This window comes from Rhamphochromis longiceps, linkage group LG15, assembly GCF_057381845.1.
Source record: "Rhamphochromis longiceps isolate RC_006_pf linkage group LG15, R_longiceps_female_GT1.1, whole genome shotgun sequence".
Taxonomy (NCBI): Eukaryota; Metazoa; Chordata; class Actinopteri; order Cichliformes; family Cichlidae; genus Rhamphochromis; species Rhamphochromis longiceps.
Genome location: NC_140571.1, coordinates 39,217,834 through 39,278,781, shown reverse-complemented (window position 1 = coordinate 39,278,781; position 60,948 = coordinate 39,217,834). Strand labels below are relative to the sequence as shown.

The 60,948-nt window shown below is 40.6% G+C and overlaps 1 long non-coding RNA gene across 1 annotated transcript; it reads right to left on the bottom strand.

Moving 5' to 3' along the window:
* Positions 1–224: 224 nt before the first annotated feature.
* Positions 225–28,619, bottom strand: LOC146653167 (uncharacterized). The gene is made up of 3 exons (XR_014907682.1): positions 28,399–28,619; positions 17,442–17,542; positions 225–7,325 (listed from the first exon to the last, which is right to left on the bottom strand). It is a non-coding gene; the product is annotated as an uncharacterized LOC146653167 (long non-coding RNA).
* Between the last annotated feature and the right edge of the window lie 32,329 nt (positions 28,620–60,948).

Sequence of the window (60,948 nt, the reverse complement as noted above, 5' to 3'; positions counted from 1 at the left end):
GGCACTTGTGCTACATAATTTAGATAACATTTCTTCTCAGTGAACAAAAGTTCAGAGATTAGTAAAAACTAAGAGCATAAGACATCATTTAACAAATATTGCAAGTTCAGTTATAAAATACATAACAATCCTTAATTATTAAGACGAAACGTGACATCTTGACTACATTAAAATATGTATATAATATATATAAATATATTAGTGTTATGGAGCTTTGTTCAGTTGCATTAATGTCTTGCATAGTTTTTAACTTGGTTTTAACAAAGATCTATGTGAAAGACTCATCACATCACCAAGGGTTGAATTCTCAATCATTTATTTTATAACACAGAAAAAATACACATATACAACAACAGGAATGCATAATAATGTGTTTATATATTCACTGTATTAGAAAAACAAATGTTTTTTTAAAACTGACAAATTACCATTTAAAAGGCTGATAGAATATATGTCCAATAACCATAATTACCAGTATTTTATATTAACCTTTAATAGTTACTATTCTTATGCAGTATTTACAATTTCTAAATCATTGATACAATCCCCAATGCACACACAAGGCATGTGCACCGTTTCTTCAAAGGTCAGTTTTTTCACAAGCTACCTCTTGCAACATTTTTCTTCCTCCCCAGCTCCCACTCCCCCAAGTCTACAGCCCCCAAAGTGATCGTGATGCGATCTGAACTGCCTGTCAATTCACACCGTCCATGTTTACTGCTCTTAAGGGTAGGCAAGGGACAGAGGCAAGCAGAGAACTAAAAAACACCATCATCAGCATAACGTGACACTATTCCTTGTGACGGTCGGATGAAATCTGGGACACAGTTGCATTCATCGTTCAGTGAGCTCTCCCACACAGTTAAACCCACCGACAGCAATGAATGTTGATTGTGACCTTTGCTGTGGTTTGCAAGCTACAAGTATTTTGTGTTTCTGGAGAATGGACGATGCGTTCCTCGTGAGCCCCACCCCTTCTAAGACCATGTCTGTGCAAAGATTTCTGGATGTGTTCTTTTCTTCTTTTCTGTGACAAAGACTAGCCACAGGGTACAGTCAACGGTCGATGGTTTTTTTTTCTTTCAATTTAGCTCAAACTCACCGACAGCGTTGAATGTTCACTGGGGCAAGCAGAGACCTGATGGTGACTGGGGATGACAGTCTGCTTGGTGGGAGCATATCTTCTCTGTGAGGGAAAAGCTTCTTTCTTCTTCTCTCACCAAACCTCCCTTTCTTAGTAACACTGACAAGGTCATGACTGTAACAAACCTGAATTATACCATCTTTTCCAGTTAGGCTAATCAGATGACTAATACTATCCAAGTCAAACTTCCAGTTAATATAAACTGACAATAAATAGTGATAAATTATAAGAAAACATTATTTTTAAAGGTTCGGTTAATCACAATGCTGCCATCTTTCACATCTTTTTGGAGCTTTTTTTCCTTTTTTACATCCACTACCTCTAGAAAGGTATAAAAGAAGACTTTAAAATATACGCTGAACTTCTTTAAGCAAGAATAATTTTTCACTAAACCCATTTATTTGGATTTCTTAGTAGAAGAACATTTTCCATCAAGCCTGGAGAGCTGCATTTACCAATGACTTCCATGCCACATGGTCATTATTACACCAAAGAACTCGTCAGTGTGTAAGAAAACATTTCCTTGGTAAATAACAGTTAGAAAAGGGAAGTCATCTTGAAACTCCTGACTCATAGTGGGTTTTAGTAAACGTATCACCTGGGTGGAGGCTGCAGCCAATTGGCATATAGTTTACTGAAAGCACAGTGGCGTGGTGTCTAGAGAGGCCCCAGCATGCCTGAATAGCTTCATGCAAGCTGCAGGATGAGGAAGACACCGGGTATGAAACTGCCGACTCACCCTGATCGATAGCGGCTGCTATTTCGCTATGATGTGGCGCTGTGGCCAAAGACTGGGGTGTTTTTTCTTTCCTCCTCTTCTTACACTAAAAACAGTAAAGAAACTATCCACCATTTTGCATCAATGGCTTTATTACACAGTGCTGAATCAACTTGAGAGAGAGAGAGAGAAAAAAGCAAAACAAAAAACAAGTTGCAGGGTTTGTGAGAAGCACAGAAATCAAATGCCACGGAGCTGCTGGAGCAATTAGATACGATGTGACGGCAACTGTGGCAGTGAGTCAAGATGTGGTCGGATGATAAAAACGTTGTTGGGACGCTTTTCCAGGGCAGGATAAGGAGTGACTAAGCTGATGTGGCGGATATCTCATCGCATGCCACATACTCCTTTTACACAGAAAACAGAGAGTTAAAAATAGCAAGATGGCTCTGTCTTTACTGTTAGGCAGGAAAACAATGAGCAGTATTAATTTGTGAAGAATTTTAGATCGCATGTGTTAATTTGGCATTCTGAAGCTTTTAGGTCCCGAGCAATAATAATAATGATAATAATAATAATAGTAATAATAAAACTAATTTGTTAGCTGATGACAGCCAATCTTGGACCAAAAAGCACAGTCCTTGCTGCGAGGGACACGTTAACTTGGTCTCTTTTCACTCTCCACAACAGTGATTTGAGTGACAGCGCTGGAATTGACAGAAGTGGATGAGAAGGAATGTAGCTTTATAAGGTCTTCTCTGGCCGCAGGATGAAGATGACAGTAGGAAGAAAGATCTGGGACATGCAACTATAGAGAGAGAAGGGCCCTGAGCTGACAATGTGGCCCTAATCTGAATGACAAGGTCTGCACATCAGCCCTCAAACCAGCACGGGTTGGGGGGGTTGTGCTGGAGCATTATGAGAAAGCTAAGTGGGGAGAGGAATAAGAAGAGACAGAAAAGGGAGGAGGGAGAGGGCTGGCATGGGTGTCCTTCCTTCAAACATGCTGGCCTTAATGGCACAGACAGCTCTGACATTTAACCACTGAAACATTTTTAGATAAGTGGATGCGGTGGAGGCAGATTTGAGACTTGTGAAAATTTCAGGAGGTTTTTTTTTCTCTTTTTAGGTTAACTATAAGCTATAAAGAGCTTTTGAAAAGGGGCCGCGCAAACGTTAAGAATAAGGAGAGGAAATTAAAGGGGAAAATAATATTTGTGCACAAGCTGGAGAAGTGACTCAAGGGGTTCTCTAGTTAATGACTAATGCTGACGTTCTCTTGAGCAACGGCGCATCCCACAGTTGGTTCGGTGACGCTATTTGGTGGTCCAGAGTAAGAGACCACAGTATGAATGTGATACAGGATGCCGCAGATTACCACCACATATGTTGAACAGACTTAAAACAAAGTACTGTTACAAAACTACTTTAAAGGAGTGCCAGCAATACAGAAACTTGTAGAACAAGTTGGTGTAATGGATACTGTCAGTGTTTCACAGTTAGTACTGTGAAAACAGAAAAAAAAAAAAACACATACCTGTAATTCCAGAAAGGCATCTGCAAGAGGTGATTAAATTACTCGAAAAACAACAAAAGAACTGACTGCACCCAATAGCACAGTATCGAGTTTTGTAATGTCTGTCTATACAGTTTCATCAGATGGTGTTAAAGATAAGTGTTGGGCTGAAATGTCACCAACCATAAGGTTTAGGATTCATTTTCTCTACGTAAGATTTGTACCCTTCTCATTCGATCTTTGTCTCACTAGTGTAGAAGGTTACTACTGATGCCTATTTTGGCAGAGGAACACACAGATTTTTTTCTTGGTGAGATGTGAAACTAAGAAAACTAAGAAAAAACATTTCAATTCAGATTGTGTGGTTCTTATCGGTTGTGAGTTAACAAAAGGAATATATTTTAGATTATCCACTTTTGTTCGGTACACTACTAACACAAAAATGTTCATGGTAACATTTCTAAAGGCCTTAATGGGTGAAATTACGTGTGCCAGAATTCTGGAGCTCCCACACATGCAGTAAATGATTAAAATATCATAAGAAAAAAAATGGATTCAGGTTTAGGGTTAAATAGCTTGAAGAAACTGGATATGCATAAAAACAAAATTGGAAACCCCAGTTAATGCCCGTCTCTCTCCTTCACTTCCATGTCTCTCTCTCTCTCTCTCGGGAGGGGGAGGAAATTCCTGGCGAGGGTGCTGCGAGTTGTTGCTCTCTGCCTGCAGGTACAGACCGGCCTCCTCTGTCTGCCTGTCTGCAGATATCATACCGCGACGTGATCTGTTTAGCTGCCTGACTTAATGCTCACCTGCTCACGCGCCTCCGGCTCTGTGTGATTGAGTGTGTGTGTGTGTGTGTTGACCTCCGCTGTCCCCTCACAGCTGGAATGGCATCTCCCTCTTTATCTGCCACCCTGCGATTACAGACGTGTGCACACGCAGAATGATAGATGGATTTTTACTACACTGATGAGATATTTGTGTCCACTAACCAGGCATGCAGCTGACACCTTCCCCAACATGTGTTTCAGCTCCACTGATGAAAAAACAGATAAGAGACTCTTTACCAGCTCGTACCACAGCATCAGCATTATTATGTTTAAGCTCTACTTTAAGCTCCAACTTTAAATACTAAATAAATCTATTGAGTCTTTTGAGGCTAATTGCTGGTTAATTAAGCATCTTTTTAGTGTTTTTGCCCCCAACCTTTCTAAGCAGTCTCACCCTGTGATTATTATTATAAGATGGGTTTTTTTCCCCATGTTTTGACTGCTGCAACACAGCAATTTCCCAATTTTTGGGACAAACTAAGTATTTAAGGCCTGAGAATCAGCAGTGCAAAAGAACGCGAGACACAAATACTCATAAAACAAAGGACTGACGAGCTAGAATGGAAAGAATTAGGTTGCTTAAATCCAAAAAGCAAGTAAGGATAGATGATGTAACACAGGACATTATCAAAAGCAGCGTTACCTTACCTTTTAAATCCAGTCTCAATACATTCTAGCTTATATAGCATAGTTTTACATTATAAATAAGAAAAGCATCAAATTCAATTATTAAAGCTGCTTAAACTTGATGAATTTTCTTAGTGGGATTTTGATTTGTTGTGTGTTTTGCAGTGTTTTATTTATATAACTGTTTTTTGGGGGTTTGTTTGTTATGTCCTCTTGAGGTTGTCACAGCACTGACAGATACAAGCTGACTTGTACAACCCCGTTCACAAAACACACACAGACACACTTGAGTAGGGGTCTGAGTCCAGCTGGAGGTGGTCTCCTGCCAAACCTGCAGGCAGCCTGACTGTTTTCATATTCATCACACACACAGTGATTAGAACTGACAGCACACACACACACACACACACACAGCTGTGTGAAAAAAAAATCAATATTTTAACTGCAACCTGTTATCCTAAAAAATTTACAAATAGAAACTATTTTGTTGCCACTGCTGCATTATTCTGTCTTTGACTTCTTTTACTGTTATTTTATATTTACTGTCACAACAGCTATCTGTGCTATCTAGTTAAAAAAGAAAAAAGCAACAAAGAAAAGAGAAATAGAGGAGGATGCTAAAAAAGAGATGGATGTAGACTGGCTGCAGTAAGTAATGTCATGAGAGGAGTGGACAGGGGTGGGGGGGGGGGGGGGGCGAGAAAGGAATAATAGCTAGTAGGCAGGGAGAGAGACAGAGACAGAGAGAAAGAGTGCACCTCTTCACCCTCTCTCGCTACTCCCCATCACACACAAAGCCCAGAGAGACTCCATGGGGCGCCAAATAATAACCTTCTTTGTCATTATCATCGCCCAGCCAAACAGCTCTCAATCCTCCTCCACCTCCTTCCGTCTTGAACACAATCATTGGCCTATCGTTTACAGTGTGCCGCTAAATGGGAACATCAATAGACACGTCCATTAGCAGTGCGAGTCCTTTCCACTCTGATTCTGAAGTGCTTTAATAGCTGGCACACACACACACACACTCTCACGCTTCACCTCAGCCGACTGTTAACCAAGCTAACCCCGGTGCAGGCGAAGCTGAACTGATGGGGTGTATCATTAGAGCTGGTTAGGAACACGGTCGGTGCGAGGGCGGTGCTTTCAGTTAACCTGAAGCTACAAACCGCGAGCACAATGCCACAACTGATTCAAGGAGCACTGCACTTTGCATAATCCAATGATTTTCTGCTGAATACAAGTTCAAGCCTCTGTAGCTGACACTACTTGATCTTATCTGGCAAATCACAGTTATTTGCAAGCTGGCAGCAGATCGTGTGTAACTCTATGTCCAACACTGTTCTTGGTTACTTCTATTAACCTCGCAAATTGAATTCAACACACAAATCCTATTACATTTGAGTGTGTTTGTAGTATAAATACAAACACACATACCTCAGTGTGACATTCTGAAGACATACTGAACAGAACATCAAACCAAATGAATTAATCTTTATATGCTAATGAGCTGTGTGCGTGCAAGCTCATAAAATGCACAAACACGCCGTTTCCCTGACGGTATCAGAACAGGACAGACTATCACCCTAGCCGTAGACTAATCAATACAACAGGGTCAATCTTATTTAGCGCCACATTCGTGCCTCGTTAATCTCACGCTGAACTTTAGTCACCCTTATTGCTGATGCAAATTGCAACTTAACGTTCGGTTTGACACTTAACCGAACATCAAACTAAGCCGAACACGTCCGAAACTGTAGCAGAATGAAGGGGGAAAAAACAGAAAAGGGCAAATACAGAGTTAGAGGGAGGGAACACTTTCCCACAATCCTCCTCCACACACTGTAATTTCAGCATGCCTGGGTTTTTGGTAGTGTGTGCAAAGCAGGATGCTGGGAACCCTGGGAGGGACACAGGGTGGGTTAGGGGGCTTGTGGGATATGTGGTGCAGCTGTTAAATTTGACTTGTGTGGATGGGTTTTGACTGATGAAAATAGAAATTGAAAAACGAAGCAGGCATAAGCACACGTGCACACGTGGACAAATCGCAAATGATATGAGATATGACATGAGCAAAGACTTGGAAAATTAGAAATAAAAAAAGTGAGAATTTAAATTTGACATTTAAGCTTTTTTGTTTTGTTTTTTTACATCTCGCATTAAATCAAACCAAAAAACAGCTTTTAACAGTGCTGGTACTGGAAACTACAAAGCTCTTTAAATGACTGAATTTTGTAGCTTTCTCGAATATAACTTGTCAATGTTTCTCTCCTTGGAGAAGAAAACTAGAAAACATTGTTTGCTTCCTGAAGGAGGCCATAATGATCCTCCTTCAGTGTTCAGATTTTTAGCGTAACTGGCATGCATGTGTGTGTGTGTGTGTGTGTGTGTGTGTGTGTGTGTGTGGTAGGGTGGTGGTAGACCGCAGACAGCCTCTAGGTGCCATTATGTGTGTGTCTCTGTGCTTGCGTGCCTCCTTCAAGTCTGGACCTGGACAGAAAACAAACAGAGAAGAAAGCATAGGATAAATTCAGGTGTTGTTTGGTAAAGCTTGTCATTAAAATGTCACACACACACACTCACAGGAGTTCACACACACACACACACGGATGCGTAATCTCTGTGAATGAATCACAAAGAAACAGATGCACGTACATTCAAAAAGGAAGACACTCACGTACACACACACTCTTGCAATCGACACAGTGTTTCGGGGTTTTATTTCCCGCATTATTATCCACTGCGGCGCTTTCACACTGACTAGTTTATATATGCCTCCATTTCCAAAAATATTTTTGTGGTGGTGAAATATGTCGTAAATGATTCAACATCGCAGACAGATGTGTCAACACTATTAGGTGTAATACGTCAGCACGTCACCAAACCCCGTCTAAAAAATAAAAAAAGAACCAACACAATTTTTTATGTACAAAAAAAAGAGCCCACTCATGAGCCGATTCATATAAACACTCTGGGTGGTCTTAAGGAACAATGACACAGAGCCAGCATGTGTGTAGATTAATACATGATTCATCTTGAAGAAAGAAAATAAATGAGTTGAAAGTAAGTGTTTAAAAAGAAAGAAAGAAAGAAAGAAAGACAGTACGTTGTTGCCTGAAGTACAAGAATCCTGATATCACGGATATGAGGAACGAGCCTTTTTGAAGTCACTTTGGAGTCTGTCAAAGAAAAAAAAAAGAAACCTGCTTGTGATCATGTGCCGGGGTAGCCTCTACATGTGTTTTACTAAAGATGATATATCAGTGATTATGTGATGCCCACAACATGAAAGAATTTCAGCATTATGACGGCAGGGAATGTAACGCCTTATAAATCTTGGTGTCTGACATTTCTACACACCAGGGCTGAGAGGGATGTGCACGGAGGCAGAATGAATTATCAAAAAGAATTTTTGAGTAGAAAATCTTAGGTTGACCAGATGGAAAGGTGGGGGGAAAAAGGACTTTGACTCTGTAAAATTCAGCCAAACCTATAAATAATTTAATATTTTTATATTAAGCTTAATATGTTTGTATACTTTTTTTTTCCTTTTTTCTTCTTCTGGTTTGCTCGCTTTAAACAATATCAGGGAATTTTGAATAAAAGAAAAAAAAATTAAAAATGTGTTTTGTTGTGTTAACATTGTTTCAAGTGTACAGTGTGTGTGTGTGTGTAGTTAGATGTTGGTCCTGATAATTCAACTCCAGTCCTACATTTTACAGAACTTACTTTCTGTACTTTTGGCAAATCAAAAAGCCGAATTAACGAGAAGAAGTCATCCAAAGAATATGAAACTATGACTACGCTAATAATGGCATATGTGGGCACTGGGTAATATCATCTGACAATACCAAGAAATTAAACATAGTTAGCATAAATTACATTATTTGTAGTTTTTCAAAATTGCATCTACTCAGTTTCTTCATTAGTGAGTCATGTTTTGTGTTTTTCCGTTTTTTTCCTCCCTCTCTGCATCCCCTGATGTTTTCTTTGATTCAAGTGCCATTTGGACTCCCATTGAGACAAATAATGAGTCACTCTGTGTATTCTCAAAGCTGCCTGTTCATTTGTGGTCAAAAAACACATCAAAGTTCCCATGGAAGACATATTCATAAATGCCTTTTTTAAGCTACTTTAGCTGTATTAATGACTTATTTAAGCTGCCTGCTGTTCATAGATTTAACCAGTCTCTCAGAGTCCTTTTTAGCTTTATATTCTTTGGTTCAAGAACCGTTTGGTTCCTGGCAAGAAAGTTCATGTGGTCGTGGTTAGATCTAGCAAGTACAAGAGCTGAGGTCTAAATATATCTCTGTGTCTAAATATTCAGTGTTTAAGCATTTACTATATATATGTCAACCAGTTCCACTTTTTGTTTATGTAAACATGGCAAGTGGAGTTTTGGTTCTTGAATCTGATCCAGGATTAGGGTTGTATAAATTTGCGAGCAGAATTTAAGGTCAATTTCAAGTGTGGCATTTTACTGTATGCAGTATCTGCTTTTCCTTTCATATTACATACATAAGTCACAGGTTTTATTAAAAGCAGTCTAGACACAGCTCTAATTAAAACTATGGTTTAAAAAAATCACAATGCAGCTTTAATAAATGGACCTGAAGATTCTTTATAATTACATGTACAATCTAAACCACACACACACACACACACACACACTCAGCGGTTTAGTTAAAAGGTGGCTTGCTAAAATAGACTTGCCAGTGAAATGTGGTTCCTCTGAATTTCGCAGCCAGATCTACATTCCCAGAGAAAGAACAATGATTGACCTTGGCCGAATGAAAAATTGCCTCAATTGTTCATAGTTTGCTTTGATGTTAAATACAGTGAAACAGTGCAGCAGAGGAAAGCTGCTCACTACAAATGAAGGAGAAATCCCTCCTACCCGTTTGCAGTTCCTGCATCTTTGAGAATATGCAATTTACTATTTCTGTCTGGACGGTTTTTAAGGGTGCGTTGCTTCGCTCCCACCTCTCCATTTCTCTTTCACTGTATTTTTTTCCACCTCTCTTACTGCCATCTCCCTCTTATTGCTCCAGTAAGCAGACTCACGAGACCCTGGAGAGTACTCTCATCATTAAAGTCCCTATATGGAGTCACAAATTTATGCTCAGTACATTTGGGGAAGAGAAAAAAAACCCAGAAAGAAAGCAGGACCACCCATGTGTTTTCAAACCCAATGCTACAAGATCAGCATTCTCCCTGCTGACTAAATGAGCCAATTCACACAAAGGGGGGAAAAAGCTGCAAATTAACAGACGTTTGAGGGTCTGATGGTAGACGCGGTGTTTATGTGTTAACAAGAAGACGCTATTAATCAGAAGTGACTGGTAGAAAAGCCCTTGTTGTGGGATTGACTGGCATTGCATTTTGTTTTCCACCAAGTACAAGAAAGCCTTGAATAAATTAGAGTTTGTTTCTAAAAGAGTTAATTAGACGTTTAACTTTTATATGGTTGAGAGCACTTCTTTATATTTTGATTTTCCTCCTTAATATAGTTTGTCATCAAGCGGTTAGCTAGCATGACAGTTTTTAAACTCCACAGTGATTTATCGGATAGTTGACAAAGCAGCGAACTGTACATTTCAGTCACAAGTCTTAAATTAAAATTTAGCCTTTATTGGGCTCCCTTGAGTTGAAATACCAAAAATGTGGGTGTATCTGTGTATGTGTTTATCAAAGTGTCATCGTACCCAATGTGCTATTGGTACAAAGTGGTGCTTTGAGCGATCACTAAGACCAGAAAAGCATTATATAAATGCAAACAATTACCAGGGCTCTTTACTGAAAAATCCCACAGTTTAATTAGGTTTTGTCTTAGGTTCATTAAGCTCCATAATTGCACTAAGAAAATAAAATATTTCAATCTACTCCAGAGTAGCATTTATGGTTTTTGTGTGTACCTTATGTACATAAATGATCCCCTTCTGGCTCATCTGGCTTCTATTCACTGCCAAAGTGATGGTTGGGGCGAAGCTAAAGTTAGCTATGTGATGATCTTTGTAAAGCAACAGTGTAAATTTAAGTGCACATCCCTGAACGTCACATATGTCTGCCCGCTGCTTTGATCAATTCATCTTTTTTTTCTTTTAAATTTGCTGTGCCATGCTCAAACAACGTCCCAGGGAAGCAGGAAACCAGCGACATGGCTGTTTTCACGTGTATGTTTACGTTGCACAGTACATGCTAATCTTTGTCCGCTTTCTTAGAATGCATGTGTGTTCTTACCGCATTGTGTCTGTTTGTAATAAAACTGGTAGAGACATGTAGTGCTAGACCACCCAGAGCAGTTATCCAAACACCCTCCTTACTCACAAAAAGGCACTAGTCTTAATTATATCCATCCTCTGGGTGTGTCTTTCTGCTCAAAACAGACATCAGAAGACACCCCCCCCCCCCCGATAGGCCACAAACCTCATAAGTAACCTTATGGAAAGATGGTTTTGGTGACCTTAGACAGAAATAAACATATAGCATGCTGCATTTTTTTCCCTTGGCGGCTCAAAACACAAACGAGTCATGGATTAGCTCCTTTTGTACCTACGGATTTGGAAATAATCCCAAATTTCCCGTAGAGGGCTCTTTTCATAACAAATCCGAAGGGTTTCAAAATCAGTCAGGTGAATTATTTACAGTACTACGAGTGGTGTGATACTGCACTAAAAAACTGTGTAGTGTCAGGCACCTGGCTATAAAGGAGAAAAGACAAGAAAACGCACGCACACGCGCAATGTATTAAGAAGGCAACTGCAATAGGGAGGAGGTTGTTGTGACTGCATTGCTCCCTTTCGTGAGCTCTAATTTTCAAGCTGGCGATATGAGGGGGCAACCTTGTGCTGAGAGAGTCCACGCAGGCAGAGCCCCAGCCTCTATCTGCCAGACAAATCCTCCTTGGGCTTTGATCGTCTGCCCACTTCTCTCTCTGTGGTTTTTGTTTTCAGGCAAACAGCTGTGATGTTTAGCTGAAATGCAATGAGTTTCCAACTGTCAAAATCTGCTGCAAAAAACAACAACAACCAAAAAAAAAAAGAGAGAGAGAGATAAGAAAAAAAATCCCCTCAAAACAACCAAAGAACACATGAATAAAGAGGCCAGAAACAGACAAATAATGATAGTAAAAATAAACATCATCACCGCCTTGATCGCTGCTTTCGTCCTAATGTGTTCAACATGCTATCCTTCAAGGATCAAGGGGTTAATCTGCTCCTGTTGTATTATAGCTGAGATACTATCGAAGGCCATTTGTTCCAAATAGCAAGGCTAATGACCCTGATCCGACGCTTGGCGTTTGGCCACGAACTGAGAGCAAGGGAAGGTAAGTAACCTCATATATTCTCAGGGGCCGAGCTAATGAGAGGGAATGGGAATACAAGCTACAGTCCATCATCTACTTCGGAACTAGACAGCAGTGCCATCTTCCTTCTCAGACTCAGACACACAAACACGCACATACGGGAAAACAGTAATGGGAAGCCCAACTCCTCCTCAGCACCTAATTTTACACCTGTCTAGTTAAGTAAATGTACTTACGTGTAGCATTTTATCATTAGTAAGTGAATAACAGATTCATTCTGGAGCAACGGCATCACTACTGTAAACAAGGAGTTTGATCATCAGGCAGTTTCCACTGGTTGTTCAACTGCTTTTAAGCATTTAAGCATTTGGTAGGAGTTTGTCACAAAAATACACCTCGAAACACAACCAATGTGTTGCTGCTTTAGCGCAAACACAAGTGGGTTGTTTTTTTTATTTTTTTGTTTGTTTTGTTTGTTTTGGTTTTTTGTTTTTTTTTTGGGGGGGGGGGGGCTGCACATAGAGCAGAAGAGCATTAATAATCAGTGAAAAAAGCTGCAAGTTATTTTGATCGTGCTTTTTGAAAATTAAATATTGCATCAGAGGACTAAAGGTGGTTTGGCCCTTTGTAAGTCATTTTTTAAACAAGCTTTATAAATAAAAATAACACATTATTGTTATTTAATTTGGTTTTCTCCAATTTTTATAAATGTAATGGCATATATTTCTTTTTAGAGCATATAAAGCTTAGATAGATTTATTACAAAATATATACATTTAAAAAAAATATTTTTTAGCATTTGCTACTAGACGTACAAAATTACAGCTGCGCAACGTCTAGCCGAGTGGATGTCCCCTCCATGTGAGTGAATTCAGCTGCGATGGGGAAGCAGCAGGGGTCCACTCGTCTGCCTTTATTCGGTTCACCGTGAGCCCGGCTGCCTCTTTAACTTCTGGCACGCATAGGAATATTTATGTGTGTGTTTTTAGGGGAAAAAAAAGGGGGAAAAAAGAAGAGAGAAAGGGTGCAGAAGTAAGCGCCCTGCTGCACTCCGTATATGTGTGCAAGTGTGTTTGTGTGTGCCAGTAATACCTCCAATGGCAGCCTAATGATAGGTCTTATCGACACCCAGCAGTGAATACGGGCCTTTGTCTCCTCTCGGAACGCATTATGAAAAGCTTAGGGGGTTGCCTTTGACTCCATTTTATTCTCTCACCCACTGATAAAACCCCAGTAACAAAAAAGGCAACTGTTATACAGCTCCTGTAGTGTAGCAAGTTTAGTCACAATACAACCCCCCTCCCCGATCCATACCCACGTGATAATAAGCAAAAAGTTTGGCGCACGGCTTAGAAACTCCTAAGTCACTCACAAAAGACAGAGATTAAGACTGGAATTTTACATTTTGAAAAACAAATTCACAATGCCTGAAATTACCATTCATTTCAAATATCAAGTATATAGGCTGCATTAACGGAAAAGGGAAAGCCACAAGATTCAAATGTGTGGTGATGGTGAAGGATTGTTATATAGCAGAGTTTAAATTCTTTTCAATGGCAGTGGGTAACACAGCAGTGACACATGATAGCAGGCTGTTAGTGATATACAAATTACACTAAAAAAACATACATAGCTTGTGACTGTGTAAGATTCTGTTTTTATTTCAATCTGTGAATACAGCTTTTGTCTTTCAACCCTAATTTACATCACATATGTCAACATCTGGCTTCCCTAAATATTACATATCTAAATGTACATTGTTCTACAGCTTTTATTTTGGTAAAAGCTGTATATCTTTTACCAAAAAGATATAATATATATATATATCTTTTCCTTATTCATGCTCCAAAGCTCCAAAGCTGGTGCTATTTTCAAATGTATGCCATCTCACTTCAAAACAAACAGTGATATTAATGGCTCCCAATTTCAAGAACAACTGAGCTTATCTGGGGATAAGTTTAGTTTGTACCTTTCACTAGACTGTAAAATAACTAACTTTTCTTCTGCAGTGAAGGTTCTGTTCATTACTGTGCTCATTTGTGGGTTAGAGGTTGGGGCAGGGTCCCTTAGACAAACAGTTTATGAAATGAAAATGTTTTCGTTTCCAGCGATGGTAAGAGCAACTTCTCACATTTTTAAGAGTTCAGCATTACAGCTACTTTGGGGAGTATAGCCATTACAGTCTATCCCTGCAGAGTTAATAAAATCTTCTGCCTCTCCACCTCTATGTTCTTTCTCACTCTTACTTCACAAGGTTTTTTCTTTTTCTCTCTCTCTGAAAAACTGTATGTAAGTACATTACATTCTTACTCTCAGTTGTTTGGATTTTTCTTCGAACCCTCCTTCCAACGCATCTCCAAAGATCATTAAAACAGGCTGCAGTACTTTACTCACTCTTTCTTCCTTTGCATTTCTCTACATTGTCTTTCTCTATCTTAATCTTAAAGAGAAGAGCAATAAAGACTATCAGAACATAGACTTTCTCAGAAATCATCCCCCTCTGCATCCATGTTGCTGGCATAGCGATCCTATAGAAAGCTCCCAAGGCCAAGAGCAGATTTAGGGGACTCATTTAGTAGGCAGGTAGAGTTGAGACTTCCCCTCCACCTCCATCCCATTCTTCACAATTAGAGAGGCCAGGAAGTGGAGTATTTTATGACCTTATAAAGACATTAGAGGCACTGCCGCATTGCCCCCGGACACCCCCCCCCCCCCCCAGTTCTTTACTTCTTGTCTACTTTTGGACTCTCCATGCTTGCTTTGACATTTCTCCAGCAACCTCTTCCTGTCTTGTTTCTTGTTCCATCTTCTCACCCTCTTTTGTTTTAATTTTTATCCATTTCTGCCTGATCATCACCCCCCAATCAATCTTTCATCCATCCATCCATTTTGAAACAGCATTCTCCATTAAAACTCAATAAAGGCTCTCATTCGAATCCTCAGAATTCTCCTCATATTACGTTTTATTGGTGACGGGGTGTCTATGGTTTTAAAAAAAGAGCAAGTTGTTTTGAGGAGTTCTTTGTGTGGATAAAAATGGTCCCATTTTCGACACTTGTCTGTTAGGCTTTCATGGTCGCCTCCGACGCAGTGTGTCCAAGCCCCTCACCTCCCCGCACCGCTGCAAACTATTGTCCATCATGTGTTGATTATTTTGCGTGAGTGTGAAACTGACAATTACTCGCTCTGTCCCAGAGTCCTGCGTTGAATCAATATGACATGACGGAGTGACTCATTTGGCCGTCATTCTCTCGTTCATATATTTGAAATATGAAACCTTGTGACACACTGTGGCAGCCCACCTCCTTATACACAAATGGACACTGACAGAGAACCATGCTGGTGCTTGTCCTGCGGCTTTTAAAGCCAGCTTAGATAGACTCGGCTGCTCCTGAAAGGTCCTATTCCACAGAAGCAGAGGGCAGACACACTTGGTAGGAAAGAAAAAAAGAAAGAGGGGGGGGGGGGGGGGGGGGGGGGGTAGTGGCATGTCTGGATATTTGCTTAAAACATCCTTCACCTTTTTCCTCTCTTTCTTCCTTGCATCATTTGACCAGTAACCTAAAACAATGGCGTTTCCCTCAAAATCCCAGATGGTTAATGCGTAGCACATCCATCAGAAGAATAATGTTCCTTCTTGAAACAGCTTCAAAACCACTTCCATTTTAAAGCACTTTGTTCTGGTCCAGCTGGAGTGATTTGGACAGACATGTAAAAAGTAAGGAAGCGCAATAATTACAACTGATTACTGTTGGAATTCCGACGACCGCTTGGAGGAAAGCTTCCCATTTATTTAAACCAACGCTCTACCCCCCTTAACTATTCGAACTAATAGCTTTCAAAATTATCCTCATCATCATATCCTGTCCTTTAAAATGGTGGTGGTTGTAGAAAATAGATCAGGTCAGAGCAGCAGTGCGAGCTCGAATGGAAGAGCTACACAAGTGACACAATTCAACAAGGAAAGAACCAAAAGGAGTTAGGAGAAATAGGTAAGAGCAACTAAGAGAGAGAGATCAGAGAGAAGGTGGATCAGGCTGACGTGAAATGAAGTGAAGCATTCTGAATTGAATTTTTTGCCTTTTGTAAGGAACCTTTTTGATAGGTAATGTTAAAATGGTGATCCCTTTGCTGGACAAGGCAATATGATGAGTGGAGAAACAGTTTTTTATTGGAAGGGCACACACATTAACCCCCAATTCCAGAAGATTTCCAGGTTCAGTTCCCTCCAATTCAACCAATTACCGAAAAGATAAATGAAATCAAGGACAGTAAATGTAATAGTACCAATAGTGGCGGGTAAAAATCCTCATATACATCTCAAGTAATATGGATCTTCCCTTTCTAAAAATAATAAGAAAAAAATGGACTAGATACATAAATACTGGAAGACAATTCACACATTGCTATTGTAAAGTCTGGGTGGAAGACTGATGTAGAAGAGAAGAGAGAGTCTCATCAGAAGAGAGGATGGCAAGAACTGAGAAAAACAACATTTTCTTTTTCCTCTCGGCGCCTCTCCTCTCTAACCATCCCCCTATCTGTGCATGGTGGCAGCCATTCTGTCCATGACTGCATGGTGGAAAATGATTTAGTGCTGCCTTCAGCCTCACACAGAGAGGGTGAGAAGATTACTCTCCGAGAGGCTGCTCACTTCGGGAACAGCTGAAACGCAGTTAAGACGGCGAAGGTGGCATCCCTGAAAAGAGGACTGTTTAGTCTAATGGCCGCTGAAGAGAAAGAGTCAAATCTGCACGGCGTGAAATGGAAATGCGGCGCAAGAGGCTTTGTAATTCCACGAAACCTTTCTTCAGTGCGGATCGAAATGGTTCCTTCATACAAATAGACATTGATTTTTAAATAGTTGTAGAATTTTAAGAAAATACTTTTTTTTTTACTATTAATAGGTACAAACAACATTTTCAGGAAGTTTCTACTTTTCTGAGAGATTCATTCCTAAAATAAATATCAGTATACACAGATGTGCTGGTGGGTTTCTCATCAGCAGAGAGCAACGATCATTAGAGGAAAAAAAGATAAAGACGGGAATGAAGATCGGGAGGCAGTTGATGACTCAGACAGGATGATGTGTTCTTCAAATGGTGGCTGGGGTCTGACACCAGGGACACATGCACGCACATACATACATACAACAGACACATTCAAACAACTCACAAAAACATGCAAACATCAAACTCACCCCAGGTGCACAGCTGACTCAGGCAACTGAATGAAAAGGTAACAGATACAAAGACAAGACAATATATAACCCCCCTCCAGAGTAAACTGAGCTCCCTTACCTCTTTCACTTGTCTTTTTTGCTCCTCTACCCGCTCCTTCACTCTGCATCGATGGCTAACGCTGTGAGCACCCCTCTTCTCGTTCCAGCTCTTTTCCCGACCTGACGGAGCAAAAGAAGAAAAACAAAGTGCATACGAACAGTTAAGAAACTGTTTCACTGGAATGGAGCCTACTCAAAAAAAATCCCAAAACCCATAAATAAATAAAACTCTCCACAAAGCAGACGGGCCTTATGGAGTACCAGCTTTCGCGTGTAATTGAGTTATCTGTAACCATTTTCTTACTCATGGCATACAGCGAATTTAAAGAACAAGATAAGTGATTAGAAATCGGTTCAGTTCACGACCTAAAAACTGCAAGTGTTTGAAGTCGAGATATGTTTTGTGATGTGGAATTCCAAAGTGTTGAGTAACCGAACAAAAGAAAAACCCAGAAGAAAAGAGATATACTGAACTCAGCAGAAAGATCAGTGCAAATGGAAATGAGGTTCAAGTTGGGGTCAGGAAACACTGACTGGCAACCAGTGGAAGAGAAGAGCCATGCAATGATGATGACAATGACGATCGTTTTAGCCACTAACAGTTTGTCTAACTTTGTCTATTTCATCTTTCCTCTCCTCGGCTTGACTTGTTTGACCTGCAATTGTTACATTTAGATTTTTTTAAGCTGTACTACTTATACAAGCATTGTAAAAAAAAAAAATCTGTTTGCGTGCATGTGTGTGATGAAATTGCTAACAGCTGTGACAGCCACTATTGTGCACATGCACACACTCTTTTCTGCATCTCATTTGTAGCATGCAGCTGCACAGATAAAACATGAGGGTTAAGCAAATATTGTACAATAGCCAGAAAACAATGCACCCCCATCCCTCCCCTATCACACTCTCTCTCACTCACTCACACACAAACACACACAGCTAAGATTGTGCCAAATGTGTGTGTAGAAAAAAAAAGACTGGCACTGCTTGTCCTCTTTATTACTGTGAACAGAGCAGACACCCCTGCTCCCCTCCCATTCATTTTAATCTCTTTTCTTAATGATAAACCTCCTCAGTCACACTCTCTCTCTCCGTCTGTACCCCTCCAACCACACCCCTCCAGTCTGATGTCGGCTCTCTAGTATGGCAGTAACAGTGCTCCTTTGTTTGTCCTCCTCCCCTCGTCTCTTTTTGCCCCCTCACCCTGACCTGAATGATGCTGGTTGGCCGGGATGGAGGCATGCCTCAACAGGAACGCCAGGGAAGAGAAAGGGGAGGGAGCGAAGGCGGATAAGCGCAGGTTTGGGAAGGGGGGAGGGGGGGGGGGGGGGGGACGTAAATAAAAAAATTTGTAGGGGCCTGACAGTCATTTGCTCTTATTTATCTGTCCATTTGGCATTGCAGAAGAGACCATTTGTGAGAAAAAAGGAAGGTTGGCTGGAAGGGACCACACCCTCAGTGAATCCACCAATCCCAATTTACAGAAAGCCTTTACAAAAGGTCTATTTCTGGTTTGAACAGTGAGGCTAATTTTAAAACACAAAGTAAAAATAGAAAAGAGAAGTTGTGATCTTTATTTCTACTCTGAATGAACCAATGCTTGCGGGTAAGAAGAAAAACGGCTCTGTTCCTTGGCTTTTGCATTTATGCGGCTAAGAAATAATGCGCATGATATTCCAACAGGGCATTTTTAAAAATAGCCTCTAAGTACACAATGCGCAATTTCTCATTTATGCAAAGAAAATAGTGGCCCTGCCCAGTGAGGTTAGTTGAGACATAATTTTAGCCGTTTCATTCTGGTACCACTGCTGGAGCTGCAAACCCAGTTTCCTAATAGCATAAATGTTGCTCTTGTAATGGTGCCTGGGGGATGTCTCATTTGGAAGTGAGGGAGACAGCACAGTAGAGCAGTACCTTTTACACTTAGCCAAAAACCCACATGTGCGCACACACACACACAGGCTGTGGATCATTAACCCCAACTAATCTACAAACATTATGTTTATAGAAAACGCCTTTCCAGCTTAGGCGACCGGCACAGCCAAGCCACGTTAATTCATTGAGCGAGTGTGTGTGAGCGAATTTGTGTGTGGCGTATCTGTGAGCTATGATGACAAGTGTGTCATGTCTCTCAGTATGCATGTGTGTCACGGCCGCCTGTGTCTACGGTGTCTGCTGTGACAGACACAGAGAGAACATGACAGAGACAGCGAAAGTGCGCGCTAATGTGTGCACACGAGCGCCTGTGCGCGTGCACTTGTGTGGCGTGACTATGCCAGTGATGCAGCTCACAGCCTTGATCTAGGCTCCTGCCTCTCTCCGACACCCGCTGCGCCTGCTTCATTAATCAATAGGACAGATGAAGACAGACTCCTGCTGCGCTGTGAGGGAAAACGGTAGCTTGCGTGCGCAAGCGTCGTGCGTTTGTGTGTGTGCAAATTTCAGCGTGTAAGAAAGCTGGAATGCCCTCGGGTAGAACGTGGCAGACATGATGCAAACCTTCAAGGCTTCCTGCCCACATAGAGATCATCAACACTGGATTTGCCTTCTTCTACCTCCAATGGGAAAAAAAGTTAGAGGGAAGGAAATAAACAAAGGAGTTATTACATTTGTTTTTGTGTAAGCATTATTCTAATAAATTGCATTATTTTCTCATCACTTCAAGAGCCTGGAGGGATATCTGATTTTGGAGGTCTAACATGTATGTCAGATTACACAGAATAAATAGCAGCTTTTTGGTATCACAACTCTTCTCCCTCATCTTCAGGGGGATACAGGAGGAGTGCCAAAGAAAATCTCCCTATTGGTCAGTTTGAGCCCTAGATAACAGTTACACACAAACACATAACTGCTCAGAAACACACACCTTAATTGCCACTGTTGTGTTTTTATTTACACCCTGTTATAGATATAAAAAAATCTTTATGCAAAATGGGTTTAATACACCTTAAGGCGCAGTCAAATAAAGTGTAAAATGTTCAAGCTTCCAAAATCAGGTTAGGCAGATTTTTAAGCTTTTTTTTCTGTCAAATGCACACAAACGGAAGAGATGCCTAAAACTGCCACTTGTGTAAAGCTTGCATTGGCTAAAGTGATCAAGAACAGCTTGCTGGGTGTCATCAAAACTCCTGATGCATTTACTCATCTGCAGAGCAGGAAGGTACACTCTTACAACGTGCACATTTGAAGCAACGTTAAGTTGTCATGTGATTAGTCATTGCAGGGTCCCGTGTTGAGTCAGACCGAGTTGCAGGCTTTACGTTAGAAAACCAAAACGTTTCCCACAGTCAGCATGATTGCTTTTGTTCAATGTTGAGCATCTTCTGTCACTCTATTAAGATACAGTAGATTTGTACAACCATTCATATCAGTTTACTACTGAACCATACAACTATATATATTGCAGAACATTATGTTATGGTAGAAAGCTGTCTGGAAATAATAACTCTTAATCACAAGACCAGTGTTTTGCATCAATTTCACATTTTCTAACAAAGTCATTATCAATGAAATTTGAAAAAGTAATTGTGTACAAATAGCAGGAAGCTAGATTTGAGTTTATTTTGGTACTGGGAATGAGGAATGCGTGTCATTTCCTGGTGCTCCAAATGGCCAAATGACTTGAATGCAAAGCCACAGAGGCCATTTCTCCCACAGCGCCCAAATCCTGCAGAGCTGTTATCAGTCATTGGGACGTTTTGTCTCCTCAGTATACAGCAAGGCCATTTTGTTTGTTTTCAATGTAACTTGTGATATTTGGCTGGGACTCAGTGCCCTCTATGTTAGTCATTGTGCTGAGATGAATGAATCTTTCTTCCAAATTTCATACAGAGATGCACTGTGTGAAACCATAGAGACACCTTTGAGACCACTAAACTGGTCTCCAGATTATGTGTGTAGCCACCAAACAATAGGACTGTTTGTATGAACAGCTATGAAGCGAGTGTTAAGCCTCGATTCAAAGGAAATTCTGCTAATGCTTTTAGGCATAACACAGATTGCTTTTTTATGAATCGAGACTTTTCAATTTATCTTTTTCGAATACCGCAAATTCTAAAAGTTACCGAAACAACAGCGTCAACTAGGCTTGCATCAGCTCTCCTTCATCTCTCAGTTGGCTTTTCAAGAAACCACACATAAAATCAAGATTAAGAGTGGTGGGGAAAAGGGAAAAAAAGCATAACACCTTATTGTTCAAATTAGTAGGGGCAAAAAAAAAAGCCGTAAAGAGTTTTTTCCGAACCGTGCACCACTTTAACATAGCAATTTTTTTCCCTTTTTATCTTCAGTGACTCATAACAAAGCCAACTGTTTACTCATAACAATATGCTTCTAACTGATAATATTCTGAGAATATCCTCGTAGTCCCTTTATATCTATGTCTTGCAAGTCATTTACAGAAATACATTAAAAATGCGTTATGTAAGTAAAGAACGGAGGGGGGAAAAAATCTGACGCGGCAGCTGTTATGAAGTGGTTTTATATCAGTATTTGGGTGAATTGTGGATTTTTGTCCATAAAGTAAGCATAAAATTGTATATTAAGAAAAAAAAACAACTAATGGGAGAAATAGTAAGTTGACGTTTGTCAACACTGAAAAAAAGAAGATGAATTCCAGTGTCACGTCCTAACCCAATACGCCCTGATTGCACAGGCACATTGTGCGTTTGACATTGCACGTCTGACACTCAGACAAAGAAGCCGATAGAGGCCTCAAGGGGGCAGATGACAAACACTACTAAACCATGGCCAGACACGACCCCCACCCGCCTCCATCACCACAACAAACGCACGGTATAGACAAACTTATTCAGAGTATATTAGGGAGGTGAAGGGGGCCAGGCTCTCAGGGACTCTCTTCACTTGGCTGTCCTAATCGTCTGAGACAACCCTCCAGAGACAGACCTTCCCGCCCACAAACCCAACTCCCCCCTCCCAAGGCATGAACCCAGACACATCCAGGAGCGTTTACAAAGGCAGGCAGCCATGACGTGGGGAAGCTGACCAAAATGAACAGCCCCACTGGGAGCTGTAGTTTAATTGTCCATCTTCTTCTTGGTCCAAATTAAACAAGCTCATGCGCATTCAAGTATCCATCCACATGTGTGCCGCCCACCTCCACTACCGCGCTTTTAACAGACTGGCACGTTCCATAGAGCATGCCATTGACGCAGAGTGATGAGCGAGACCCCATTGTCTCGTTATATTGTCTTCAATTAGGGAGGAGATGATGGGAGACAATGAGAGGAGCATTTGTAATCATGAGCCTCCCAAACTCAAGCTGGGAAACAGAACTTCATTATGCCCAATGGTCCCTCGTGGACAATAAAACGCAAAAATTGCGTGGTTCATCCTCACAAAGTTTGTAAGCATAAATGGCTCGAAGAGAAGTGAGTCACCAGGAAATGCTGCAGGGAGGTGGGTTGGGGATGGGGAGGGGGGTTCTGAAACTGAAGACAAACAGGGGCAGAAGCCAGTCATCTTTTATGACTGCAAGTGAACAACAAATTCCAAAGAAATGACACGCTTCATCTAGTTACATCTGCTGCACACTTACCTTTCTCATGAAAGTTTACTACCATCTTATTCAAACTGAAAAGTCTTAAAAGTGAGACTGTGAAGTGTTTTAGATAAAGAGCATCTGTGGCGTGAGTACAGGGGGGGAAAGGGCTTTGATAATACTGTAAGAACAAGAAACTCATTGCTTTTCCAAGTTAGTTTTTCCAGGGATTAATTTACAGGCGTAGAGTGTGTAGCCATGATGTCTTTTCATCTTCACTACATAAATTTTGTGCAAGCTTAGCTCTGAGAACAGAAGCTCTGGCAGCTACGGTGTCAGCTCAGAGCCATCTGTAGAAATGAGACTTCTTAAAGAAAGAGAAAGAGAAACTCGAGAGCGCATTATCTGCATTTACCTGGAGAGCGTTCAGCTGAGAAATGACTGTAACCCGACATGTTGCCGGCTTTGTAGCTCACCATGTCATTTTTTTTTAAAAATCACGTTCCACCGTGGCTGTTGGGCTTTGATAGAACCATCCAACCGGACAAATACCGCTTTCATAAAATTGTGCAAATGATTTCTTTCAACTGGGATTGTGGAGGTATTGTGCCCCGCTCCGCCACCCCACACCCTGCCTATCCTCTCTCCTCGTGGCACAAAGAGCTAATCTGAGACGAACACTCGCACCAGCTCTGACACACTGTCATCGGAAAACAGCCGTGATTATATATTCTTTAAATCATGTAAGTGAAGCATGAGGTAAAAAGCCATCATCCAATGGAGGACAATAGCGGAGTTACAGCAATAACTGCGTAGTTTCTCCCGAACATCCAGCACTGGGATTAAACACTGGGTCCCTATTTACTCATCTTTACCTACGGCCTTTCTTTCACAATTACAATATCTTAGAGACGCCAGAAAGATCCTAAAACATTTTGATTTTGCCCATTTGCAGATGGAATCAGTCTGCAATGGGTGCCGGTGGCAGGGATATTCGTCATCTCAAGCTGCCCAGGGGCCAAACATCCCATCCTGCAAGGCCCCATTCCCTTATCTGATTCCAGCAGACTGGTCGAGATGATGGCCATGCCAGCCAGAGCCTTTGATTTCTTTTTTTTTTAATAACATCCCTCTGCTTTCACACTGCTTTATTGATCACCAACAGACCTCATTTTGTTCCTGTGCTTGGAGAAGGCTCTATTTGTAATGTGATCGCCCAGATGAAAATAGTAGAATGGTGGACAGATACTAATCCTCTTTTCCTCCCAGTCTCCAGCATCATCTTTAGTGATTTTTGCGGCTCGCCCCTGTCAAGACTCTCATTGCCTGAAGCCAAGAAGACACCACTCACACCGTTTTGTTTTTTCCCCTCCAAAAGATAAGAGATTGGGGGTACAATTGACAACATTTGCTCAGCTATGTGTAAATGGGTTCAAATAAAATTAAACACGTACAACAAAAGCAGCCACCTCAGATTCTACAGCACTGATTTTCACTTCACAATCAAGAAACAGACTCAGACTTGACACATTCCTCCATATTGAACATCATAACGCAACAGCACAGAGTAGGGAGCGTCTGCCTTGTCACTTCACCCAGACGGTAGCTGGAAGTATGTAAATTGGTTCGTTAACCTTACAGTGTTGTAACCAGTGGGCCATGCAAAGGGCTTGCTCCATGCTGGTTTTCTTGTATTTTATTAACGCCCATTAATAGTAACAGGAAACTTTCGCTAATGGCCCGAGGTGGTTGCTGCGGTGTTATCAAACACTGCAGTAATTAATTATACATGACATCCCTCTGATTAACACTCTTGTGATTATTATTACATCACGTCGAATCATCTTGGCTCCCGTTTTCTTAGTTATAACACATTTTACAAGAGGAGAAAGAAAGATGGGCTCTAGCTACCCCCCTCCCATCCTGGTTGTAACTTTAACCCCTGACAATAGAATGGCATGAAGAAAAAGAAGCTTGGGGGGGTGGAAAGGTGAAAAGGGATCCACATTTTCATATGGCTTCTCCCCCAGTGCTTGCAGAGTGTGTGAAAAATTAGTTTGCAGTGTGTGCATGAGCTGCCAGCAGTGAGGGCTTGCACCTGGTGCAGGCGGGAGTATGCGAGGGGCCAAGGGTCACCTCACGGGTTAAACAGGATTGAAGTTCTCCTCTTCCCAAGAAGGGCCAGACGACCCCTGCGGCTGCATCGCATAACACGGGCCTTTCACACCGCTTCCTTCCCTTTTCTTTCTCCCCCCTTCCCCTCCTGGTCGCCTCCCTTTTTCTGCTGTAGAAAAGCACAGTAATCCATAACCCACTCAACTATCAGCAGCTCAATTATCCCTCCCGTTCACCCATTTTCTCCCCTCAGATGGAGATTCGAAAACAATTAACCTCTTCGCAACTCGGGACTTTTCCCAGGAAAGGGGACGCCGGTAATTGAATGACTCCGCCATTTTTGACTGTGACTTCACTCCTTCACACATAAAGGTGGTTACCGAAAACTCTGTGGCTTTGTGGTTCTCCGGCGTCATTGTCAGGTAAGGTGCTCAAGCAGGATTTAACTAAATCATTTGATAATGTTTACATAATACTCCTTTCACCTACTTGGGGCTTAATAGATTTCCATCAGTTGTGATCATCATGTTGATATGTCGAGGAAATTGTACCCCCGTGAAGAATCTTAAATAATAATTATTCATATGTCAATAAATCATTGTTTGGTGGGCAGTACAACTGTGTAACCTGACACAAATGCGCCATCTACAAGCTATAGTGCATCCTCCTGCATCCAGAGCCTTCAATAAAATGTTCTCTTCTCCCCTTTCATTACAAAGGGCCTCCTATTCATCTCCAGGTAGACAGCTTCAAAACGAGGGCGGGAAGAACAGCCTGTTGCACCCATTGAGCTTTTTATTACTTCCCTCTTCAAAAAGGCTGGTGGCGAAAGAAGAGGCAACCTCAATCTTCTTGATTCCACAATACACAGTCGGCTTTCAGAAAACACACACACAGACAAGTAGCAGGATTTCAGCTGAAAACTGTGTGTACATTTTACAGGCACTTGCTCCTCAAAATGTCACATTTGGGGAGATTACATTGCTCTTAGAGCCAGTCCAGCTTCTAAAAGGGATAATGTTCTCACAAACAACTTCATCAAAAATGGGAAAAACAACTCAAAAGTGCCGCATTCAACCACAATCTCCACTGATGCCCAACAAAGACTTCAACCAGCCATTTTCCATAAAGCGAGCTAGCTCATTATCCAGTTATAAGCCGCGCCATATAATCCCTAACCACCGCACATCGACAAAACAAAGACGTGCAAAAGGAAGACACTTCCATAAATGACTGTGTCAAAGATATAGAGATATTGAAATATCTTCCACCAACTTCTAATTGGAGTTGTGCATTTCATGTTGCTAGACTTCAGATGCTACCTCGTCATAACCTCGGTGACTAGACAACCGAGTCAGCAGAACTGAAACCATGAACAACGTCTCGCAGCCTCGTCTGAAGCCCTTGAGATGGTAAAAATAGAATAATCATGCAGAAATTATATGTTATGTTTGTTGTTTTAACATCAAAGGACCCAGTTCCTGTTCATTAATAATAAATCTTGCTTTGCATCAGAATTCCTCTGGGTGGTACAGAAAAACAGCGATCGAGCACAATCGATGTAATGAATTTTAAAAGAGCCAGGTGATATAACTTATTTGAACTTAAACTTCCGGATGTTCACCAATCAACATAGCCGAAATCTTGCTCCTTATATACATAGGTGCATAGCTAAAGACACACACACACACACACACACACACACACACACACACACACACACACACACACACACACACACACACACACACACACATATAATAGAACACAGAAAAAGTCTTTGATGTCTCCTTAGCGCGGAGACTGCAACTCCGTTAGTCACCCACAGTCAATCCAATATCCATATATGCTACACAGTGACAGCAGCAAAAAACCAACATAACTCCAGCCACACACACACACACAGACACCAACGCAAACTCTCAAACATAGCGTGAGCTGATTGTGGATGAGGAGCAAGCAAAAGAAGCGCCAGCAGAAGAAGAAAAAAAAGGAGGAGGAGAAAAAGAAGAAAACCTAAACACCGCTGGCTGTGCTCCAGACAGACTGGAACTTCTCTTGATCATTATGTCTAGCCTTCAGGTGTCTGGGGTCGGACCAACTGTAGGCAATAGTTAGTTTGAGGTTGGTGGAGGGTAGGGGATGGAGGGGGGGATAACACAGCAGCCAGACAAAGAGGGCTGCCTACATACCACCAGCATCAAGGAAGGGAGGGCGGGAGGCAAGGGAGGGAAGCAGGGAGAAGAGAAGAGGAGGGTTATAAAAATTTGATTAGACGATCCTTTGCTGAAGCGACTTTCTGTGTCGGTTTGCTTTTCTTTCTTTCTTTCTTTTTTTTTCTTCCTCTGCCAGTTCCCCTCCCTTCTGGTACTCCACAGCGCTACCTTAGAGAACGGGGCAGACAGATTTTTATAGGTCCTAATTAAAGCCATCTGAAACCTTTTGAAAACATCAAATGGCCCCGGTCCCCTACTCTCTCCCTCCCTTCTCCTGCCTTGGCGTAAAGCACAAAAAACAATCTGAAGGCACCTTTTTGGGTTTTTGGTTTTTTTTGCTTTGACTCCTGCCTGTACATAAATTTTGCACCCCACCTGACCCCAGCACCCCTAATTTCCAATCAATAAAAGGGTTCAATGAGTGATGTGACCTCAGAATGTGAAATTCAATTTGCTGGAATTTAAGTAGAAAAAGCCTCTTCAATAATTATTTACCTTTTTTTAAGTACTTTTTAAAATAATTTTTCTTTGTTTAATCACATTTGAACAGACAAAACACGTTACTGAAGATCCACCCTTATCCTGCCCCGCGGGCTGAAGTGAAGTGCAGCGCTGTTTCAGTGCGCTTCAAGTACTCCATTTATTTCTTCTGCTGCTCTCCCTCCCCTCTCTCACCCCCGATTGTCCTCATTGAGTCGTGCGGACCGGTTGCACAGTCTGTCTGCCTGCCTGCCCGGGGTCAGCGGGTTTACCCTGTGCTTTTTATCTATATTTCATGCTATGGCCCTGCACTGAGACAGCCCCACATTCACAATGAGCAAATTCACAGACTGCGCAAAGAACGTCAAAAGAGGAGAAATATAAGCGAAGTCAAACACCATCCGAGCATCAGGTAAAGTCAAATAAGACTATGAAGTGGTTTAAAAAATATGTATTTAATTCTGCTTGGAAACCAAAAGAAAGGGACAGAAAGAAAACGGCGCAAAAGTGGCACATGCAATCGCAAATCCTAAAAACAACAAAAATTTAATCAAGAAAAAGCAAAGTTGGCTACAAACAGAAAATAAAATAGTTTCAGGATTGTTATCATCGTATTTTTTTTAAAGCGAATAGAAGACGGGAAGTAAAATTTTGTCGATACTTACAATTCATTTCTATAACTTCTGGGCGTTATTGTCTTGCCCCTGTGACTCTGCGTTTTGGAGACGGCCAAGTGTGCTCCTCAGACAAAGCCAGGGGTCATTCTCGTCGACGGGATGTGACAGCGTCATCGGATGGCAGTGAAGTTTGCATAACACAACACCTGGTGCGTCCCGCCGAGGACGGCGAACGTCCGATTCCGCCGGTGTCAGGTCTTCAGTGATGCCTGCACTCGCTGGGATTGAGCGCTGAGAGGACAGGGAGCGCACAGAAAGGCGTCATGTGAGCCTGTGTTCGAGGCGCCCATTGGCCAGCCAGGGATAAGTATGATAAGGGGAGTGCGTGCGCCATTGGCCCAGGACGAGAGCGGAGGCGCCTCCTCGCTTGGCCGTGCGCAAGAATGTGAGTGCGGCTCAGTGTTCATAATTTTCAGCGGGAGGGGTTGGAAGACAGAGAGGGTGGGGGGGCGCATAAGTAACAAATTGTTCTTAAGATTTTTGTCATAGAAGGGAGGGGAAACGCACACATTCTGTTTCGTCGTTATATAAAAGTGGAATGTATGAAAATGTGTGGCGAGCCTACACGTCAGCTTTCTTTCTTTTCTTTTTTTCTTTTTTTTGAGTGGTCGTCAACTAGCACATTAACCGAGGGCGAAAATGTAACACGAAGTTGTCTTCATAGTGACGACAGGTAAGAAAGCAACATGACTGCCAAAGTCACCAACAGGGAGCTGTTTTCACTGGATCTGGATGTTTCCAGATATCACATCACTTATTTCTCATGATTTTATCACATTTTGATGTGATATCCATATAACCCCCACCAGATGCAAGAACAGCAGCGCAATACAGAATCAAATTTGTATCCCTGTAATCTGAATTAGTTGCATAAATTTGTGGATAATTTCCTGCATAACAAAGTGCTGCACATTCACGAGGAATTTCATTCATCATTACTTAACAAAGTCAATACTGTTCCGGCTGAAATGCCACAAATGTTCTGACGCAAATAATAAAAAGTGAAAAAAGAATAGGATCAAATAGAGTTCAGCAAGGCCCCACATTGATGTTCAACACCGCAGAAACCCCAAAATGAATCTTCACTCTCACTTTCCTAAAAAGTAAACTATTATTTAAGACACCTGGAGCTAATTGATGCAAAAAATGCTATAAGAGCACAAAGGTCCTCTATTACTTTCTCCTACGTGTATGGACACAAAGGCGGTGTGATATGTTTTACATATTTATGTTGTTCTGCCCCGTTCTTCATTTCTACATTGATTTTCTACACAGCTGGACTTCAAGGAGGGCAACGGGACATAAAAGAGCATCCTCTCAGCCTCCCTCTCTGGTTCTGTGGAGACAGAAGGAACTGGAGATTCTGTATGGGTGGGAAATAGAGCGCGTGTAATCTGGAGCACGCATCTTCCCCCTGCTCAGGCTGCGGCATTAAATCGATATTCCGCAAAGCTTTCTCTTGTTTTCACATTCACTTGACTGCAACCGTGATGCGCCGCGAGGGTCGAGCAGCCGCTCCCTGATTTTTGTGGCACTTGTGCCCCCCTTCGCCTGCCACCGCCCCCCCCCCCCCCCCCCTTTTTTTTTTCTTCCTCTTCCACCTTCACTTCACTTCACTCCACAGCAGACACCCTCATTTGGATGGCTCCAAGGCGATGCACCCATTCCATTTGTCTCTTGTGTTAACAGGAGGCGGCAGAAATAAGGCAGTGCGCTATCTCTATACAGAGCATTATCTCCGGCTTGCTCCTCCAGCACCATGAAACAATGATTATTAACTGCTTGAGAAGCATGCTTAGGGATTTCAAGGCTTGTTGCCACACTTAGGGAACATGAAGTGTATTGCACAACGCACCCCATGCACAAGATTTTTTATTTTTTTTGCCTGAAAATAATGCTTCCTCTTTTCTTGATATTTGTGAGTACTTTCAGAAGCTACTGGCTTGCCCGAAACCCCCGGCGGGAAGAGTAGTAAGTATGGCTAACGGCATTATGATCGGACGTGTGACAGGAGCATTTTCACAAGAAACCAGCCTAGCACTTCCTTTTCAAGATTTAAAAGCCTGTTGTGCAGCGTCATCCTGCTGTAAGATAGTGGTTATGCATTCATACACTCAAGTGTTCACACACACACACACTCTCCATCATTATAAAAGCAAAGCCCTGCCTCTGCAAAATGGGTCATACACTGCAGTCACTTTATCTCAGCAAATGTATTGTGCCTGCGTGAGTGTGTGAGTGGTAGGCATGCGCATGTGTGATCACACATCAAAGGCAAGACTCCCAATATTAAAGCACGGGTGTCTTTGCTGAAACAGGACTTGAGCGTGTCAAACCGTTGAATGTTTTCAGCACTTTTGAGCTCGTGCAATATAGTTAGCCAGGAGAGCCAAAATGAATTTTTCCTTTAATACCTTCAAACGGCCAAAAGGAGGGTGCTCGCGCTCTAAAATAATCTACAGAAGCATCATATTTATTCTACCTTAGTCCACTCTGTGTCATACGTGAATACAGTTTCAGCCCAATGTAAGATTCCTTCTGAATACAGGGGGGAAAATAAAAGCCTTGGTTCAAGATACACTGTCAGGCTAATACAGAGACACACATTTGCAGATATATACCCACTGTGGAATGAATTTTCGCTGTGGGGTTCAAAGCTGTGCCAGTCAAAGAGGGAAGACAGCTCCGTGCCGCCGTCTTATAGACCCATCACTGTGCGAGCTAATCTGCGGCATGTTCTGGCCCTATATTTAGACCAATGTTTTGTGAACACTTAGCATAATTCAGTGAGACGAAAGGAGCTTTTCAAAGCTGTTAACCTCATCTCTTTAAAACTCATTTGGAGTTTTTCAGCTGCGCATTCCAACACACCTGTTCTCCTCTTTGTAGACCTGTAAATACTCTCTGGTTTAGTGAGGAAATAGTTCAGCATAATTGGCGGTGATGGTGCAGTGTGACAATGAGAGCACGCCACAAATGTGAGGAGGTGATTTATTCATTCAGCTGCTCGTGAGAGAATGGGTGTTGAGTGAAATCGGCTCCAGAAACAGTGCAAAAATGTGGCGTCGTTCCCTTCATAGAGCATCGCTCGATGTCTGCAGTCATCGTCTTTACTGTACTCGTCACATAATTTGACATCTCAATAATCACGTCCTTATAAATTTAGAGGAAGTAATATTTCAGAGATAACACAGCACCTTGATTTCATTTGGTCCCATTTATTATACAGAAAGTAGCTGATTTCAGACTGCGTGAAAGTGTGTGCGTGTGTGTGCGTACCAAATGCTCTAAACGGGTCCAGGTGGGCCAGTGGGAGATGGTCATACTCAAAGCCTTTACCTCCATCTGCTGTGTGGCCTGCACAAGCTCGCACATTTCCACACAAACACACAGATGAGATAGACTGTCTGGTTCAAAAGCCCATCCCTTAAGCATTAAACGCTACATGCTTTGGCCACAGAAGCGTGCCACACTGGGGTCCTGCATGGCATCTGCCTCCCAGCTCCCAGAGCCAAGGCGTGGGGCCGAGGGAGGGGCCTGGGGAAGAGATAAGCTCTTCCTCCCCTGGTCACTGCTACGCCATGGGAACCGGACAGGCCTGGAGCCTCAGCTGAGCACCGCTGATAATATCCACATGAGTGTACATGCACGTGTGTGTGTGTGGTTACATGAATGGTTGCTGATGAGATGGGGTTGAGGGGTTGCATGTGCGTGTGTTTGTGGGTAGGTTAGGTGCATGCATGGATGCACACACTTACATTTTTTTAAAAAAATAGTCAAATATCATGACTGAGACAAAAATGCCCATCCATGAAATATTAAAAGTTTTGCAGTTTCATGCCAGTTGTTCACAGAAGTGTGTAAAGATATGCATCCTCCAGAGGAATGCATTTGTTTTAAACAATATGTATAAAAAAAACCAAATCAATTGCCGTTCTGCAAAAATGCATGGAAATAAGAATTTTAATGTCGAGCTGACTCGACATTAAAGCAAACACGTGTTTCTTAAGTGTCTGAAAATGAGTGACAATATGCTTGCAAGCCACTCTTCCTCACTTAAGTGTTGATATTCTCACAAAAACCTGCACAAGAAACAAATGAAATTATCCACTTTACAGATTGCTCTACTTCATTTTGGGATATGAAATTTTAAGACAAACTAAATAAGAATCCGCTGGTAGGCAGAGGAAGACAAAGCTCATAATAAGTACAGTACATTTCATTAGAGCGAGTGCTGTAATGACAATGACATGAAGCAATGCCGCTCTTACAATAGTGCTCATTGTATTTTTTTTCCCCATTCTGTGCCCACATTTACAATGTAAGATTAATTGCTTTGCTGCTAACTGCAAATCAGTCTGCCCCTGTTCTAATTCGTTGTTTATTTAACATGAGTGTAATCTAGTCTTTTGTAAAATGACAGAAATGGTTCCTCTTTGTTCAGCCGCACTGACCTTATCATTTTAACTTGTCATATCAGAATGCTCATTTACTCATCGCGTTAACAGTCGCCTCACGTAACGAGGCAGTCGGGCAAATTCAATTAATTTGGGGCTGCTTTTAATCGTGTTGATGTTTCAAATAACAGCGCATGACAAAAAGGTCTGGATCATGATAGAAACACTAATTGTTTAAACAAAATAAAGGGGATGATAGGATAGTGTAAAATGTATCAAAAGTTAAACCTGCTTGAATTTATTAAGGTAATATTATGCATCAAGATGAGGCCCATGGAATAGTCTCGTGCAGTATGTATATTTGTTTAAACCACCTAAATGATATGTTAAATGTACTGTGCCTATCATTTTAAGCTAATATAATAATTACCTCAATGATTTTCAGAAGGAATGATTAGGTAGTGCAAATTAAAACTGCTGCTTTTAATGGACATTTTTGATATTATTTTATAAAACTATTTGAGTACATAGGACCTCTTTACAAAGCCAAAGAGAAAAAACAAGCAGAGAGATGTCTCCTTGATATTTATTAAACATTGCTCTTCTTTTTTTTTAATCATTTCATCATTAGTGAAATATGGCTGATGAACACTGAACTGCCGGCACGTTGATTGCTTTTAGCAATTCTTTGATGTCATTTAATTACAACGTCTCTGGTGTAAGTCCAACCAAAGGCATTTCGTGTCATCCCATAGATTTCTGTTGTTCGCCGTTGCTGCTTTCCTTCCAGCTGCCCCGATGAATGTGACATATTTATCTAACCACTCATTACTGTTCATGATTGTTGACGTGTCTGATCTGTGAGAGAGTAATCTGTACTGTTAAGAATCAGAGTCTGAAGTAGTTATCAACTATAAGATGCAAGATGAACGTAGATGTTTCTAGTATTTAATAAAGTTATGTTTTGCAGTCTGGTTGGAAGACCCGCCATACTAAATGAAGAACAGCGAACATGGTGAAACATAAAATGCCTTGTCATGTGTGTAACCCTCTGAGGACTAGCATGTGTTTTGACAGGGGGAGGAAGAGAGAGAGCGCAAAAGAGAGACATAGACAGAGAGAACTATCCAGAGATCCAGGTCAGCTGTGAGGCCTCAGCTGGAGTGCAGGGCTACACCTGTCAGCGCCCAGGGCCCCTCTCTCTATCTCGCTGTCTTCTTTCTGTCTCTCTCTTTCTGTCCAGCTGGACTCTCAACCCCCCACCCAGTCTCCACCTCCCAGATCCAGGCCACTTCAGCCCAGCCATGCATGGACATCTCTGGGAATTCATTCCGGATGCTTCCTGTTCATTGCATCCACTCCTCCCTCTCTCTCCCTCTCTTTTCGTTCTCATTTTGTCCTTTTACTCCTCCTTTTGCTATCTACCTCATAACACATCTCTATTTTCTCACGCACTTGATTTTTACTTAAACAGCACAACCAACTAAATCCCAACCACGCAGAACATGGTTCACTAAAACATTAGCAGTCTAAAACATTTCAACTACTATTGCCTGACCTGAATTTGTAGGAAAAGTCATAGTTTTTGGTTTATCCTGTGTGTTTGGCAGGAGTGAGCACTTTTTTTTTCAAAGATGGTGGCACAAATATCCAAAGTTTTCATTGTAAAGTTTTAGAGGGAACCACTAAGGAGCACAACACATTCGCACCACTCCTTTCTCCCGCTGTGCATCCAAAGCCTCTTTTCTACACAGTCAGCAGCAGCAGCTGGAAGCATTAAAAATGTTGGTACAAGCATCCTTTCTATTCTGATGTGACTGTAGCCTATTTTCCCAAAGTGTGCATGTACTGTAAAATTAAGTCCATACCATTTCTGCACTCTTTACCGTCAGCTGAGAAAGTTTATATTATGTATATTTCATCATATTGTCTGTTTAAACTAAAATAAAATAAAAACAATGCAACAAGTTCAGTCTGAGTTTAGACACTAAATAGCAGCAAACTAATTAAAAAACTTAATCCATGCTTGGTTATATTCTTATATAAACTGTGCATTATACTATTTTATACAGGAGTTGTCAGAAAGGAGTACAACTTTGAAAAAAAAAATCATACACTTCCAGTAATCCAAGGTAAACAGGAAGTCAGATGACCACTTGTAAAACCAAATAAGGTATGCAGAAGAGCTTTTTTTTTTAACTGATGTTCAGCAGAAGACCACACTGGGATCAACTCCTGTGAGCCAAGAACAGGAAACAGAGGCCACAACATGTACAGGCTTATCAAAACTGGAAAATGGAAGATGAGAAAACTGTTGTGCGGTCTGATGAGTCATGTTTTGTTGCTGTGGGATTTAGATGGTAGGGTCAGAATTTGACATGAAGAACAAGAACGAGCTTTGTAACAGTTCAGGATAGTGGTGGGGATGTTTTCACAACAGACTGAGTGTTTTCGCTTACTATATCCATCCTTTAATGAGGACAGTGATAGCTTCCAGCAGGATAACTCACCATATCACAAAGGTCAAATCGTCTTAAGCCCCTTTCTGGAACATGACGATGACTTCACTGTACTCGAATGGATCTCTCATTGCAATCGAGCACCTTTGGGATGTGGTGGTCTGAGAGATTCCACCCCACGCCATCGTAGAGTTCATGGATGTGTAGCTAAAAAATGTAAGGGGCCCTAGCAAAATATACGAAAAAAAAAAAATCACAATGTAATTTTAATTATCCTGTTAAGCAATAATAAAGTTCAGTCTGCAAATTCTAATTCAAGATCAGCACTAAGAGTCTTCAGTCCAATCAAGTTGACTATGTTTGTAAAAATGAAAGAAGCAACTTTATTCTCTATAGGCTGTAAAAGTCATTCAGAAATGCCGGAATTTTAATATGCTCACCATTTTTTATAGCTATCAGGCAAATTGGCTAGATTATGTCATTATAAATCTTAGCTTTTAAATATATATCCATTTGTTGTCTCATGTAGTTTCTGAGAAGCATTAGTAGTGAGCCCATATTTGGGGTCATTATAAACTCAAAACAGGATCACTTGGATAACTTTGATTGCTTCCGATCATTACAGAGTGTATTATTTGCTACACTAAACAGAATTACAAAAATGGCAATTTCTCTCTGCTTGAAGCTACGACACATTTCTTTGTTAATAGCTTCAACTGCAATAAGAATGCCTAAAAGGATACTGAGAACACAACATGAAAGAATGACAATGGCTGTGGATTTGTTCGAGAATAATCGCAGTCAACTGTACAGCCAACCTGTTTTAGAGTGTAAAGAATATAAACTTGGACATGGTTTAATATTCTACTGTTTTTTTTTCACGGTTACAATCGATTTTCAGATAACTGGTTTGCCAACAGCGCTAAAAATAAAATACCTGTCAGCCGCTGGCCGGCTCTTGTAAACTGTTACATTGGTATTTTTCTCTTGGATACCTGTAAGGTGCAGGTGACAAGCTCAATAAATCTGCCATTTAACCTTACTGAAACTCCATTTTGTCCCGCAGCAAGATGAAGCTGAAAGTTGAATAACAGTAAGCTTATTCTCTTGCTGCACTCACATCACATCCTATCCTACACGCCAGCTAATGAATTATTCAACTGTTTGTACCTGTGAGGCAAGCAGACTCTGTTAAGGGCTGCCCCGGTATGATCTATAATTAAATATAATGCAACATGAAAGTGCATAAGACATGAGACTAGGGTTTGGACAAGTCACTCAGACTTTCCACCTTGTTATCCATTTTGTGTATGTCCATATGCTGACTAAAGCTGTTTTTATTTTTTAGCAAGCTCTTTGATTTAAGTTTTTCAGCCTTGTGCAAACTGGAATGCTTTGCTCTCATTCGCTCGGTTACTGTCTTACGTCACTTTCTTCTGTCAGCAGTTGACATTTAAGAGCAATAATATCATGTCACATTTGATTAAGCTATTATTGTCTTACACTGTACAGTTCACAATGAATAGGGTCCCTGTATCCTGCAGTATGTTTGTTTTGCTTCCACTGGCAGTTCAATCATTAAACCTTTTAAAGCTCACACTCAGAAATAATCCTGCTGTGCATTTTGAAATTTTGCCCATAACAAAACCATTCACGGTCTCTCTGTATTGACCGTTTGGGGTATGTGAATCCCAGCAGCAATCCACTTTTCCCCAGAAAGCGCTCAACTCTCCTAAAGGAGAAGCAAACAATTACTTAAACTTCAACTGCACAGGAATGGGTATTCATCTTCAAGTTTAAGATAGATGACTTCTTTATTTTAGACTGTGTGATTTAGGCTGAAAATTTGAGCAAAATCAAACGTAGACATTTGGTCTATATGAAAATCTCAGTGACAGCTGAAGGCATTAACCTTGCAATCGCACATAAATACACGCACACACAGTGCAGCGGGATCCTCGCATCTGTCCAAATGTGAACAGCAGTATCTTCACCTTGCAGGCGGCTGTGGGGAGGGAAGGCTTAGTGGCTTGCTTACTTTCTTCCTTCACTGGCTGTGAAGTGGAGTCTGAGGTGTCAGGAGTTTTTTTTTTAACCCCTCCTCCTCCCCTTTCTGTCTCACTTTTTTTTCTCCACAGTGAGTACATCTCTATAGTGGTGGAGTCTGTGCTTTACAGGGAACACTGCAAGTGCCTGATAAGGAGCTGAAAGCAGATATATACATCCGGGAGCGAGCTGCAGATACACAGTCAGGAAGACAGTAAACAGATCACATACATAATGTTTCTTGGATTTACATGTAAGCATATCATACAGAGATGATAGCAGAGGGTAAACATAAAAGACTGGCCAAGTTTCTTGCACCTAAGAAGATGGTAAAGGGATACTAAGAAAGGATGCATTTATAAAAAAAAAAAGGAAAAAAATCCCTTGCCACTTCTCATTTTGCTCCCAGACAAATTGAATTGGCCCTTCCATCACTGTTGGACAAATATATATATATATAAAATATATATATATAAAAAAAACTCCCCACTCGCCCCTGTGGGCGGTCAATCCTTCAAGCTCGGGTCCTCTACCAGAGGCCTGGGAGCTTGAGGGTCCTGCGCAGTATCTTAGCTGTTCCCAGGACTGCGCTCTTCTGGACAGAGATCTCTGCTGTTGTTCCTGGGATCTGCTGGAGCCACTCGCCTAGCTTGGGAATCACCGCACCTAGTGCTCCGATTACCACGGGGACCACCGTTACCTTCACCCTCCACATCCTCTCGAGCTCTTCTCTGAGCCCTTGGTATTTCTCCAGCTTCTCGTGTTCCTTCTTTCTGATGTTGCTGTCATTCGGAACCGCTACATCGATCACTACGGCCGTCTTCTCATGTTTGTCTACCACCACTATATCCGGTTGGTTAGCCACCACCATTTTGTCCGTCTGTATCTGGAAGTCCCACAGGATCTTAGCTCGGTCATTCTCCACCACCCTTGGGGGCATCTCCCATTTTGACCTCGGGACTTCCAGGTTATACTCGGCATAGATGTTTCTGTATACTATGCCGGCCACTTGGTTATGGCGTTCCATGTATGCCTTGCCTGCTAGCATCTTGCACCCTGCTGTTATGTGCTGGATTGTCTCTGGAGCATCTTTACACAGCCTGCACCTGGGGTCTTGCCTGGTGTGATAGACCCCAGCCTCAATGGATCTTGTGCTTAGTGCTTGTTCCTTTGGCCAGCCTATTACCCCACCAGGGTACCTGATCACGGGCAGGGCGTACGTGTTGATAGCCCGGATCTTGTTCTTACCATTCAGCTGACTCCTCAGGACTTGCCTGACCCTCTGCAGGTACTTGGTGGTTGCAGCTTTCCTAGCGGCCTCTTCATGGTTCCCATTCGCCTGCGGGATCCCCAGGTACTTGTAACTGTCCTCTATGTCTGCAATGTTGCCTTCTGCTAGTTTGATCCCCTCCGTTCTGACTACCTTCCCTCTCTTTGTTACCATCCGACTACACTTCTCCAGCCCGAACGACATTCCGATGTCATTGCTGTATATCCTGATGGTGTGGATCAGTGAATCGATGTCTTGTTCACTCTTGGCATACAGCTTGATGTCATCCATGTAACATGTCATGTGGCTGACAACTGCTCCATTCTGTAGTCGGTATCCGTAGCCAGTCTTGTGCCTCTTGTCATGTGCCTGTTCATCTTAGCCGCTATGATGCCTGACAGGAGCTTCCACGTGGTGCTGAGGCACCGGTCCCTTCTGGGGGTCCTTGAGGATCAGGACTGTCCGGCCTTCGGTTAGCTATTCCGGGTGTCTCTCGTCAACTAGCAGCTGGTTCATTTGTGCTGCCAGGCGCTCGTGGAGTGCAGTCAGCTTCTTCAGCCAGTAGGCGTGAACCATGTCAGGGCCTGGTGCTGTGCAACTCTTCATACTGGAGACCCTTTCTTGGATATCTGCCACTGTGATGGTTATTGGACCCTGTTCGGGAAGGTCGCTGTGGTCTGCCCTCAGATCCACTAGCCACTGAGTATTGCCGTTATGGGTTGCGTCCTTCTCCCATATGCTCTTCCAGTATTGTTCTGCCTCCACTTCTTCTGTGGTATACTCTCATATTAAACATATCAGGTCCCCATAAGAAGAATTATGTCTCCCCAACCTCCCCCAACCTCATTCAGATCTGGTGTTTGGAACTATTTTGGTTTTCATGTGACGTATGACCCTGAAGGTAAGCGCGTCATGGACAAAAGTAAAACAGCATGTTGGATGTGCCACGCAATGCTCAATTACATTGGTGGGAGCTAGTGCGTTAGCACAGTTAGCTCGTTAACGTGTTGGCCGTCCAGCCCCATGCACGGGGCGATCCGCGGTAGCTCGTTAGCGGAGATTTGCCGTGTTGTGGCGTTAACGTCATTTCAATGAGATTAAGGCTGACAGCACTAGAGGGAACACAACGAATATGACTGCACATTTACTCCGACATCATCCTAGTGCAAAGACAAGTGGAAGCAGACAAAAACAACAAGCACGCACGCTACAAACTTTACCCGCGTCATTTAGACAGCCGTTAGCACATGACTCTCCTTATGGGGTCCTGATATGTTTAATATGCTGCTGAGAATATAGCCCAGAAGAAGCGTATAGTATAGCTTTTATTTTGGAAAGAGCCATTTCTCTGTAATAAAGTCTCTTTTCCAAAGTTGAGTGATTTCTCGATCAGATAGATTTTTTTTATCACTTTGTTGTTTCAGCAACATAAAATTTAAAAACTGTACTTTTGAGTTAAAATATCAGTCAACAAGCAATATAATATAATATAGTGTAAGTGTTTACTCCCTCCTATCATGTGCTGGGAGTACTTAGAACGTTGCACCCCCTAGACAAGCTTTTACCTCTTCCCCTTTATTAAGACCCAGCAATTACTCAGGTTTGCTGACACCATGAATACCAATACAACAATGCCTCTTCTTTCTCCACTAGACACCTCCCAATACCATCACCACACACACAGACACAGAAAAAGAGAGCGAGCAAAATCTTACTGTCTCCCTCCCTACCCAGTAAAAAAAAATCTTTATCCCCCTCAAACCCCACCCCATGATTCTCCTCCTGAAATACAAAGTTGCCTGTCGTTGCCATGGCCACGATCAGGAGTTCATAAATCCAAGCGCAGTCCTCCTGATAATTCCTTGAAAATTATCGGGAGGATTTTCTTTAGGGAAGGGGGGGTGGGGGGTCAGTGCAGTGAGTTACATGACACAGGATGGAGGATTTCTATAAAGAACATAGACTGGGTAAGATGAGGAGGAAGCCCATGCTTCTCCTCCACCACGTGTCCTGCCCAAGCAGATGGTGCTGTGTGGCTTTGCCGTGCTACTACGATCGCCTTGTGAGTGCTGCTGCCATAAGGAGGCAGGTTTGTAGGAGATTTGGGGTGACAGTGTCTGGCATGGGCTACAAAGTGAAAATGTTGGGAGGGAGAAAAGCACTTGGTGCTTTGGGTTGACACCAAGGTAAGCTCCTGTTATGTTCCTGTCTCTGTGATTTAGTGCCCAAGTGGTGCAAGAAGTGGAAAGCAAAGGCAGCTTTCAGGTTCAGGGGTTTGGGCACCATGCCGTGGACCATTATGGTTTACATTTTAGTTTTGATCATAACCTACTTCAGTTGAACACATTTCCACGTTATGTTTGTGATCAAAAAGAAACAAAAAATAATGACAAAGAATGCATTTCAGACTGAAAATGGTGAACCACCAGATCATATCTGACTAGAGAGCATAATGAGCAATTACTTTGTGGCAAGGAAATTGAACCCCACAAACAATAACACAACTTCTTCTATTCTTCATAATTTCACTCTCAATCTAACATAATTCTACTGTTTAGTATTATAATTCATGTCTTCTGGTCAGATTTTTTTGTGGCTCTATTAAGGTTTACTTATTGTCCCTATTCATGATTATCAAAGAGCAGTTGTAGGACAGGGTAACATCATCGTTGTGGAATAAAAAATAAAAGGTTTGGAATTTTTTTTATTTTAAGAACGCATTTTTTTTATACTCATGGCACCATCATCATGTTCCACATCTCTGTGCAGACTTATCCCTGATACAGAGTTGGCAGTTCTCTCTTTCAAGGTCTCTTCCTGTCAGCTGCTTCCTCACAGTCACATTCTGATCAGTTGCAGTTGTGCGCTTGCGATGTGCAGCAGATCTCCTTCATTATTGTCAAAATTAAACCCCTTCATTTTTAATTTCATTTAAGTTGCAATGGGACAAATCTGGTGAATGGGAAGGGTATGGGTAACATTTGTGCTCACATGGCTTAAATCCTGACTTCTTCATGCACTATGTGCAGCCCCACAATGGACTTTTCTTCATCGGACATCTTAGGACACTACAGTAGGACAGTCTGGCCCTGGGGACAAATTCACGATCCATAACTCTACAGCTATGCTCCTGATCTGATGTGTCATCTTCAGAGTTGAACACTGTGGACTCTATAGCTGTAAACTGCTCTTCAGTCTCTGAGTTGCAGCTGGAAACCACGCTCTTATCACAAATGATGATCATAGACAAGGCAGTCAAGGGCACTCTTTATGGCCATGCTGGATGAGATCCAGAGGTGCACAATGATGAAAAGGGAAATGGGCAAAATTTGTTTTAAACATAATAGATAATTGAAAAGGTTACATAAAACTGCACTGTGTGGTATTTTTACAGATTCTTTAGTACAAACTTCTTTTGACATGACTTAGCCATGAGTGAAAATATATATTGTGGGACTGACTGTGAGCACTTACATGCATTCCTACAGCTGATGCCAGGAGATGACAGTCCAGCTCCCGTGAGAGCCCATGTAGTCTGGTCTCAGCACAGTGAAGTTTGGATCTGTTTGGGGTGGATGGGTTTGTGAGGGGGAGTAGGCTAGAGGGATAGCGGGTCATAGAGGGTCAGCTGCCTGAATACTTGCACTCATTTTGACATGATGTATCCGTTTGTCACATGCAAACAGTCCTACACACATTAGCCTCCCAGTTGAATTATACCCATCTGCAGTTTTTCCCCTTTCCACATATGCTTGCATGCATTTTTAATTTATCTTTGATATTTGGGCTGATTGGGTCCTGATGAATGTAAAAACAAAAAATTACCAGATTTTTTTTTTTTTTTTACCTAATTTTTGTTTCTAAGAAAAATGAGAGCCACATATGAGGATATTCGTTTAAAATTTTGATAGAAAACTATCAGTATAATGTCCTTGTAAGTAGATATCAGGCCCTTGTAGAGCAAAATTGAGTATTTTGGCCTAAATAACCCAAAATGTGATGTCCACATGTGGACGCCAGGTCCTAGGAGGTTAATCCACAGATTTCATACAAGCACACATATACACTGGTTTTCCAGAACACTCAATGCACTGTATGCACCATTACTCTCTAACACACACACACACACCAATGCACACACCGACACACCAACCATCTCCGTCTGTGGCGTGGAAGAATGGAGCCAGTGTATGCGAGGCAGCTAGCAGACAAGGGCAGGGCCAGGGGTTTTCAGGGGTCATATGCATGTGTGTATGAAAGGCTGTGTGTTGGGGACATAGCAGGCTAAAAATGTGGGTAGGTTTGGAGAGAGGCCCCGATCTATACATTTGCAATGAATTTACAGTAAGTAAATAGACAGAGTCTCAAATAGAATCTTAGATGCTGTCGGAGTCATAATATGACAAACTTGGAGATCTGTGGCTGCATCTAAAGCACAAAGCCCTTGAAGGATATGAGAGTTGATCTTTGCAGGCTAGTTTGAAAATAAATTATTAAAATCATGGATGTTTCCATGCTAAAATTAGAAGCTTGTCTAAAAGAAGCACTCAAAGGATTTGAGCAGAAAGCCACTTTTTTCAAGAAATACTGAACACAAAAGGAAACGACTGTCACTCTCAGCTCACCTTCTTGTCAGCTGAAACTTCAGTGAACTTCACAGAACTAGCAAACACAACAAGTTAACACTCACAGATCTATCTTAGTCACCAGGAAAAAAATTAGAAGGTGCACAATTACTTTTAGGGTATCAAATAGAAATAAATACAATGAGGAGGTTAAAATTTTCCTGCAGGAAAAACTGGATAATTCTAGAAGTAGAAATATGAACAATATAAATATGAAATACATAACATCTAAAAGTTACCAAAGCTTAAATGTGTGTTATCTTGTATGTATTCAATCCTCCTTCGCTTTGGTTTCACAATACACTTACAACTAAGCAGAGTGCATTAGCTTTGCATTGTAAATATTACAGCTTGCCAGCATGGCTAGTCTGGACAATGTTGCTACCAGTTGTACTAATGAAGTCATAAATGTAAACATTTAAAGCAGATTTATGAGTAATGGGTTCAGATTCTGACAGAAAGGTTTGCAAATACTACACTTTTGCTTATAGTTAGAAATCTTTTGGTGCTGATGCTATAACACAGGGTTAATGACAGCTGGGTTGTCTGTATTGCAATTTAAGCATTAAAAGTAATTAAAAAGTATTGTAGTAATAGTCTATAGTAATTTATTCAACTTGGGATCAGGAAGTGAGTGCAGGCTCCTTTGATGTTGGGAAGAGGCTACAATGAGAAGGAACAGATCAGAGCAGCTTACTGAAAAGAATAAAGAAAACAAAAACGTTTTCCTTTTTTTCTCCTCCCTACCTTAATTGTTCTGACAGGAGAAACAAACAGAACTATGGGTCAGTTTGGGTCAGCGATTCCATCAACATTTGTTCTTCTCCTGCTTGAATTTTTCATCTTCATCAGGGACTAGTAAAGCGCTATATAAATACAGGCCATTTACCATTTATCTTTGGAGTCAAATTCTCAACATTTTGAAATGTAAATTTAATTCCTCATCTTACTGCTTTTAATGACGTTTACAGGTACGTCAATCCTGTAAATGTTAAGCAAAAAAAAAAAAGAAAGAAAAAAAAGGAAAGGATAACAGTAGCACCACCTTTTTTACCCACCCTTTATTCCCATTGCCCAGTGCATCAGCTGGCATATTGCTTCTATAAAATACACCAGTGTGTGTATGCACAAAATGCTTTAACACAATATTTATAATGTAATAACAGATACAACTCCTCACACTGACTATGAATGCAAACCCTTGTATTGGGAGTGTTTGCCTTGAATTTGCTGTATCTATTGCATTAAATGCGAAACAGTTTATAACAGCTGTTGAATGAAGGTGAAAAGGAATTCCACCACACATCTTCTCATCTCCTTCTGTGCTTACATACAATACTACAGAGCTGGAGAGGGGGGTGGGGGTGTACTGTATTCTAGTGCAAATCTTCAAAGATAATGAAAACCATATAGTTGGTTCCAGTTCAAGAAATAACACTGCAGGTGTTTTCTGTACAAAGGCTGGGTCGTTCAGCATTCATGCAGCATAAATTGATGTTCTTTCCAGTAATGCCTACCTTGTATTTAGTCATCATCCAAGGCCACATTTCTTTACTAGAGTGAGATTTTGAGAGGAATGAAGACACACACAGATGTTTCGTCAAAGGGAGAGGCCAGAACTGTGTGGGAAAGTTCTGGGTAAACCTATAAACACTGACTTTCCAAACTGCTAAGATTGTTCCATTTTTTTTCCTCCAAATTGCATGTACCATCTCTATATTACGGTGCAATGCAGCTACAAAGATTGTTCAACAAAACTTCTAGACTTACTTTAAAGTCAATGACAAACTTATTACTTTGTTAATGCTTAATAATTGTTTTGGATATAACTCTAAGTTTTATGTAACTGAATATATACCTTTCTAAAAACAGGCAAATTTCAGTCAAATTAGCTCTTTCAATCATCCATTTTTTTTACCATAAGCCTGAACATTTCACTCACTGCTCTTTTCTTTTCATCCTTTTCAATCATCATTTTCTTTTCAGAGGAGCAGATGTGAATTAGCCTGTGTGCGTGCATAACATTTTTGTGGTTGAAAGTGTGTGTGCAAGTGAGCGAGAGTGACACACACAGAGAGAGAGAGGGAAGTTAGCCAAGTAGCCTTTTCTTTTGAAACCCAGAGGGCCTGACTGACTCCAATTTCCAACATGCATGCCGTAAATCAGAAGGCGAAAAAGCTAAGTTAATTGCACAGGCGTTTATGAAGGAGAGAGCCTTGATTTACTCCAAAAGCTTTACATCTCCCCTGTGGATGTGGAGTGATGAAAGGAGTAGAGTAAGGGAAAAGGGGGAAAGGGAAGGAGGGGGTATGGAAGTGGGGACAGGGAAAGACCATGTGGGATGTGTACAGAATTGACTTCCAGCATATTAGCCTGGCTGATTGATGAGATGAGATCGTGGACAGATACATATCTATTGGGAATAAAACGAAATTAAAAGTATTATTATTATTAAAACTTGAGAGAAGTCAGGATGGCTTTGGTTTAGAATGAAACATTCTCATTATGGAGTCAAAGAAATGTCAATAATGTGAATGCTGTGAAAAAAAACTCTAGGGATGTAACAATAAGTTAGGGTATGTTTATCTAACCTATAGCTGCACAAAGGCTGCCATTGGAGGTGTTAAAGGTGGAAACTTACATACAAAGTTTGACAGCGCTCTACTTTTTCAGGTGCTATTTTTTGGAGTAGATTTACCCATGTGACTGCGCACTGTAAGCTTTAAACAAATTTGTCTACTTGTTTATTTGAAAATAATAGTTGCAGTGTCCATGTGCTTTTTTAAATGTAACCATTTAATTAACCTTACACAATAAATCAATGAAAACTAAACCAACATACTAGAATTATTTAGAACAACACATTTATGAATGTGGCATTAGCAGGAGTTAAAGGTGTATTTGGTAGATGGGTGAAGCCTGTGTTCCGGTGTAGCGAGGCAGTGGGGGGAAGTGACTCACTTATAATTTCTGTTGCAATTTCCAGTCGAGTTTCTCTTTGTACACGTTGTGTTCAACTGACCTGTGATGCTGCTCTGAGGTTTCCTGCTCTTTGTGGATGTAGCCATCTACATTCTAGCAGAATGTTAACGCTGATGTTAAAAAGGCTTCTTTAAAACCTCTAGTCAGTTTAAAGCAAGTAAGGGTGGGATTTGGTAAGTGTCATCAAAGAGCATCTTAAATTCAATTTGATAACTAGTCCATCAGCACATATGAGCACTTATATAGGCAATTATTTTGAAGCGTTATCTATATGAACGTTTATTTCAATGGTCAAAGATACATAAAAAGTGCATGCACAGAATATTCAGTCAATTCTAAGAAATATTTGTCCACAAATAAGATCGTAAATGCCTGCTAGACTACAAATTACACCACCGGTTATGCTGCTGCAAGTCTGCACTATCCCATTTCTAAATTCTTCGACTGCCGTGTCTCTTTCTTACAATATCCTCATGCCCGGGACTTAATCTTGCAATGACCGTGGATACCACACTCTACCCTGCAGGAATCCAACATAGTCCATCCCCATAAACAGTACCATGTTTCTGCTAACTGCACAGTTTAGCCTGCAGTTACTGTCCAGTATGCTGCTTTAATTACATGGAATTATCATTTCATTATTTTTCAAAGACTTTTCTCAGTGTGAAACAACCACATAACAACATCAGCAACACATTATGAAGAAATCCGTTATCTGATTTAAATGATCTAACATGATTGTGGACAATATGTGTTAGCTTTAAAATTCCAGTTTGTTAAATGCCATTTGACAAGTTTTTTTTCCTTTCAAAATAATATTTAAGCTTTCTCTCTGACAATAAAATTATTGCAAATTTCTTCTTCCAGGAAATATTCCAACTGTACTTTCAATTTGCAACATGCCCTCTTACCATTTGTTGGTATTTTTGGAGGGGGGATTTGAAAAATGGCATTTAAAGCAATTAAGGATGAGGAAAAAATAATACCTAAACAAAATAATAATCCTTTCAAAAATGTAAAAGTGTTTAAGTGGGACGTAGGAAGGGTGCATCTTCGTCGTCCCTTTGATAGTTGCCTAAAGCCTGTGTGTGGATATTTGATTACACGTACTATACACCCATCTTGGCTAATTAGTAGTGGTAACAAACTTTGGGTAAGGACAAGCTGCTCACTTGACCTCCAAAAAGAAACCACAGTGAAAAAGGTTGATGAGTTCCCATCAGTTTTGCTGAACATCTGTTTCATCCACAGAGACAGATTAGCACTCAACCCCAATTCTCCCCTTTCCTCCAAATTTAGCAGCAAAAGCTAGTGTCTAGCTCGCTTGCTTCTTTCCTGTGTGACGATGCTATCAAAGTTTCGACTGCCTTTTTGGCAGCTGTGAGCTGCATACAGCACTCACACAGACACACAAATACACACACGCAAACACACACAGTCAACAAGGAGGTGGAAGCGGTGAGAAACCGTTGAGGCCGTGGTTTTGAAGGTAGGGCTATGTGGCTGATGATGGGAAACATTCGTTACAGTAGGGTGAAGAGGTTCAGCCGTGGCATAGGAAGACAGTGTAAAAAACACCAAAGAATTTATTTAGATAGACTGAAAGACAAGGAAAGAAGAGTGAATAATTGAAAAGAAAGCATACGCTTGCAACATTGCTTTTAGATCAGTAAAGACACAAAGATAGAGACAAGTACACAAGTGTATATTTGCAAGCTGAAGACTTAATTTAAAGAAACATGCAAACTTAATCCTGTTTTGTACTAAAAAGTGTTATGGTGTTCATTACTGCCTCAGTGCTTGTACTGCCAGCTGTTAGCCAGTTACAGTTTCACATTTTCACATTTGCCTAGCTTTCGCTGTGATGTACCTACTGCCCTGTAATTTCAAATGCAAGTACTCAAACACGCTCTACAGTAACACCCATTCCTTATCGCGTCACTTTCCCACCCTCCATACACCTGTTTTCATTTTTGCACAAACCAACTGTTGTGTGTGGCATACTAGCCCACTCCCATTTGCCCCTCATCAGTTTTTCTATTGTGTTTTTGCAATGGCTTTGCCGTCATTTATGCCTATCCCTAACCGTGAGCACTGCCTGCCTCTCTGTTTTCACTGGTTTCTGAGCCTCAAAATGAACCAAAAAAACCCCCCATACTAAATGTAATGTTGCATTATTAATGCTGATGAACTTACCAACACAGGCAGATTACGCTCCATGTTAAATTAATGCATTAAAGAGAAAAGATAGCTACTTATACTGTTTGCAGACCATTTTAGAGACAATGGAAGATAACGCATGCATGCATGCAAAAATTAGGCTAAACGTCCACATATTTCTTGCTTTTTCTGGCATTTCCTTCCTAGACCCAGTAGTTACAATTTGCTTTATTTTGCTTTACATATTATATGATTTTCACGTGTCTTTTAAATTCGATGGAAACTGAAGCATTGGGACTTGCAAAAATTGTTAGTTTTAGTTTTATTGTTAGTTTTACATTCTTATGAAGACAGTACACAGAGACACAAATTGTTGCCATGTTAAAATTTATATATCATAAAAATACAGTAACTTGTGTTTCTGTCACGAGAAATCTGTTCCTATTTTTAACCAAATACATATATATATTTTAACCAAGTTACAACCAACTACATGTTGTACCTGCAACAGTTGTGGTTATCTTATTGAATAAACTTCTGCGCATTTCCACCTACTTTTTTGACATAGTTTTTGAATAGAGGGACAAAATAAGGACTCACAGATGTCTGCACTTTCTAATTCCAAACATTACTGTACTTTCCCTTTCATGCACCCTGCTGCTTTAAGGAAAAAATGGTCCCTAATGTTTCAGAACTGTTTACTGTGTTTTGGTTCACCACATGGATTCACCGTTACTTCTTTATTACCTGCTGCTTTTACCTTGATTTAACAGCCACATTCTGTTCTCCTGCTAGCCAGTGCTTACCACCCACGCATATTATGAACTTTTAAGCATCTGGTTTTGCTAACTGCCTCCTTGTGTCTGCATTTGTGAGATGCACACAAGATGTCCTGTAATCTTGGTGCCTTGACATATCAGCTGTGCCAATACAAGATGAAGTTAATTGTAATTTTGTTAAAGAGCAGTCTAGTTCAGATTAGAAGACTGCAAGAATGTGGTGCATCTGATTTCTTTTGACTTGATTTTTGCTTTCATCGTCACTTGCTGCTTTGTCAGGTTAGGCAGTCAAAAATAATACTACTATATCAGGTGTATTGCTGAAGATTGGAGTAAGCACAATACTGCATTCAACATTATTTGCAGGCTGGAAGGCTCTTCTTGACACTGTCACTGAACCCGTCTGTGACAATGGATGCTGCCATGCCAACATGCTTATGACAGTGGGCATTGTACTACCTATGTACAATAATACACTGTGTGAAAAGAGTCGTCTTTTTGGTGGCTATCTCTTCGTAGAACAAAGATGTTCAAATGCATCACACAGAGCCGTGACCTCAATAGAGAAATTTGCAATCCTTCCTCCTCCGCTAAGCACTTCGTCTTCTCAGGTGCTTCAATCCCTTTAGTTTTACTCCAGAGGGGATTTGAACAGCATGAATATGGATATGATGATGATGAACCCGATGATGAAGGTAGCTTGGTCTTCCTTCAGATAAGTGCTAATCACATTTCGAGACCGTAGCGGCACAGCTAGGTGCAAACTTGGCCAGCAGCGTTATCCGGATGGGGAGTGCAGTGTATACGTGAAGGTACTTTTGTGTATGCATGTGTGTTGATGTGAATCACTTAGTGCAGCCCTGAAACATTCACCCTGAAAGGAAGCGTATCTTTGTGGGGGTGGTGGGGTGGAGGATGTTATCTGAGCATGCATAATCCCAAAGTATAGGCATTGATGCCTTGGCTCCTCCCTCTTTGCGCCTTTCTTCCACTCTTCTCTTCCTTCTTTTCTTCTTCCTCCTCCTACTCATCCTTCTCCCTTCAACCCAGAGTTTTTTGATTTCTCTGAATATTACTTGGTGCTAACGAGGCAGCTGGATGAGGGGTTATAATTAGCCCAGATATCCTTATTCATATTCAAATTTTCACATCTAATCTCACCGAGGATTTCTAACAAGACTTGCCCATTTCTGTCATAAGATTTGATAGGTCACATACCAGATGCAGAGTAAACCACAGCCCAATCAGTATGTTTATTTCAAGACTGCCCTACCATTAAAAAAAAACCCACCAAGGTCATTTGAGCAAGTGGCTTACGTGGCCCAGACTTACATTTCTAAATGGCAGTGCCTTGTATTTACAGAACATAGTAATTACAATGGTAGCAAATGAGGTGACAAAGTTAGGGGAGAAGCTGGGGTGGATGGGCTGTGAAAACATTTATCGTGGCACACAGCAGTTGGTTCTGAAACTAATTTTTTGGTTTTTATTTATTTATTTTTAACCACTTTTTGTTTTCTTCCAACATTGTGATAAAGATAGATGATAAATGACAAATAACAAGGAAATTACACTGTGCTAATTTGTTTTGCATGCAAATAAATAACAATAACTGCATTACAAATTTCATTTACTTCAAGATACATCCCTTCTCAACACTTGTATACTTGTGTATGAGATATCCTCACATGTTGTTCCACAAATACTTCATATAAAATATTAACATTTGTTTTTACCATATAAGCAAACATCACCAAATTTATGACGAGAATGCAGAGTGAATGCATTTTTAAAAACTGCCCAACTCACCTCAGGGTGTGCGGTGCATCCGTGGCGTATGCCCTACATGCTCGCTCAAGCATAAGCTGCTGAAGCGCCTGCCTCGCTGGCATGGCCACTGAGTTTGTCATTTATCTCAAATGGCTTTTTATAATGTGCTCGGAGAAAAATGATTTGAACTGGTGATAACGCAGCAGCAGTGTGTTACATGCATTTGTGTTAACCGTTCTGTTGTGCAGAGGTCACTGGCCTAAATCACACAATTGACATTGTACACGTGGTAATTATGTGGCATGCTCAGAAACAGACAACAAAGCATTCTTAATCAGATTGTTTAACATATTTATAGTTGTTATTAATATTCATAAAATCTATTATAAAACAAGTAGCCAGAAGCCACCTTGTGCCATGGCTGATGCCAGTTTAAATCCCATTTGCTCACAGATTGACAGCAATGACATTTTATGGTCAGGAGGTTACATTCTGAGTGCTTTGTCTCAAGCTTGACCTATCACCGTGTCCTTCCTTGGGAAGTGACCGAACATTTTTCTTGATCCTTTATGTCATCTGTGAGTTTTGACTTTACATATTCTTCTTTGTGACAATTTTCTGAGTATCCATCACCCAGGTTAGAAAAGATAAAGGCAGGAAGTAACCGAGTGGGGTTAACAAGGTACACCTTTGGCTTACCCAGCTTCTGAAATCATTATGTATGTTTACGTTAGGTAGCTAAAATAAAACTTGGTAATTCATACATTTAGATTTAACCCAATCACTTAGATAATTAGTGAAACATTTTTCACCTGTCCTTGAACAATATTTCCTCTTTACCTTATGATATAAAGCTTCTCGAGACAACTGTTATTGTGAACTGGTATGACATAAATGAAAACTGAATACTAGTGTTGAAAAGGCAAGCAGCGCGCTTGATGTGGAATATTAAGAGTATGGGGAGAAAAAAGCACAGTTCTCTTTTTTTCACTGTCCTATTTAATCCAAACGTTTTGACCTTCTAGCAATTCATCTGTGATTCATATTCAAGGCTTCCTGATTACAAATTCAGTTGACTCGTCATATCTCCTGTACACGAATCACTGGATAATTGGGTACTGCCAATTATTTTGATGTATCCATGTGATGAGAAAGAGCCTGATTTCTGCCTTTGTCCCTCCTGCGAAACAGTACAAATCAATACCCATACAAATGGGCTCATAACAAACTGTTGTGTTTATTCCTACAGGAAAATGTAATCTAAAACACAAAGGGTCCGATTTGTGTCAAATGGAAGAGGAAGGTTCAGAAACCTTTACATATTAAGATCTAAAGCATTAAATGGGAATGAAATAAATATTTTCTGATGCCAATGTGGAATGACAAGTCAGTGTATTTTTTCTATCATTTTAAAAAATTCACTGCTAGTATGCAAAAAGGACAAACCATAATAATGCAATTAGCTATTCGAAATGGGGGAGCCTTCACTCAGATTTAGAGGATAAAATTAATTGTTTCAAGAAGCCAATAAAGAAACCAGTTCTGTGTCTGTATAAAATCACTTGGAATTCCTCCTATTGTAGTTACTAAATATACTGCTATAAGCTCTAATGTAAATGTGAAACATCCCGAGGTTTGCTTCCCCAGAGCTTTCATATGGCACTCTACATCATTCCAAACATGCTGCTGCACATAAAAGCATGAATTATTTTAACTCCTCTATCTTTCAGCCCAAACACACACAAACATTCTGTTTCCATCTGTCAACATTCAGCTGTAAATTCACATTTACATGACATTTAACTATACACTTAGTCAAGTCTGCTCTTCGGCTCCGTTGATAACTGAGTATTGCATGTTGTATGATACTGTACATGTACATAAATGTTTGTACATCAAAGACAGCATATTCCATCTCTGACCTGGGTGGTTTTATCCCCCCAAGCCCCCCCTCCCCCATCTTGTATTTGAGCAGAATCTGGGTCCCTTAGGAGACTTAATGGAGTGTGTCTTTTACAGGCTTTGGGAGTCGACTCCCTGCTGTGAATGCAGTGAGAGAGGTGGCTTTGCGAGCAAAGACAGCCACCACCTCACGCCGGGTGACTTACTGAACAAACTCCATCATGCACACTAATAACACAGCATCAATGGTTCTCTGTGCTGAGCTTGCAGAACAGTGGCATTGCTAATGTTATTTTGTGTTCAGAATCATTTTTCTTATCTGAAGTGTCATTTTTTTCTTCATGCTTCGTTTTGGCTGTGTGTCTCTGGCAAAACTGTTCAGAAATGCGTACTTAGCTTTGCTTTTTTATCAGAATTCCTAAGGAATGGTTTGGTAGCTATGTGACTGACACCACTGGCACTGCATTTATTTTACATTTTAGACAGATTTAACTGTATGACTCTTTCTTATCTTCAATGCAGATTTATGCAGTAAGGGTCACCTTGACATTTTGAAAAAAAATTAATGAAACCTCATTACGTAATTCAATGCAGCCATCCAAAATAACATAAATTGATGCAATTAATAGAAAAAAGCATGAACTGGCTTATTAGTCTTCTCAGGTGACCAATGCAAACAAGTCCTAAAACTCAAAGAACTGTAACAATATATACATATCAAATTATACAGCACTATACTGTATGTGAAATATAGCTTATTTTGGAGATGTTTTTTTAAGTCTGCAGAAAGCAGCATTTTGGATAATAGCAAGCTATGTTTGATGAGGCTACATGAAATATCTTTGGATCTATAGCCCTTTATCAACACAGATAACTACAATCTGATGTTTTATGATAGTCTTATTGGCTCTAAGTGGATCAGTGCCAGCTATTAAAATGTTAAAATGTTATACTGGAAGATCGTGAATAGTGAGAAAAGCATTTCTTGGCGACAGTCCAAAGGTTGTCTTAATTTTATAGAAGCATCAAATGAAACACTTTGCATGCTGGGGTGTGCTCTGACCACAGAAAATGTATGGAATTTATTTAAACTCTCAGCCCACTTTCCACCCAATTTAGGATGTGCGGATTTTTCCAGATGTTTAATTGAATTTCCAAAAGTTCCCATGTTAAGCTTTACATTTGAGTCAAACATTTCAGGCAATGGGAGTGTGTTAAAGGAGGAAAAAATGCCTACACATGAAGACTCTATCTAAGCAGCCAGACAAGATATAATTCAATGCCTCTGGGATGATTGCTGTCTGCATTAGACAGAAGTACATTCTGTGAAAACTTACTGCCTAATTCCTAACCAGTCCCTCAGCCACAATTTCAAAGCTCAGAGTTGATTCGATACAGCTGATTTTAAAAAGCTAGAAAAACAAAGAAATGAAAGAACAAAACCAGTTAACCAAGTGTCTAAAAAAACAAACAAGCAAACAAACAATGGATCTAGCCCATCCAAACTGCAGGCCCTGCACAGCAATTGGAAGTCAACAAGGCCCAAGGGAAAAGGGTCTAGGGATCCATTTGGATGTGGGCCCACAGTACCTTTGTATCTTTTTGGCAGGGAGAAGTTGCCCTCAAGCTACGTGGCAAAACCACTCTTGCCTTTCCTCAGAGATGCTGCCTGTTGTTGCTGTCTATTTGTGTGGGTAGGGGAGCATGCTAGTGACTCAAGCAGACAGTTGTAATTAAGGCCAGCTTCTCAGGCGGATGAGCAGAAAGAGATAATACGGATGTGTACAAACTGCTTCTACTCTCTCGCACACACACCCATACAAAGCATGAACAACTTATGTGACACACATAGTTTGTAGTCTTACACAGAGGCATGTGCACAAGATGAAAGCCTCCGAAAATCTCTGTAATGAATTGAACAAGTAGGACACTACTCATTAGAGATACATTTGCGTACATTAGGCAAGGCAATTTATTATTTTCAGCCACATGAATGTTGGTGCTAGTTGGCGGAATCAGAAAGCTGTTTTAATATGAAACATATTATGTCTAACTTTTAGGGTAGGAGTAGAGGTAAAAAAAAAAATGTCCTCAATAATGCCCTCAAAGTCAGAAAAAGGTGTGAAAGACTGGTATAAGGTCATAGGCAGAAAGCCTACGAAAACACTGATAATTCAAGCAACACTGCTGTATGCTGCAACAACCAAGGAGTAGATGCTGCAGCACACAGCTGTAAATCTACCAGAACTCAATTTGAACTTTGCTGCCACTTTCCAGGTGCTAAAGCCCAGTCAAACTCAGCGCACAGATTGCATCAATGCTTGGCTGCTTAAGGATTCATTAAATAGACATGTCCCAAAATTTTATGCACCCATCGCTTTTGTCATGATTATGCCTCACTTCCCCTTCAGCAGGACTACAATTGAAAAGACAATAGACCTTACAGTCCTGGTCAAACATACAAGCGCAGTCATGTTAGCCCACCATTGTTTTCCAGTGTTGTCCATTGTGGCTTTTAAAGTGTGCTAAACCTCACTGCAATATTGTTTAGAGTCCCAAGACCCCTCTCTGGGCATGGGCGTTGCCTTCAACTACGATGCTATTGGGACCCCTTGTTTTTTTTAATTACACACCAGCCTACTTCTGCTGTTTTGCATGTGAATCACATAAGCTAAATTGTTAAAGTTTTGTTTTTGTCAATGAAATTAACTACGGTTCTTCTAAAGATTAGGCAAATTCTGAATAATTTTAGTTTTATGAAGGCACTTCTTTTAAAAGTCAAGGTTGTTCCAAAATAGATTCTTTTTTCACAAAATAGAACTGAAATTAATTAGCTAATGTGTTTTTTGCTTAAGGGGTTGCCTGAAAAAAGCAACTAAAAAAATTAAAACAAATTCTATAATTATTAGCTGTTTGATGGCATCTTTCAAACTGCAAACAAGAGTTAATTGGGTGTAAAGGATGTGCTGGCAGTGTGATCTTATGAAGTGACTATACAGTAATATGAGCTCCTACCTCAACTTTTCAAGCTGTGCTGTTATCTTCAGCTGTTGTAAGAAACCTGGTAACATTTCTCTACCTACACAGAATTACTGTCCTTCCATGATGTTTAGGAGGCAGGTGGGAGGCTTAATGCTATTTTTCCACATTGTCTGGTATCTTCTGCTCCTTCGGGGCCACATCACACGCTACCCCACCCACAAGCATGCTTAGTGGCTTTCAAAGGCTAAAATATGTCAGAGCAGAAATTAATTCTTCAGTGGTTTTTAAAATTATATGTGAATATTTGTCATAATTTCAATATGACTTAAAATTTCTTCCCACTACTTCAAATCAAATAATCTAATAAACACTTTAAAGATTAAATATATTATGAAACTGAACTTTCCCGGTCTTGATTCTTTATACTGATATAATAGAGATTAAATCATCCCCACAAATACCCAGCAGCATCAAGAATATGCTTGTATTTGTGATATATACACTGATCAACTGCAACGACCAAATGACATGTCTAAGGCTGTAATCCCCCTTGAATTAAATGGAATTCCACTGTACTTTGTCTGAAAATGCAACGTAATTATTTTTACATACTATTACTGACCAGTAGATACATTAAAATACAGGAAAGAAAAAACAAATTATACTGTAAGTAAATTTAAGCACTGTGCGAAATCATCTATTTCAGCATAAAAACAAATAATATTTGCCCGGCTTATTCTGTAAATGTGCAGTACACATTGTGGTGTGGGTGTGGGTCATATTACAGATTGCCTTAACCTTCCAATTTTATATTGTAATAGCAGATTATTTATGTAGTCTGCGATGACTTATCTTATGTTGCTGATGACATGGTGCTCTCTATCACCCAGACATCTAGCGGTATCTTACACTATTCACATGAAGGGATCCTTGGCCACCTCTTCATGTTCATTCTTGTTTCCCTGTTTTTGTTCCTTGCTCCTTCCTTCCAAATGGATGAGTAGCTTTAAATGAGTTGAGATGTGTGCAAGTCCATTTTAGTCAAGGCCCTATAATCAATTACTATGGTGATAACATTCTGTGCATACCTGAGAGTGAAATCTGTGTTTTGCTCAGCCCAGCACAGGTCTCTATTGGCCAATTAGATGTCATTTGACTTACTTAATGCCTACAGACAAAAATAAATAAATTAAATGAATTGGATTTTAGCAGGACATGTTTAAAAGAAGACAGATTTACCTTTCATTTGCTGGAAAAATAATGACTGTAAAATGGAAATTGTGCTCAGCAGCAAGTTTGACAGAAATTGTGGTGAAAGAGAGAGAATTCTTCTGTTTTTAAATTTTTGGGTGATAAATTATTAAACAAAATATAAAATCTATGGTGCAAATATAACTGGCTCCAGAGCAGGTTATGTGCCAGATTAAAGATAAACAGGAATGAAATAATCAGCTCTCTGGAAAACAGTGTCACCAATCCTCTCAAACATTGTAGAAGTAGCAACTTATCTGCCACCAAGACTTTTAGTAGCAACTAATGTGATACATACAGATTCTAAGATGCAGCTTTGTTCCTTGATTTTTGCTCTGTTGGTTGAAAACAAATACTCCTATACTGTACTTGCTGACCTTACATCAAACTTGTACACACAGTCAGCCTACAGTTGAATTCCTTGCTCTCAGACTGTTAAACACCATCAAGGCTTCAGCTGAAAGAATAAAAACTAAAACGTTTTTTTGAAGATTCTTTTAAGAGAGAGCTGTGATATCGGTAATTCTGTCAACTTCCACAGTTGGCATTTCTGACAGCTTACTTTTCTCACGTCTACACTTTATTGCTATAGTAGATCTTTCCTAGTGTTACTTTACTGACCGAAAAACTTAGCATATATTTTTAACACTACAGTACTTTCCCCCTCACACACAGTCATACTGCTCCTTTGTCTGCTTTCATTCTGTATCTGTTTAACCTTTCATATTTTACCCTACCCAGTTTCATCTTCCTTTCTAAAATAACCACCGCTTACATGTGAACATGCAGAGGAAACCCTGAGAACCTTAGTGATTTGATAACCACCTTTGTGTGACCGCTTATCCTGATTGCCGATGTTAGATTAAGTGTATAATGGAAAGATCTCTCGGTATGTCGAACTCTCTTCGGGTGTCTTAAAGCTTTTAAGCAAAAAAAGCGTGAGTATGATAAATGATGTAGGAAGAGATTTGTGCTGAGGAAGAAAAATAATATCAAAGAATTTAGTTGAACTGAACATACACTGGGACTGTTTTGCTTTGAAATAATAACACCAAGTATAACAATGACAGCCTTCTCAAAATTTCCGTAGACATGATCTATTTAATGAAAAACACACGAACAGATGGCCAAAGACCTGTTTGCTTCAGCTGGCCATTTTTAAGTCCTTTCCAAGATTTTCATAAAGAGTCCGACTGTAGCATATCAATATCCATATGCAAACACACACAACCACTCATAAAAGAAAAGGGAATGAATAAAAATGGAGTGTGTGTGTGTGTGTGTGTGTGTGTGTGTGTGTGTGTGTGTGTGTGTGTGTGCGTGTCTATGAAGTGGGTTTGCAAGAGAATAAGGGTGCTTCTTGCTCCCTTTGTCTTGAAGTAATTCCACAATTTTGTCCCTAAGAAAAGGTCTCCCACTCACTGTGTCTACAAAGAGCCCCTCAAGCGTGACCCCTCATTATCTACGACCCCTCCCCTAACAACTGACAAGGCCCCTTAGGGCATCAAGCTTCAGCAACAGAAAAAAAAAATCACACAAACTGCATTTGCATTTGATTTGATTATCCTTCATGGTTGAATCATGGCCCTCTGAGCTTCTGCTTGGGGAGTGTTTACACAAGCCGTCAGTCTGACACACTTATTTGTGAATGTATTTTTTTTCTTACTTAAAAGCATTCTCATTTCTTCAGCCTCAGAAACTTCTGATTTTTATCAGCAAGTACCTCCTGAAAATAGTTCACCTCAATTTCTTTATAGAGAAAACAGAAAGAAGGCAAAGTAAATGTGATTTTCTGTTAAAAGACATTCAAGTAGTCCAGGTTAACTACTAGACATTCAAACACAGAATATTTTAATTCATTTACTATAAATAAATATGTATAGTAAATGCAGTTTGTCTTTAAATGAGTTGGTTTATTGTGAATCTGCAGTTACACAAAAAGATTAACTACCTCTCCTGATATGTCTGTGAAGGTTCTCAGTCATCCAGGTCATCGTAGTCAAAGGAGCTTGCAAGGAAAGCGTCTGGACTTCTTTAAGTTGCTTGAAGACGTTTCACCTCTCATCCGAGAAGCTTCTTCAGTTCTAAGGTCAAATGGTGGAGAGTCCCAGATATAAACCTAGTGGGAGTGACCCCCCACAGAGGGAAAAAAGGACCCCCTGATGATCCTCTAATCGCCTGAGCCAAGGTGGGAAACTGGGTGTGGGTCCCAATCAGCCAGAGTTTCGGGCCACCCGAAACTCTGACTACCTCTCCTGATGCATGTACGGTAAAAGTAGAGTAAATTTAATCCTGACATCTTGTTTAGAGACTATACATTAGTTTCTTCATTAGAAGCAGAATTTATTTATTACACTAATATAGGAAAACACAGGTATATAATTTGGTCTATAATTTGTTGGGCAAAAAGCAGAATTTTTGCAGTTTTGCCTCTCTACACTTCCACTTGGCCAGTTGATGTAAAATATAAATTCAACACTTTGAATCAAGTTCAGATATTATGTCTGCTTCATTTGTCCTGAAATAACAAGAGAACAGACCTCACGTTTCCATGACTGACTGCTTGTCAGTCAACTGTCCAATTAATTTTGAGCCTATGAAAAAGAAGGACTATCTATAAAAGGGGCAGTAATTCCAAAACATTTAATGCAATAATTTTGTTAAATAGCTCAAATTAAAGCTGAATGTCTGCACTTTAATCACAGCTTGATTGTTTGATTCAAAGAATTATGGCTTTGTCCAATGGATCCATTTTACTGCTGCAATTGCAGTAATTTTTCTGAAGGACTTTCAACTTGTTTATAAATAGTTATTGAAATGTGAATGTTTTCAGGATGTATTTTTCACACTTGTTCATTAAATAAGGTGTAATGAAAAGAATAATCTGATTTCAAAAGGCAATTTTTTTAAGTAATGGACATAGAATTTAAAATAGAAAACTAAATATACAGTTTACTTACAAAACTAGAATTTTCCCCTCCGGATATGTAGCATATCTGTATACAGTAGTCACTGCAGCCACTGCTGTTGGTACGATACCTGCTGAGAACCACGTAAAACTCATGAATCATTGGACACAAAGCAAGGTTTAAAACCAGTCTAAATAGATTTCAAAGCACAGGTAACAACAAGCCTTTGTTAACTGTGGAAGATGAAGCTCAGGATGTTGGGCTGGGGTTGGTATCCACTCAGCTTAACATGGCTCCAGGTTCTTTGCTAGCTCAGAGTTAGCATGCTGTCTGTGCAGATATTAGCAAAGAGCTGATACTATGTTAGCAGCACGCTGCAGTTGATTCTGTCCTTGACGCAGTCTGCATTTTACCATTGCATTTTTCACTAATGTCCTTTCACACGTTAATAATAAAAGCTATGTCCACATCTTCACTCCTTAAAAAATTAGATGCTCCTACACTATTTCCCTCCTCCCAGCACATGAACTGAAATCAGCTGATCACACCTTATAGGAACTCAACATGAGAACTGAAAGAACATTTCTATTTTTTTCAATGATATCATTTATTTATTTTTTCCACTCTTATTGTTACCAAAGTCAGGATCTAAGAACTTAACATGTGTATTCTCTTAAAAACATGCTTATATTGTGTCAACCAGTAATTAAAGGAAAAATATAAGCTAGTGAATTACTTTTGCTTTTTCAATAAGTTTGACTGCAACTTGTATTGGTCAAAAGCCACTGGATTTATTCTGTGCAAGTTGAGAATAGCAACATATTAAAGTTGATTGCAAGAGTTATTCTAGGACTTCTTGCTTCAGGTAATTAGTTTTGGGTACAAGCATTCTCTTGGACAACAGCTTGAAACATGCCAATATGTTTGTCAGCCAAGGAGATATGCTGAGAAGTAGGGATCTAAATTTGGAGACGCAGGAGTTCAGGTTTTGTACATACAACTTTAA